Below are 72,089 nucleotides of genomic sequence, written 5' to 3' on the forward strand. Positions count from 1 at the left end.
TAAGAGGGGGAGAGAGAGAGAGAGAGAGAGATTTACCATGCCAAACCTGGGTGTGTCACCTTTGGCACACCCTTAACCCTGAACAGAGCTCTCTGGCCACACCCATCACAAGCCTCTAAAGATCCACCAAAAGCAGACAGTCCACTTAGAGTAATAGTATAACGAGAAAAGCCACCACAGCAAGGTATACACAGGAAATGCACGGCTGAGAAAGAACTTCTAAGATCAATCCCATTCACAATAGCCACAAAAACAAATACCTTAGAATAAACTTAACCAAGGACATTAAAGATCTCTACAATGAGAATTACAAAATATTAAAGTAAGAAATAGAAGAGGATACCAAAAAATGGAAAAATATTCCATGCACATGGATTGGAAGAATCAATATCATCAAAATGTCCATTCTCCCAAAAGCAATTTATAGATTCAATGCAATACCAATCAAAATATCAAAGACATTCTTCTCAGATTGGGAAAAAATGATGTTGAAAATCATATGGAGACACAGGAGACCTCGAATAGCTAAAGCAATCTTCTACAGCAAAAACAAAGCCAGAGGCAACACAACACCAGATTTCAGGACATACTACAGGGCAGTTGTAATCAAAAGAGCATGGTTGGCCGGCGCCGTGGCTCAGTTGGCTAATTTTCCACCTGTAGTGCCAGCACCCCAGGTTCTAGTCCCGGTTGGGGTGCCGGATTCTGTCCCACTTGCTCCTCTTCCAGTCCAGCTCTCTGCTGTGGCCCAGGAGGGCAGTGGAGGATGGCCCAAGTGCTTGGGCCCTGTACCCACACCAGAGACCAGGAGGAAGCACCTGGCTCCTGGCTTCGGATGGGCATAGAGCGCCGGCTGTGGTGGCCATTTGGGGGATGAACCAACGGAAGGAAGACCTTTCTCTCTGTCTCTCTGTCTCTCTCTCACTAACTTTGCCTGTCAAAAAATGAAAAAAAAAACAATACAAGCAAACAAAAAAACAACAGCATGGTACTGGTACAGAAACAGATGGATAGACCAATGGAACAAAATAGAAACACCAGAAATCAATCCAAACATCTACAACCAACTTATATTTGATCAAGGATCTAAAACCAATTCCTGGAGCAAGGACCATCTATTCAATAAATGGTGCTGTGAAAACTGGATTTCCACATGCAGAAGCATGAAGCAAGACCCCTACCTTACACCTTACACAAAAATCCACTCAACATGTGTGGGGAGCAACTCGGACTAGACTAAGTTACTGGAATTAAGACTTATTCTATGCATCTGCTCTCCCACAATATGGCGCTGGGTGAGGAGGAAACAGCTTCTACACAGCTGCCTCCAGTTCAACCAATAAACTGTAGGACCTGCTCCTGATTGGAGGAGAGCAGCGTGCTCAGCGTGTGGGTAGCAGAGTTGGGATTGGTGGATGAGGACTATAAAGGAGGAGAGAGACAACATGCACCAGGAACATCTATCTGAAGGAACACCTGTGCAGCCCCCGAGAGAGCCGGCCGGCGGTGTGCCGCTCCCCCATGGAAGTGGGGAAAGTGGCAGGGGGAACCGCCCTTCCACGGAGGTGGAAGGGACGGTAGCCAACCCGGGAAGAACTGGCAGCAAACCCGGGGAGGGCCGAGCAGACAAAAGAACAGCGCAGGGTCCTGTGTCGTTCCTCCACGAAGAGGGGGAGCGACATAATGGTGCCATGACTCGGATATGAATCCTAGGCAGGGTTTAGTGTCGTTCCTCCACGAAGAGGGGGAGCGACATAATGGTGCCGTGACTCGGATAGGAAACCCAGGAGGGAAGAAGCGGGAAGAAGTGGGAAAATACCAGAGAGAGAGACTAGCAAAGAGCCTAGGGAAAAGCCGGATGGAAAAGGTGCCGGAAGAAGCTATCCAAAGCCTAGGCATAGATTTGGATACGGACTATGGGAAAGAAGTTAGGATTGGACGTTAGGATTGAAAGTGAAAGTGAAAGCTGGAAGAAACTTAGACTCAGATAGGGACTATGGCGGGGAAGCTAGGAGATTAAAAGCGAAAGTGAAAGCTAGAACAAACAGACTTGGATACGGACTGTGGGGAGAAGCCAGGAGAAATGAGGGAAGAATATTGTTGTTGGAAGAAAAGTTAGGGAAACATACCGGGTAGAGAAAAATGTTAGGGAAATTGAAGCCGCGGGGGCAGGCTGAGGCGGAGACGGAAGCCAGCTTGCGATTCGTCAGGTCAGCCCAGGGAGCAAAACGCGAAAAGCTAGATGCGTAAGCTAGGTTGGAATCCGTCGGATTGGTCTGGGGAGCAGAAGACGGGAGGCCAAGCCGAAAGGCGCAGACGTGAGCTAGGTTGAATTCGCCAGGTTGGCCCGGGGAACTTAGACTGAATACCGGTGGTGGAAACGTAAGCTGGGCTGTGTGATTCGCGGAAGCTGCCACGCACAGGGAGAGCGCACGGGGCACGAACGGGGAGAGCGCACAGGGCGCTAATAGATAGGGAACACGGGGCTATTGCAAAGGCCGTGGTGCGGGCGCTAAGGGCACAGAGACCGCGGAGTGCGCGGAGCCGGGAAGCCACCGTGGGGCGAGGCGCCGGGAAGCCACGCAGAGCCGTGAAGCTGCCGCGGGGCGAGGTGCCGAGAAGCAGCCTCGGGGCGGGCGCCAGGAAGCCGCGGGGATAAGAGAAATAGAAGTTTAGAAGTAAAATGAGAGAAATAGGAATGCTGGCAGATAGAAGTAAAATAGGAGAAATAGGAATGCCCGGAGATAGAGAAACAGAAAAATAAGGCCTCCCCACAACATGGCAATGAGAGAGCTTGGATTCAGTCTGCCTGATTAGCAAGACGATAAGCACCTGCTGGCGGCTAGCAGCTTACCGGCTGCAGGTCACCGAAGACAGGCATGTTATCAACACCAATAAGTCTCCCCACAATACGGCAATGAGAAGGCTTGGATTCGGTTTGTCTGATTGGTAGGGCTTGTTAGCACCTGCAGGCAGTTCTAGCAGAGCAGAGCATGCGCTGCAGGGCACCGAACACAGGCACGCATCAGCGCCTAAAAACCTCCTCACAACATGGCGAAGAGAGGACCCGGATTCGGTTTGCCTGATTGATAGGACTTGTAAGCACCTGTGGGCAACTCTAGCAAGCAGAGCAGAGTGTGTGCCGCGGGGCACCGAAGACAGGCGCGTATCAACGCCAAAAATAAAAAGAAAGGGGGATCTGTGGGGAGCAACTCGGACTAGACTAAGTTACTGGAATTAAGACTTATTCTATGCATCTGCTCTCCCACAATATGGCGCTGGGAGAGGAGGAAACAGCTTCTACACAGCTGCCTCCAGTTCAACCAATAAACTGTAGGACCTGCTCCTGATTGGAGGAGAGCAGCGTGCTCAGCGTGTGGGTAGCAGAGCACGGATTGGTGGAGAGGACTATATAGGAGGAGAGAGATGGCCTGGTGGTGTGGGTTGGTTGGAGAGCGCGTTGGAGAGTTCACGGGGAAGTTCGTTGCTTCGTTCTTTCTCATTTCTCTCTACTCATTCTTGCTTTGGGAGTTTGCTGTTTATTTATTCTTACTTTACTATAGAAAGGACTTGTAAAAAAGGGAACAACAAGCATCCGGTCCGGTGCGGCTCCTCCGCGTGCGGAGGAGCAGCAAACATGGATTAAAGATCTAAATCTACAAACGAACACCATCAAATTATTAGAGAACATCAGAGAAACCCTGCAAGATATAGGCACAGGCAAGGACTTCTTGGAAAAGACCCCGGAGGCACAGGCACTCAAAGCCAAAATTAACAATTGGGATTACATCAAATTGAGAAGCTTCTGTCCTGCAAAAGAAACAGTCAGGAAAGTGAAGAGGCAACCGACATAATGGGAAAAAATATTTGCAAAATGTGCAGCAGATAAAGGATCTACAAAGAGATCTACAAAGGATCTACAAAGAGATCAAGAAACTCCACAACAAAAAAACAAACAACCCACTTAAGAGATGGGCCAAGGACCTCAATAGACATTTTTCAAAAGAGGAAATCCAAATGGCCTACAGGCACATGAAAAAATGTTCAGGATCACTAACAATCAGGGAAATGCAAATCAAAACCACAATGAGGTTTCACCTCATCCAGGTTAGAATGGCTCACATACAGAAATCTACCAACAACAGATGCTGGAGAGGATGTGGGGAAAAAGGGACACTAACCCACTGTTGGTGGGAATGCAAACTGGTCAAGCCACTATGGAAGTCAGTCTGGAGATTCCTCAGAAACCTGAATATAACCCTACCATACAACCCAACCATCCCACTCCTTGGAATTTACCCAAAGGAAATTAAATTGGCAAACAAAAAAGCTGTCGGCACTTTAAGGTTTATTGCAGCTCAATTCACAACAGCTAAGACCTGGAATCAACCTAAATGCCCATCAACGGTAGACTGGATAAAGAAATTATGGGATATGTACTCTATAGAATACAATACAACAGTCAAAAACAACGAAACCCAGTCATTTGCAACAAGATGGAGGAATTTGGAAAACATCCTGCTGAGTGAAGTGAGCCAGTCCCAAAGGGACAAATATCATATGTTCTCCCTGATCGGTCACAACTAACCGAGCACCAAAAAAGAAACCTGTTGAAGTGAAATGGACACTATGAGAAAGAGTAACTTGATCAGCCCTTGCCCTGACTGTTGATGAACAACTTAATACTTTATCGGTTTTGGTATTTTTTTGTTCTACTTAATACTATTGGTTGAACTCTTTAATTAACACACAATTATTCTTAGGTGTTTAAATTTAACTGAAAAGTGATCCCTGTTAAATATAAGAGTGGGAATAAGAGAGGGAGGAGATGCACAGTTCAGCACATGCTCAATCGGATTTGCCCCAAACGAGAGTTAGAAACGTGCCAGGGGATTCCAATTAAATCCCATCAAGGTGGCATGTACCAATGCCATCTCACTAGACAAAGTGATCAGTTTCAGTTCATAACTGATCATAATGATAGGATTAAGAGTCAAAGGGATCACATAAACAAGACTAGTGTCTGCAAATACTAACTGATAGAATTAAGAAGGAGAGAACCATCCAACATGGGAAGCAGGATATATAGCAGACTCATAGAATGGCAGATGTCCTAAACAGCACTCTGGCCTCAGAATCAGCCCTTAAGGCATTCAGATCCAGCTAAAAAGCCCATGAGAGTATTTCTGGCATGGAAATCCAAGAGACCCTGGCAAAAAAATAAAGACCTAAATGAAAGATCTTTGTGAGTGAGATCCCAGTGGAAAGAACGGGCCATCAAAGAAGGAGGTACCTTTCTCTGAAGGGAGGAGAGAACTTCCACTTTGACTATGGCCTTGTCGAAATAAGATCGGAGTTGGTGCACTCAAAAGGCTTCCATATCCTTGGCAACTCATGACAAGAGCCTCGGGTGATTACTGACGCCATAAACAAGAGTGTCAATTGTTAAGTCAACAACAGGAGTCACTGTGCACTTGCTCCCCATGTAGGATCTCTGTCCTTAATGTGTTGTACAATGTGAATTAATGCTATAGCTAGTACTCAAACAGTACTTTACACTTTGTGTTTCTGTGTGGGAGCAAATGGTTGAAATCTTTACTTAATATATACTAAATTGATCTTGTGCATATAAAGATAATTGAAAATGAATCTTGATGTGAATGGGATGGGAGAGGGAGCAGGAGATGGGGGTGTTGCAGATGGGAGGGAAGTTATGGGGGGAAAAGCCACTATAATCCAAAAGTTGTACTTTGGAAATTTATATGTATTAAACAAAAGTTAAAAAATGTATAGGAATGAAAGGATAATGGCCGTTTTTAGCCCTTTTTTATACTCTTGTATTCCTATTTTTTACTGGTTGAATATTATGATTAATGATGAATTAATGCGGTGAATATAGAGTGGATTAAGAATATGGCTTTGCAAAAACTGATGAAGATACTGGAGGGAGGGAAGAGGATTGGCGGGGAAGCGAAGGAAGTATGCTCTTTTTGGGACTATACCTATGGAATACATAAAATCTGTTCTCTTAAAATCAATATCAAAAAAGAGTTACAAAGAGAGATAGGGGGCCATGTCTTCTATCTGGTGTTTCACTCTCCAGATGGCCACAATGGCCAGGGATAAACCAGGCCAGAACCAGGAACCAGGAGCTTCATCTGAGCCTTCCACTTGAGCAGCAGGAACCCAATCACTTGAGTCAGATAGAGCAATGACACGTCTACTGGGTCAGGAATGCCCAGTGTGTTGGCAATCTCCACATGCATGGAGAGAATATAGTGCAGTGTGCTCTCCCTCAGAGCTCTGCAGATGGAACCATCCTAGCTGACACACTGCTTAGGGACCTGTCACCTTCCAGAGAACCAATTTCTGTTGTTTTAAGCTAACTCCAGTTTAGTTATTTGTATGGCATGTTAGTCTGGGAGACTAACATGGGGATGATGTTAAAATCTTGAGGAAGGGAATCTGATTGTGGGAAATCATTATAAAAACTATCCTTCTGCTGTGGTGCATCTATACCTATGGGTGCAAGTGACAAAATCACATATAACACAGGGTAAATATCAGCAAGTGGTCCATAGATATCTGGATACACTCTGATTGTGTAGTATAGGTAGCTGATTTTTGCTTGATGTCATTTTCTTATTTGTACAGTACTGAACATGTATTAGTTGTGTATTTAGATTATGTACATGGAAGAAAGACTATTATGAATGTTATAAAGAACTATTTTGGATATTTTATATTGTAGAAAGATGGCTACTCCACTTTGATGTCATTTTTCTCATACCAGTGTTATTTTTGCATATTTATACATGTTCTAGAGCCTTTCTGCCCTCCCTGAATGTCCCCTTATGTAGACTGTGCTTTCTCTCATCTCATGGTATCTCCATTCCACTACCTGTGGTGACCAAGTAATATTTCTGTGTTCTTTTATACACTCAAGTCAAATACCATTTCCTCCAAAGTCCTGTTGTGTATTCTCCCAACATTAAGTCCAGCAAATTCCAAGACTTCCCAAGAGAAAGTTGTGCAATTTGTTACAGATGGATGGCATTGATCAGCTACTAATCAAGTTATTGATTTTGTCTTCTACCTCCACTTGATGGCTTTCTTCTCTCCCTCTCCATGCTATTTGACTATTAACACCTTATTATCCTTGGAACTATGAATTCCCGCAATCTAAGCCTATTTCTCAATAATTTAACATCCCTGTGTTAATCTCTAATACCCTAAAACAAATTTCCACACCCAGAGAGGCTTAACTCAGAAACTGATTCCCTGATTGGAGACATATCCAAAATCAATGTGTCGGCAAGGTTGGTTGCTTCTGGAGAGCTCTGAGGGAAAATCCACTGCACTATACTCTTCACAGTTGTGTGGACTGCCAACATCCCAGGAATTACAATATGTAGACACAACACTGATGCATCTGACCCTTTCATCTTGTGGCACACTTCCCTGTGTATCTGTGTGTCAATGTTTCCCTCTTCTGATGGCCCAAGTGGTTGGGCCCTGCACCCCATGGGAGACCAGGAGAAGTACCTGGCTCCTGCCATCGGATCAGGGCGGTGCGCTGGCCGCAGCGCGCCAGCGGCGGCAGCCATTGGAGGGTGAACCAACGGCAAAAGGAAGATCTTTCTCTCTCTCTCTCATTGTCCACTCTGCCTGTCAAAAAAATAATTAAAAAAAAAAAAGATTTCCCTCTCCTTAAACAAAATCCTCTCATGGGAGTGCTGTTCACCATGTTCCTGTATGACTTCATCTTAGATTCACTGTATTTGCAAAGACTTTATTTTTAATTTTTTTATTAATTGAGAGAAGAGATTTCATGTAATTCATGGATCCAATTCTAAGAAGATACATGTATTTCACTCTCTTCCAAATAAGATCCCATGCTTTGGGCCTAGGGGTCTGCAAATGAGCAGATGTTATGTGGGACTCAATTCAACCCATTTGAAAATATGTAACTTTTACTTACTCCAATGTTATCTTTATTACTGAACACTGTGGAAAAACAGATGAGCAGGCCTTGCCACATAGAGGTACTTCAAAAAATCAATAGCGAGAGGAATTGAAGGTAAGTGTCTTAGGTGCAAAAGTTTGAAATCCATATGTTTTCTTCATGCACATTACATGAACTCCTTTTAAAAACTTTGCACTTCGCTGACAGAACAAAGGCCATGAGTCAGGAGCAGAGGTAAGAACCTCTGGCACCTTTTTCTGCTTAATATCTGAGAGGGACAAATAGAATGAGACAAGAAGTTCCCATCTCCTGCTTCCCACCTCAAATGCCTACAACGCAATCTGGTATTCTGAAACTCAAGCAAGTTCTACTACTGGGGTTGCATGAACCCTGTAATTGCCTCCTAGTGTTTTCATTAGCAGGAAGCTATAGTCAGGTGCTGCAGGCAGAAATACATCCCCATTGCTGAGTTGTGAAACAGACACCTTAAACAATAACTTAAATGCCATCATAAATGCCCACCTCTAGAGACTTTGTTACAGAAGCTATGGAGTCCTTCGGAGATTCATCAAAAATTTTATTTCTAGCAAACAATTGAACAGCTAACCAAAGCTAAACATTTTTGCTGGTGAGATTTAATGCAATTACACAGTATTTTAGTTTTGTAGTATATCAAGCAAAATTCTGTGTCCCATTATGAGCTAAAGAAAAAAAACCAGAAAACCAAACCCTAAACAGCTCTGCCTTCATGGAGTTCACCTATTCCATAGGAAAGAGGGACTCTGGTCAACATTATGTATCACATTGTGCTTGTGATGAGAGATGAAAAACACTATGGAGAAAAGCAAAATGAACATACAGCAAAATGGGGACTTAAACTGAAGGCATAGCACATCTATTACTCATGCCAATGAACATTCTCACACAGCTACTTCTTGAGGCAAATGCTTTACTCCTGAAGCTGACTTCGGTGCAGTAACAGGCCTCTTCCATCATCACCCGATCCAATCTTGGCCATGGAAAGTAAGAAATTCAAATTCAGTTGTGCCAGTTTCCAAAAACTTATTTCCTACTGTAACTGGCTTTAGATTGCTGCTAAATTGATGCCCTGTCCTATAGTGGATTTACGGTCCCATGTGAAACAGCCAGTATCTGAATTGATTGCTCCAGAGAACTCATACTTACAATATTTTTCATGAGGACTAAACTGAAATTGATAAAGGAACCATGTCCTTTACTCCTCTTAGAATAAGGATGGACAGGGAATTTTAAAAAGTATGATTATTATTATACCACTATTTTTATTGGAGTGATAGAAACTGCTCTTCAAGCATAGCACCCCTGATTACTCTCCACGATGTCCACGTTGACCTCATCATAGACTTCAGGCACATATCCATCAGGGCATATCAGAGAATCCACAGTGAAAAAGAAGCTATTAGCTATCACCCCATTTCTTCCTCGTACACTGCTAATCCAGACCTGTAGTGAGAAAGGATGGAAATTATTAAAATCATACCTTGTCTGCACACTACAACCTTGTCTATACCTCCCTACATTGGCTCTGTCCTACAAGTCTCACCATCCCTATCAGGATTCCTAACCTAGGTAACACCATGCCAACACCAGGGAAGCTCTGGAAACACACTTGGGAACAGGCATCACTTCATAACAGCCAATTCAGAGTCTCTGGGGAGAGCACCCTGGTCTGCAATGAGAGACTCTGCTATCATTATTACTCACTGTCAGCATTAAACACACTTTCATAGATTCCCCAATTACTTTGCAACTCCACTACTCAAATTATACTCAGCTGTCATAAATAAGGGCAAAAACTACTGAACACCACATTCAGCTGTTGACAAAAATACTCTGGCACACAAATCGTGTTTCATAGTATTTTTCTTAGAGTATGCAATAGCATTCCAATAGTATATGAACTATACAATGTGGATTGTTAATTGCATACTAGATATATGTTATTCTATTAATTTTTCATTTGATTTTGGAAGTCCTTCATTTCCATAAGGAAAAAAAACTCCTCTTTGACAAATAATAGAATTTATAGTTATCACAGCGCATGAAATAGAAAGCAGGGAATGAAATTAACACCAAAGGAAACACTGACAATAAGGAAGGTCAAGTACAACATGCAAATAAATTACCTCTTCTACATGCCTAGAGTTCAAGTGCAACATGCACACAAATTACCTCTTCTACATGCTTAGAGTTCATGGGCTTTGCTGAGTGTGCCATGATGTTCGAGGTGTCTGGATGCATGGAATACTCAACTTCTAACCAGTCTCCCTTGTAAGGCACAAAACCTACAAGAGCCATGGAGAAACATCTGACACTTATTTCTTCTCCGAAGTCATGCTGAATTCACCAGTTTTGTCATTGCTGTGATATTGCTAAGAAGTTTGCATTCTAAATGGAAATCTCTTTGTCGATGTTTGAACAGACATTTTTTAAACCTTTCAGACACAAGCAAAGTTATGTGGTATACCCTGACTGTGCTGTATTGATTTGATAAATTCCAATAGGCAAAAAGGGGGGGGCAGAACATCACAGTTCAGTTCATAGCCAAATTTGGGGAGCAGCTCGGCATATATCAAACAGTCATGTTCCTCACTCTTTCCAGCGAGGTAGTCAAGTAGTAAAGTGAAACCACAGGCTTGAAACTGGCTTCCTCTATTACAGACCTTCCCACTGTCTCTTAGTTTGCAACCATGGTCAAAGTATTAATCCTCTTTGTATCTCAGTTTCACTATGTATAAAATGAGAAGTGTACTAGTATTCTTGATGACATTCAGACAATGTGACAATAAAATGTTACATGTACAATACAGAAATTATGCCTGCTACAGGTAATCACCAAAGGAATCTTGACTGTTAGGTGTTATAGCAGTGGCATCAGGAACTATTGCCAAGATGCAAATGAGTAAACATCCTAGGTTTTTGATCAGGTGAATTCTTCAATACATACATTACATTTTATGCATATAATTTAAAAAATAATTTTACACTAAAACAAATGTTGGCCACAGCATAACAAAGATACACAAAAGGCTCAGAAGGAACCAGAACTCTCGAACATTACAGGTGGTAGCATAAGTTGGCACACCGAAACTAACGTCAACAAAGTTAAACGTATATTGATCCAACAATCCCAGGCTCAGTAAGACATCTCGTCTATCTCCTTAATCGGTATACATTTCTTTGATGTGGCTTTATAGAATATACATAGGCTTTTACATGCACAGTGTACACATCTGCAGCTATAATCAAGCTAAGATTCAATTATCTCCACACTGGCTCAGAATTAATGTAACTAAAGCTCAGTTCGGGCATTTATTTTCATTCAGTATATTTGGCTCTCCTCATTCTTCCATAACATATCTACTGCTCACTCTGTGCAAATGCTCAAACCAAATACACTGCAATTACGTTTTCCTCTCTTTTTTTCCCAACAAAACTCAAATTCATCAGCCAACACTTTCATCTCAAACCTCAAATTACATCCACAGTTCTCCTACAACTCCCCATCACCTCTGGCCAGGATTTTTACAATGTCTTCCCAACTACATTCTTGACCCCACCCTTCTGGGACATAGTCTCTTCTTCCACATCGACGGAGTGAACATCTTATAACAAAGCTCAGGCGTAAATCCTAATTTGACATCCAAGAGAAATAAAATACCTGTTTGGTTTCTAGGGCTGAGCTAATCTCCCCTACGCATTTCAGATTCATGACAGATGCATTAGGCAAACGATGCATCAACAAAATACAGCACTGGGTAGAGTCCAACGCTTAGAACATGCCTGTCAATTATAAGTAGAATTCAACAATATGTACCCCCAAATGCACACATCAAAAGATGCAATTCTCTCTCTAAACTTCCTGTTTGAAGCATCTGTATTGGTTGAAAATATTTTCCTTCTATATTTGTGGCACTTTTTTTTAATGTTTAGTAACTCTGTGAATGAGTGAAAGATATATCTAGATGTTTACTGACTGCATTCACACATAATAAATGATAACAGGAGCTCCTATAAACACTACTTAATTGCCCTTAAGGAGCTGTGCATGTCTTCCAAAGGTCCTGCTCAACTCTTTGGGAACTGCTGACTAGAAGAACCAAGTATGCTGTACACGTTGTTCTAGTGCTAAGATTCTTTAGAAAAGTAAACATTACAGTTTTTCTAAAAATGGAAAACACACCTTGAGAAATAATGTTTAGGTAAAATTTAATTGTTTCACTCATATAGATACACCATTCCTTATGGCAGTAACACAATCAATTAAAATTCTGGTTTCCAAGTCTGATGGTGCAGCATCATGAGTATCATCAAAGATATCAACCACCTGTAAGATAAACAGATATTTTCTTACAACATAACAAAAAGCTGAAAACAGAATCTTATTATTAAAAATTGATGTAAAAAATTATTTTGAACAAGTATCCTCCACACTAGTGAATATGTCACATGGCAAATTGATCACAGATGTGAAATGATGAGTTAAAAATAATGCACGTGCTTAATGTATTGTTTAAATACTTGTGACAATGTTAACTGTATACCCAAGGTTGAGGCACTCATTAGATGAGGTTCAATGATAAAGTGTATGTTGTTTTTATGCTTCTTATGTTTTTATGTTCTTATTTGATATCAAAAAAGAAGAAACAGAAAAATATTTAGTTCTAGTATGTTGTGATAAAAATAAAAAGCATGATTAAAATGGTTTTGTAAAATCTCCAGAAGGAGGAAATTTCACATTGGGAGAAAATTGTGGTAGCAAATAGAAAAAAATGTTTTGTGTTGGGTTCTGAAATAAGAGAAAGCATGTCCATATTAAATGACAGTAGGGGCAGGAACCGGGAGGCAGAGAGAAAAAATGCACTCAAGCTACAGAAACAAGCAGGTAAACCAGGTCATTTAAATGTGATATATATACACAATGAAATATTATTCAGCTATCAAAAAGAATGAAATTCTACCATTTGCAACAAAATGGATGCAACTGGAGGACATCATGTTGAATGCAATAAGCTGGACCCAGAAAGCCAAATACTGCATGTTCTCCCTTATATGTGGGAACTACAATTTAAAAAAAAAAAGGAAGAAAAGGAAAACAAAAGAAATGTCTGTGTGTTTCAGTATTGCTGCGTGTGCAGTTTTGTAAAAATTTGTTTTAGGCCTTTATCAACCAATGGTTAAGAATGTTATACTAGTAGAGTTTTAAAGAGCTGTGATTATTTTAAAATTTACCTCATATACGGGTGAAACGGTAAAAAAAAAAAAAAGATATAGAAGCAGGGGACAGAACCAGGAGATTAATGTTGGAAAAATCTCTTGAAATTGGAGGCAGAGGCAAGAAGAAAAGTCAAATTATCCCTGACATAAAGGTATACAAACTGCTTTGCTACTTGGAAGCACAATAACCTGTATCTAAATTTTTAACTATACAAACAATACACGTAATTACAGAAGTGCACAAAACAAAGCAATTCTCCAAAATCCATAATTGCATTACCTAAATTACATTACTACTGTGTAATTATTACTGTTAACTGCAGTATATAAATACTAGAAAAACAGATGAAGAATATTCAATTTCAAAAAAATAAGTCACAACAAATATTAGAGAAGAAAAACCTATAGTTCCAGGGTGAGGCTTCAAATATGACACTATATCCCCTGTGCCGGTCACATTCCAATGGGTGGTTTAATCAAGAACAGTAGGATGAAAGCTCACTGGAATAAGAGTCTGTCCCCACCTCAGTCTTTCAACTCCTCAGATGGTTCACTTTCTTCAACACCAGCAGTGCCTTCTTGCCCACTTTTCAGTGACATGCTATCTTCTTGCCCACTTTTCAGTGACGTGCTATCTGTGTTACCAGAACTGAAGCAGAGGGGCTTGTCCATGTCATAATCAACAGAGGAACTTGCTACTAACATCTGTTGATTTTCCAAATTGTTGTCATCTATGAGATAGGTCAACAAGGTCACAATACTTATGTTAAGATGCAAAGAAGTCTTACCCTGGCCATCTTATGTTCTCTTGGTCCTCCATGTGTCAAGCCATAAATATAACTATATGTTTCTAATAGGGTTGTCCAGTACTTTGCACATCTATTTCACTTGTCAGGTCTGTGATGGCCTTCTATAAGGTAGCTGTTATCACCACAGATGCATATATTAATTCTGGTTTTATAATATATACTACTGTCATCACAACATAGTGAGGAACTGCATCTCAGGCTTCCTTCTCATCTCTTTAGAAAAAAACTTCAAAAAATTTGGCTCCAAACTGCACCCCATTATTTTGCTGTTGTGTATAAGCACAGCTGAGAAACAACATTTTTGGTTTTGATTCCTGCAATCAGCCAGCCAAAGCAGTCTGTCGATCCCCTAAGGTACCCGATATATATCTCCTCCATCTAGCTGCAAAAACTCGGCAGTTGGAGAGACAAAATGAAATTCACGCACAACTGGGGGAGTTTCTCTGCTGGACACATAAAAGAAATCACCTGCAGGAGGCACGCGAGAAGGCAGGGGCTCTGCACCCCAGGACCTCATGCATCATCCCCTTCTCACATTAGAAGAACATGAGATGGTGGTTTGGGTGTTAACTAGCCATCGTGCATCTGTGACATATGGGCACACATATGACAACAAGCACCGACATGCAGAAACACGCAGAGGAAGTGCCCTGGTCGCTGTCAACTGCACTAGCACCTGGGCCCCCTACCAGTACTGAGACCAAAATGGGGAGATTCCTTGCAGGGGGACAAATGGGACACACAGCTAGGCACCTGGCAGAGATCCTGGCTGATCCTCAGCGGGTTCTTGGCTCTGTCGGCTGAAGAACGCTACACCCGTCTCAACAGCTGGAGCATGGTCCCCCTCTGCAGTGCACACAGGCCACAGCACTGATCGAAGCTCACTGCACAAGATCTCATCTCTCCCTCAGATCACAGTAGCCCTCAGTAACCTGTTTCCTGCTCCACTTCTTCCGCTTCTGCGGTACGAGTCCCAGCCGCCAAACAGCAACGTCTAAAATGGCGCTAGACCCGGTTTAAGGATCATGCGATCAAGCCAGCAGCTCTCATGCACAGCTCACGACACTAGCTGTCACCGCAAGACTTGTAAGACCCACCCTTTAACACTTACAGCCAATGAGATTGTCGCACACAGGCAAGTGGGCTACTGTAGCCAATAGGTGTCAGTGACAAGAAACATCCTGACTCCTCTAAGCATCCGAACCAGGTGGTGCCTTTTTGAAAAGCCTCGGGAACACTGGTTGGGGATAGGGCATGTGCTCTTGCTAGGGAAAGTGGTAGATCTTCTAGCGCATTTCCTGTTTGGGCCACCTGTGCCTTTTAAATGTACATCCAACATGGGCAAAGGAAAATTCCAGCCCTCCCCATTGTATTCCTGATGTTCATCATAGCTGCAAACTGTGTCGGTGGTCCGTGAGAGGTAAGCAGTGCTGGGTTCGAGGTCCTGTGGGTATGTAACGTTATATGGGTGACAGATCGTGACTTTTATCCTAGTGCTTCCACTATGGAAGCAATCAATAATTTAACACAGAATTTTTTCATAACTATAGCCACCATCCACCATCTACTCATCATTACCAATGATTTGAAGCAATGACTTGCTGCTCGCTATGGGGCAGCAGGTCCGATAGAGCTCCTCAGGGCCAGCCTGGGGAACTCAGGGGCCGAGCAGGATGATGAGTGTCGGCGGCAAAGGAACCACACCAGAGCCGGGAGATCAGCCGACACCCAGGGCGCACCCGGGTTCTCGACTTTATTGGGAGGGGAAGAGCTTTTATAGACACAGAAAGGGGGCTGTCCTGGGCACAAGGGAACCGAGCCAACCAGCTGAAAGGTAAGGCAGGAAACAATCCGGGCACGCCCTCAAGGGCCTATCACAGCCGAGGACACATACTGTCCATGAATACGGAAGTCTCCTGTCAGGCTAGGTACCGCCCCCGGGGGCCATCTTGGATTGTTGGAAACGCTGAGTCATTGGGATGTGGAAGTGCTGCAAACTCGAGCAAAGGCTTAGAGGCCTTATCTAGCGAAGGCTTAGCAACTTTGTTTCCTTTTCGATTGGAGCCCCCTGCAATGACTCTCTTAGGCTTGCTGATGCTGCATTCATTGCATCAGCAGTACTTTTTAAGTACCGACCCAGAGGCGGACACCAGTCTTAGAGTTTGAAATTAATCAGAGAATCAAAAAGAAAGAATTTTGGCTTTGAGGAGCTAATTTATGCTGGAGGAGGAATAGGGAGACAATAAACCTGAGTACAAATACATACATGACATAGGGGAGATGAAGTACTGTCCCCAAACCTGAGTGGGCCAGGGACTGTGAGGGAGCTGAGTGACTCTGGGTCTCCAGGGTGGGTCACATCACCAGCAACACCTTTAGGCCATGAGGCCCTGTGTCTCTCTGGTGCCAAGCTGAAGTAGGAAATAAGCGGAGCAGGCCCGCCTGGGTCTATGCTCCCTGTGCCTAGGAAACAGGACTCGCTAGGATCCCAATGTATCATAGCTGTGTGTCTGCAGTTCCAGTAGGGCAGTGGACAACTAAGGATGTGAAAGGTGGCAGCTCCTTGTCTTCCCCTGCATGTAGGAGGAAGCATTTGTTCTGAGTCTCAGTAAATCCATGACCTCCTGGCACAGTTAAAGCAGAGGGCCATAGGGCCTGAGTGTGCTAATGTTGATGCACGGATCTGGGCTCCTTTCACAGGCCAGAGCTATAATAGGTCCACTCATCTCTCAACCCTTTCACAGGGTGGGCAGAAGAGTGACACACAGGGACAGGTGATGTGGCGTAGTGGGTAAAGCCACCACCTGCAGTGCCAGCATCCCATATGGGCACTGGTTCGTGACCCAGCTGCTCCACTTCCAATCCAGCTCTCTGTTATGGCCTTGGGAAAGCAGTAGAAGATGGCCCAACTCCTTGGGCCCCTGCACCCATGCGGGATACCCAGAAGAAGCTCCTGGTTCCTGGCTTTGGATTGGCACAGCTCTGGCTGATGCGGCCATCTGGAGAGTGAACCAGCGGATGGAAGACCTCTCTCTCTGCCTCTCCTTCTCTCTCTGTGTAACTCTGACTTTCAAATAAATAAATAAATCTTTAAAAAAAAAGAAGAGTGACACACAAGTCCATAGTGGTCGCTGCAGAGTCCCTCAGGGGTAGGAGCAACCTACAGAGGCCATTGAATCTCCCTGAGGCCCGTGCAATAGCAACAGCTGAATAGGTGGGACCCTGAAGCTCTCTGGTCCTCAGAAATGGCACACATGAGCCCTGGTTCACCCAGAGGACCTGAGAGCTTGAAGCTGTGCTGCAAAGCAGGCCTGGATCCTGCTCCCCAGCTCCCGCTGTGATTGGCCCATCTTCTTGGGAGACCTGGGGACCAGGAGCACTCCCAAGGACTATGGGAAGTCTTGCCGCAGAATAAATTTCAAATACCACACAATGCCCCCTTATCTGTGTTCAGCACAACTTTGGGGCTTCCCAGGAACTTCTTACCCATTTCTTGCTCACCATTCCCTAAGTACCCTTTTGTGGCACAAGGCTTATTCCTAGACACAGTCTGTTGGATTATTCCAGGAGAGTTTGGGTACAACCCATCAGCCTTGTGCTGAAATGATCTTTTATTGGAAGGGGTCCCTGGAAGGCAAGTGGACGGTTGCTTCCTGGTAGGGATGGGGGATGGTAGTGACTTGGTAAAGTCATGAAGTCAGCCTCAGAAGCAAAGAATTTACAGCATGATCAAGTCCATGGGTATGCGTAATAGTTACATTTTGCCTTCCGTGTTCAGTCCCCTTTTTGCTATATGTGCAATCTGTATTTCTCTATAGCACTATTCATCTGCCAACATTCCAGCATTCCCACATTTAAAAAAAATTATTGTGACCCTGTGTCCCTCTTTCCTATGTTAGCTGCTAAACTCCATAAGGGCCAAACTCTTCGAGATGTGTTTTTCTGTTTTTAATTTTTTTTACATTAGCCCAACATGGGCCACTTAGAATTCTGCCTGGGGCTAGTGCTGTGGCGTAGCGGGTGAAAGCCCCAGCCTACAGTGCCAGCATCCTATATGGGTGCCAGTTCGAGTCCCGGCTGCTCCTCTTCCAATCCAGCTCTCTGCTATGGCCTGGGAAAGCAGTAGAAGATGGCCCAACTCCTTGCGACCCTACACCCATGTGGGAGACCTAGAAGAAGCTCCTGGCTCCTGGCTTTGGATCAGCTCAGCTCTAGCTATTGTGGTCATTTGGGGAATGAACCAGCAGAATGAAAGACCTCTCTCTCTCTGGCTCTACTTCTCTCTGTAACTCCTCTGTCTTTCAAAATAAATAAAATAATTCTTTAAAAAAAAGAATTATGCCTGATACACTACAGTCTGATGCAATGTTTTTAAAATTAATATATGTGAGAAGTAAACATTTGATTCCTTTTCAAAGATTGCTAGGTTACATACACCTAAAAGTTCTTCAGCAAACAGGATGTAAGTGGACAAAACAGCTAAAACAAATTCTGAGACCATTGTAACCCTGTCGTTACTCAGCCATTGAGGAACTGGGGAGGGAGCTGAGTGCTTGGAAATAAACAGCTTGTTGTGAACTACCCCAAGTATGCTGGCACACCAGGCACCCCGTCTTGTAAAATCATTAATTGTCATTTTTGCTGCACTTCCTTAGTCTGAGTCCATTCTCTGAGTGGATGGATGAGGCTGTTTCTTACAATCTGGGGACTCATCTGGGATCTCTGTGCCTGCATGGTATGGGGGCCCTGGTAGAGGGGGAGACACACCCGTTTTGGGTGGTATACTCTGTCCAAGTGCCCCATCTCACCATAGAAGCCACAGAAAAGCCAGAGATTGTTATTCAGAAGACAGCGCAGGTGACACGCACAAAAAAAGCAGGTACCAACAACCAGGAAACCTTGCACATAAGCCAAGGTAGGAAAAATTGGACTATAAGTACTGCCTTGGTGGTTGTGAATTTTCAGTGGTTATATACAAAGTGCGTGCAGAATCCTGATAAGCGATTTTGTTTTCCATGGGGGAAATGGCTGGAGACAAATGAAGCAGGTCCTGGGCTGTGCAAAGAACCTCCACTAAGGGGGTCTGAGCTCACAGGAAAACACAGGGTAGATTGCAAAAAATATCCATTACAGGAGATGGAGTGCATAGGGAAACTCAGACACAGAGCTCAGTAGAAAATGGGAAATAAGTTTCAGGCCTGGGGGGGGGGGCTCCCTTTGACATTTCCCAGGATAGTCCATTGGGGAGAATTTTGAGGTTTTGGAGGATGCCCCTTGGGCCAGGAACAAAGAAAAGGAAAAAAATGATATTAAGTATTGCTGTATTATTTGGCCTAAAGATCCAATTCTTGAACCCTTGGTGTTTTGGCCATGGCCATTTGGGAAAAAGAGACATTTTAAAGTATTCAGGTAGACTTTATAGAAATGCATAAGGTGGGGAGATTGATTAAGACAGCAGGATTCGTTTTACATCAATGATACTGAAGGGGGTTATGGAAAGCTTGGATATTAAATGGGACCAAACTCCCTGGCATCCTCCCTCTTTAGGAAAGGTAGAAAGGACGAATCAAACCCTTAACTAATCTTAGAAACTAATAGAAAGGATAAATCAAACACTTATCTTGAAACTTACTTTGGACCAAATGCTTCTCCATAGCACTCCTTAGGGTTGGAACATCTCTCAGAAGGGAGAGGGGATTGTCCCCTTATAGATTGTTATTTGGGCTCTCTTACTTAGGTAGGACTACAAAACTCCCTATCATGGAAACCAAAGATCAGTTTCTAAGGAACTACATACTGGCCATATCCTCTACTTTGTCATCCCTAAGGTTAAAAGGACTCCTTTCTCAGAGTCTGCCTCTTAAGTTCACAGTTCATCACTTTGAACCCAGTGACTTCGTGCTAATTACGACCCGGAGGAAAGACGACTTCCAACCACACTAGGAAGGCCCATACCAACTGCTCTTGACCACTGAGACAGACATGCAAACAGCAGAGAAAGGGTGGACTACTATACTCTGGCTAAAGAACTGGTAAACAGACCCAAAAGGGGAGTAAAAGACCAGTAGGAACTGTGTCAATCACCCGAAAAGCCCTTCAATGTGACTCTGAGAAAAGTGTAACCATGGTTTGCCTAGGTTAGGTAAAAAACAGGGGGAGGGAGGACATCAACCAGGACATATTTACTATAGGCTAGAGCGATAGGAATGCCAAAGTAAAATGTGTCAAATTTTCAGTACAAGCCCTTAGCTCAGACACATGTGGCTCCATTTCCTCTAGGATATATGTCAATCTTGATGCTTTCTAGGTCTATACCGGGAGGAGGAGACATGTGGAAACAAGACTTGCAAAAGCCTGTTGTTGGTTTTCCTGCACAGCAAAGATCAGACTCCAGGGCAATGCAATTTTTCTCCATAGGGAACAAGAACTATTTCTCTTGCCTCTCCTGGCAGGGGGCCAAGTTAAATAAAGCTGTGTGAGAACAATTGACATGTATATACATCTTGAATTTTACTGGTAAGCCTGACATTGGTAATTATTCAGCCTTTCTTATACCCTGGGCTGGTGTCTGGTGGTATTGTCGAAAAGAGCAAGCTCTGTGCCCTGTTACCAGGACTTGTGCTTTGGTTCATTTGGTCATTCCCTTCACCCTAGCATTCCACAAAACACCCAAAGGTAAAGAGAGAAGGTCATCAAATAAAAATGAAAATGAGACTAAATTTGTAAAAAGAAAAAGAGAAGAGACTGTGAGAAGTAAACATTTGGTTCATTTTCAAAGACTTCTAGGTTACATGCACCTGGAAGTTCTTTGGCAAACAAGATGTAAGTGGACAAAACAGCTAAAACAAATTCTGGGAACATTGTAACCCTGTCTTTACTCAGCCATTGAGGATTTGGGGGAGGGACCTGCATGCTAGGAAATAAACAGCTTGTTGTAAACTACCCCTGGTGTTCTGGCACACCAGGCACTTGGCCTTGCAAGATTGTTAATAAACTCTTGTTTTCACTGCATTTCCTGAGTGTGAATCCATTCTTTGAGTGGATGGATGAGGCTGTTTGTCACAATATATGACTGGCAGTGATACGTAGCTGTTGTTAATTTCTTATTTTTGAGCAATCACTTAATTGATTTTTAAACACATAAAAATATTTAAAGGTGAGCTTTTACCCTAGCACTTAAGTCACTATATAAGATGTCTGTGTTTCACACCTGCATAACTGGAATAGATTCTTGGCAACAGATTTAGAAATTACTGGGATGTTGGCAATCCCCACACACATGGACAGAATTGTGTAGTGGGCTTGTGGTAGAGGTCTTTGTCTTTTAATTAATCTTGTTTCTAACTGACATGATTAAAGTTGTAGTAGAAGCCTTCCCAAGGTCAGAAGAAGAAAAAGAGAAGAATCTGTCCTGGGAATGAAATGTGGTTGTTATCCACTTACTATCTGCTTATATGTAACCATTTCAGGTTCTGCTTGCTAGTACAGAGCAATGGTGTTAATCCGTGCCAGACAGAGTACAGCTCAGTATTTGTGTGTAAAAATATCAATAATTATGTACACATGAGTAGTATTGTATCAATTCCTGTGGCCACCATGTAACATGAGAATATCCAATCAAATGTATGCATGTAGCCATATAAGGGAGAAAAAGATGCTAAAAACCACACATAAGGAAATACTCCTTTTTGTTCAGGGCTCAAGCTTTTGGATACGAAATTCTACCTGGGCCTTATGCTGGCATAAATAATAAAAGACTACTTCCTGTTAAAAGGCCTTGGTGTCTTGTCTCTGTACACGACTCCTGCTACAGGCTTACTCTCAGAGTTCTGCAGAAGGAACCAGCCTTGTGGACCCGTTGATTTTGAACATATTTCCTCCCAGGAGATCAGTTTCTGTTGTTTGAAGGCAATTCATTGTGGTCATTTGTTATGGCATCTCTGGGAGACTAACACAGGAGTGTTAAGTTGTTGAGGGAAAGGTAGTCTCAGACTGTGGGAAAGCATAGTCTCTATGGTAATGCTGCAGGATTCTTGGATATTGAACTAAATGTTGCTGGAGAAAGAGCCATGAGAGCCTGGAGCTCACATACTCAGTGAAAATGAAACTGGGAGATTACCATGACATTGATGTTGATTGTTGTAAGCCCACTGATAGAGAATTGGAATAAGACATGAACCGGGCTATTCAAAGGAGGAGAAAGAACATTGATTTCTAAGGCAATGGATTGATTTTCATCATTAATATTGAAAAGAAATAATAATCCTCATAGTATATCCTATAAGGAATTGTATATGTGAAGGAACAGAGAGTTCCTATACATTATGAAAATCATACTTTTGCAGAGGAGCTACTGTAAGTATTGGGCAATAGACAAAAGCACATCTACAACAGGGCCCTCACAGAAATCTTCCCCAAAGAGAACGTACGTGCTGAACGTGTGCACAGGCACAGCCTGAAACCATATCCCTGAGGCCTTTTTAATGGTGCAATCAGTGTGGGTGGAAGAAAGCAAGATGCCCCCACCCACCAACTCCTATTATGTGAAGGAGCCCACTTCTCCATGTGCTGTAATCCTACTGACTGGAGGGTGGCAAGGGGTGGTTGCTGCAAATTCTCCCAGTGACCAGATAAGGGTCGAGGGGCCTGTATTGGCATCCCTGGCTCTCCAGAGGGCCTATTCCTAGAATTTGCATTCCAGCACTCCAAGGCTAGGGAAGAGGAGCAGGAGGTGGGTTCCTGAGAGCTACTGTGACCTGCAGGAGAGGGAAGCTATGACCTTCAATAGTTTCCTTCAGTGCCCAGGCCTGTGCTGGGGACAGGCCCATGCTTAGGTTTGTAAGCCATGTGGTAACCTTCTGCTGCAAGAGCCAGGAAATACCCATGGGTCCAGGGTCCCTGCAAATTACCCCTCTGTGTGTTCCGTGTTCCACCTGCACAGAACATGCATGTAGTCGCTCTCCCAGCCCTAGCACAGGACCATTGGCGCTTCATCCTTCACATGCTGGCTAGGCTCCATCCTGGGTGTGTATGCATGCACATGAGTGCATGTGTGCCTGTGGTGTCCCAGATGCATGAGTGCATTACATGTTCTAGGCTGGCATCTACTTTCTCTTCTTCCAAAGCAGCAAGGGACTGACACAGAAGGTCCTGGGGTATAGGATTCCTCCCTTTCCATGAGAACTTCCTTTTGAAGGTGCCTAATTTTTACCTGTCCAAAGGTTAAACTGCCTAGTTGCAAATGAATTTGTTTTTCTATCTCAAAAGTGGAAAACAAGTGGATGAATCTTATATTTGGCCCCTCAGGAGAGCAGGGGAATCATTTTGCAGGCAGATTTCTGGGATCAGTTCTCAGAATGCTACTCATTGGTTCTGGTTGCACACAACAGCCAACCAGTAGGGTGCATTTTTGGGCCAGAGATAATCTTCAGGTTTCATATAGTGCTTTGAGGAGATGAGAAGGAAGTTGGATATGTGATTGCTCACTGTATTGTGTTTATGAAATGGTATATTATAATAGTAGGGGGATCTGGAGGACTCCATATGAACCATTATGTGCTACACAGAGATGCAGCTGCTCTCTATGCTGTGATAATGATGAAGGTGCATAATCATGGCACCACCTTCAATTTTCCCCACGCAACTATGGTGATAACAGCTAACTTGTGCAAGGTGCTCACAGCTCTAAAGTGCTACCTGCATGTGTCAGTTAACAAAATAGCCCTATTGGGAGAAGTTCTTATTTTCTTCTGTTCATAGGTGACAACAGGGTCAGAGAAGTTAATTCATGTGTCCAGGATTACACAGATGGTTGGGGTAGGACTTCTCTGTACTGGGTGTTTCCCCTTGAGCCTAGTTAATGTGACCTCTGATTACTATCTTGCAGGTGACACCACAGTAAAAACCACACAGGTGGTGGTTGTGGCTTGATTGGTGAGTCCATCCACTTCAGTACTGCTGTGATGGGCAGGGTGCCTCTCAGGGTTAAGCAAAAGATTACTGCCATTGTGAAAGAAGATGAAACACGTGCCGGCACCGTGGCTCACTTGGTTAACCCTTCGCCTGTGGCGCCGGCATCCCATATGGGCGCCGGGTTCTAGTCCCGGTTGCTGGCTCCTGGCTTTGGATCGGCGCAGCACGCCAGCTGTAGCAGCCATTTGGAGGTTTAAACCAATAGCAGGAAGACCTTTCTCTCTGTCTCTCTCTCTCACTGTCTAACTCTGCTTGTCTAATAAAAAAAAAGATTGAGTTTGGGAGCTGTCTTTTATCCCAGTGGGCATTCTTTCTTGCTTTTTTTGATTAATCTACCTCTTCTACTGTGACTTGTACAGTGGACACAAAGTCACTTCCTGGAAACTATGCATTCTTCTGTGTGAGTCTTTTTAGTGACTTCTGTTTTTGAATGTGATCACTATACTTTTGTTCTGGTATTTAGTTGATATGGTTAACAGTGATAATCATTGGACCCTATATAATCCCAGAAATTTTATCAGGAAAACTTTCCTTTTCTGTGGTATTCATTCATAGCCCTGGAATTCTTTGTCAAACAATGTGCAATGTAAATATGCTTCTAATATCTTTATAGAAGTATCATTTTCATAACACAGAGTCCTCTTAAGATGGCAGTCCAATGACTTGTGGAAGATGGGCAGAGTCTTACCAACCTCACCTTACCTATTTTGGTGGCTATCATCAAATTATCCTTTAGCTATATGGCACCAATTGAATCTTCGTGAAACAGCCAGTGAGACTGCCTACTCCCAAATATTTTCTGTATCACTTCTGTTTTTCAATCTGGAATTGTATTAAATGTAAAAAGTGAAAAAAAGTTTAGAACTGTTTCTCCTAGGCACATGGTTTCAGGCATCAGCCATGAAGAAGTGAGCAGGGCTTTTGGGATTGAAAACAAAGTACAGTCCAGGGACAAATTGATAGTATATATAAAAGCTCCTGTTGTATATATATATAACAGCACTTACTATTGGTGAATACAATTAGTAAGGTCTGCCTAAATATTTCATCAATGTAAGTATTAAAATGCTCATCAAGAAAAGATTCTTATGTGTGGACAAAAGTATTCTCAAAGTTGTAAAATTAGGCCTTGCCTAATTTTGCTCCCACCACCACAAGAAGGAAGAAAGCATACAGTTGCCCCTGCACTTTCCAAACTTCCTCTGAAGGGTAGCTCTGCCAGCTCTCGTGGTCTCACCTTGATATGCCAGGAATGAGTGGCCTCCAAGTGCCTCAGATAGGTCCTCCTCTTGGAATTCAGGGACTTGGTGTTGCAGTCCTAAAGACATGCTTGAGCAAGTGTACCTTCAGGCTCATGTGCCGCCAGACAGATGGGGTTGAGATGGCTCTGGTTGTAAAATGTACCTAAAGGAATATTTGTGCTTGCTTAATGCACATACAAAAAAGCCTAATCCACTAATTTCGGTAGGTTCAAAGACCAAAGATAGACTGTATCTGGCCTCCAGTTATTCACAAATCAGTAGAGGAATGGAGGAAGGAGGAAAAGAAAAACAACTTGAAACCAAGTTCTGACCCATGTGAAGTCTCACGAATCATGGGAGTTAATATTGGGAGAACGTGCAATAGAATCTTGGAGGAAGTCAGGTTTGACCTGGGTTGTGAAGGAAGAGAGAAGTTCTACTTGTTCAATACAGATGTGGGGGAGACATGATAGAAAGAGAAAAAGCAAAATCTAGAGAGAGGAACACAGATGAAGGAAAGAAAGGATCCACAGTGTGAGCTAAAAGTGCAAAAATGAAGTCAAGTTAGGTTTGCATGTCAAAAGCAATGTCAAATTATAGCATTTATTTCTCCACATTATGAAAGTATCCAAAATGATTTCTGTACAGCACCTAACAGTCTTTCCTACATGTACTTTTTGTAATTACACAACTAAGACCTGCTCACTACAGTACAAGTAAAAGGTAGAGGGACATCAAGCAGAAAACAACTACCTATACTCCACAATTGATGAGACACATGCTGCTATTTATCCTGTTCTTCACATGCTTTTTGCCTAATGACCCAATAGTTATAATCGCATCGTCTCAAAAAGATGATTTTCATAGTATATGGAAACTCTCATTTTGTTTATCTTTGCAGTATGCACTATTAGAAATCTTTCTGTTCATTATTAATGATAAAAATCAATCCATTGACCTAGCAACTAATGTTCACGCTCCTCATTTGAATACCCCAGTTCATGGCTTATTTCATTTCTCTATCGTGGGTTTACACTGATATGTCAGCACCATACTCATGCAATCTCCAAGTTTCACTGAGAATATTAGCTCCATGTACTCATGTGTGTCTCTCTCTAGCACCGCTTAATTAGATACCCAAGAATCCCACTGTACTACCTTGGGTACTATGATTTCCCACAATCTGAGGTTATCTTTCCCTCAACATTTTCTTTTGACAGGTAGAGTGGACAGTCAGAGAGAGAGAGACAGAGAGAAAGGTCTTCCTTTTCCGTTGGTTCACCCCCCCAATGGCTGTTGTGGCCGGCGCACTGCGCTGATCTGAAACCAGGAGCCAGGTGCTTCTTCCTGGTCTTCCATGCGGGTGCAGGGCCCAAGGACTTGGACCATCTTCCACTGCACTCCCGGGCCACAGCAGAGAGCTGGACTGGAAGAGGAGCTACCGGGACAGAATCCGGCACCCCAGCTGGGACTAGATACCTGGTGTGCCAGTGCCGCAGGCGGAGGATTAGCCTATTGAGCCACGGGCACCGGCCATCCCTCAACATTTTAACACCCTTTTGTTAGTCTTCTAGAGGTACCAAAACAAATGACCACACTAGAGGGACTTATAACAATAGAAACTGGAAGGAGACGGGGCAAAATCAATGTGTCAGCAAAGTTGGCTCTTTCTGGAGAGCTATGCATTATTCTCAACACGTGTGGACACTGGCAATGTTCCGGGCATTCCTAGATCTGTAAATGCATCAGTCCTATCTCTGCCTCCTCCATTTCATGGTGCTCTTCCCCATGCGTGTCCAAACTTCCCTCATCTTAAAGGACCATCACTCATTGGAGTACAGCTCACCATATTCCTGTAGAATGCCATCTTAACTTAATTATATTTGCAAAAATCCTATTTCCAAATAAGATTCCATATATAGGTACCAAGGTCTGCACAAGAGCAGATATTATGGAGGGGAAGCACAATTCACTCCAGCTGAAAATAGTTTTCAAATTTTTAATTACTCAAATATTTTATCTTTATCAATGAAAACTTGTAAGACACAGATGTTCAGGACTTGCCTCTTAGGGGTGCTTCAAAAAGTTAATAGCAAGAGGAATTGAAGGTAAGTTATTCTGATGCAAAAAAGGTATAAATTCCATGATTTTTTTTTGAGCACATCAATTTTCATGAATACCTTAAAACATCTCTCTCACTGAGAGAGCAACGATCGTGGGTCAACAGCAGATGTTGGCACCTTTCTCTTTTTTTTTTAATTTTTTAAAAATATTTTTATTTATTTATTTGACAGGCTGAGTTACAGACAGTGAGGGAGAGAAACTCTCTTCCTTCCATTGGTTCACTCCCCAAGGGCTGCCACTGCTGGCGCTGCACCAATCTGAAGCCAGGAGCCAGGTGCTTCTTCCCGGTCTCCCATGTGGGTGCAGGGCCCAAGCACTTGGGCCATCCTCCACTGCCTTCCTGGGCCACGGCAGAGAGCTGGACTGGAGGAGGGGCAACCAGTACTAGAACCTGGCGTCCATATGGGATGCTGGTGCCTCAGGCAGAGGATTAACCAAGTGAGCCACGGTGCCGGCCCGCCTTACATATTCCTAACATCTGAGAGAGACACATAGAGACACAGAACTTCCATCTTCTGGTTCCCTTTCCAAATGCCCAGAGCCCATCCTGGCATCCAGGAACTCAAGTAAGGTCTCCCATGTGGGTGGCAGAAATTCCATGGGAAAGAAGGACACAGGGAGACAATAAAAATACAAAAATGTTGTCTGAATGTTGGAAGATGAAAAGTGCTATAGGAAATGAGAAATATATCCAGCAAAAAGGGGGACTCAAAACTGAAGGAAAAAATAGCTGTCACTCATGCCCATGAACTTACTCACCCTGTTTTTCTCAAGGTAGTCTTTGCCTCTGGGGCCGCCTTTAGGGCCATACCAGACTTCTGCCATCAGCCATCCCTACCAGGAAGTGACCCTCCATTTGCCTTCCAGGGACCTCTCCCTGTCAACTCAGCACAAGGCTGATGGGATCTGTCCAAGCCTTCCTGGAATGACCTGCTATCTCAGGGCCTAGGAATAAGTCTTGCACCACCAGATGGCATTTGGGGAATGGCAAGCAGTATATAGGGGCAAAGTTCTTGTGAGACCCCAAAGCAGCACTGTACACAGATAAGGGGGCATGGGTGTGGTCTTTGAGCTCTGTTTCAGAGCGACTTCCCATAGCCCCTGGAGGTGCTAGTGTTCCAAGGTCTTCCAGAAAGGTAACACTACTGCAGTGAAAGCTAGGCAGCAGGAGCCAGGATAGACTGGTTGTGCATCACTTTTCTCCTCCCCCTATGCAAGGATTTGGTGGTGAGCCAGCCATTCCCATGGCCCTGGCCTGTAAAAGGAGCCCAGAGACAGTCAGGCCCCAAGGTCCACTGCTGCTACCTATGCAGGGAGCCCATGGACCTACAGGGACCCAAACCAGATGTTTCTTATTGTACCCAGGGGAAGACAGGTACATCATCCATTGCACCCTTACCTGTTCACTGCCCCGTCAGAGGTGCAGGGATTCCAGGATATCACAGAACCCAGTGAGCCCTGCTTCCTAAGCACAGAGATCATGCTTCAAGGCAGGCCTGTTTGCCTTAGTTCTTACTTGAGCCAGGTGTGGGGAGAGGCACAGGGCCCTGCAGCATGAAGATACTGCTGGTGACACGACCCAGCCCTCAGACCCAGAAGCTCGCAGCTCCCTCAGGGACCTTGCCCCTCCTGCCAAGTTGGGGACAGCACTTCACCTCTCCTGTTTCCTGTATTTATACCTTACTAGCTTTATTGTTTCCATACACCAAATTCTGTGGAAATTACCTCCCCATAGCCAATATTGTTTCTTTTTATTCACTGATTGATTCCAAACACCTATACTGGTGCCTGCCTCAGTGCTGTGTCTAGCACGGCAGAGTCAGGTTGACCCGAATGAGGAATGATGTGGCATAGGATAAAGAAGCAGACTCAGTGCGGCCAGTGCCGTGGCGCAGTGGGTTAAAGCCCTGGCCTGCAATGCTCACATCCTATATGGCTGCTCCACTTCCGATCCAGCTCTCTGTGCTGTGGCCTAGGAAAGCAGTAGAAGATGGCCCAACTCCTTGGGCCCCTGCACCTGCATGGGAGACCCGGAAGAAGCTCCTGGCTTCGGATTAGTTCAGTTCCAGCTGTTGTGGCCATTTGGGGAGTGAACCAGTGAATGGAAGATCTCTCTCTCTCTCTCTCTGCTCTGCCTCTCTGTAACTATGCCTTTCAAATGAATAAAATAAATCTTTTAAAAAAAGACTCAGATTAAGGATTTCAGTGTGGGGAGCCCAGGGGGCTTTCTGTCAAAGACCAAAGGCAACGACAGAGCTCCCAACGCTTGTTTATTCCCAGTTTTATTATCAGCAGTGACAGAACTGATGAATCATAAACAATGTGCAGTTCAACAAAAACGGGTTCTTGTAACAAGGAAGTCTAAACACACACACAAAAAAACAAGGAATAAGTTCCGCTGTTTACACGAAGTCTAAGAAATCACAGGTTATACATGATTACTTAAAAATTAGTAATTACAATAATAATCACAGTATTGGGAAATCCTAAAAAAAAAAAAAACACTAGTGCCCACCAAACACTAACCAGGATAGAGTCTTTCAACTGTTGTTTCCCAGAGCCCATAGCATTTCATCTGCCTCCGCATCATTCAACTGACCTTTGCCAGTCACACAACCTGACTGATTACCTTTGTAATTCAGCCAAGCATGCTTTCAGTAGTTCGGGCCATGTGGTGGTCTCCAACACCCCAGGGTCAGTGCTGAATGAATGTCAAAATATAATTTGCTTAGCAGAGTCATTGGCTGGAATCTTTTGGTAATGTTGAATAAATGGTGGCAATGGTTATCAAACAATTTTTTTTAATTTTTTTTTTTTTTTGGACAGGCAGAGTTAGACAGTGGGAGAGAGAGAGACAGAGAGAAAGGTCTTCCTTTTTCCATTGGTTCACCCCCCAAGTGGGATCTACGGCCGGCGCCTTGCACCGATACAAAGCCAGGAGCCAGGTGCTTCCTCCTGGTCTCCCATGTGGGTGCAGGGCCCAAGCACTTGAGCCATCCTCCACTGCCTTCCCGGGCCACAGCAGAGAGCTGGACTGGAAGAGGAACAACCGGGACAGAATCCAGTGCCCTGACAGGGACTAGAACCCGGTGTGCTAGCGCCGCAGGCAGAGGATTAGCCTAGTGAGCAGTGGCGCCGGCCAAACAATTTGTTTTTTAAAGGCAGACTTTACAGGGAGAGAAGGCAATGGAGATGGAGGAGAGAGAGAGAATCTTGTCCGCTGCTTCACTCTCCAAATGGCCCCAACGGCCAGGGCTGAGCCAGTCTGAAGCCAGGAGCTTCTTCCATGTCTCCCACATGGATGGCAGGGGCTCAAGGACCTGAATCATCTTCCGCTGCCTTCCCAGGCCCACCAGCAGGGAGCTGGATCAGAAGTGGAGCAGTGGGCACTTGAACAAGCACCCATATGGGATGCTGGCCTCACAGACTGCAGCCCCACTCCCTATGTCACAACTGCTATCAAACAATTCTGTTACATTATTGAAGACCTCCAATGAGAAAGCACTGGGATAAAAGACAGAGACTTGATGTCTCTGTAATATTACATACACACAGGACCTCACAACCCTCCCTGCACACAGACACCTGTGGCTGGAGCATTCACTGACCAAAGGATAGCCTGCATTGTTTGCACCGCGGGGCACGCTTCAAAACAAGGTAAATCTGACCCAAACAAGGAAAGTGCCAGAAGAATCTGCAAGCTTCCCAGCAGGAGTAGGCACCATGCCCTCAAGCCATATTCCCGAGGCTTTAGAAAACGCCATAAGTTTGGATAGGAGGAGCCACGATGTTTCCTTTCACGGATTCCCATTGGCTGTAGAAGCCCTGTATTGGGCAATCCTATTGGCTGCATGCTGTCAGGGGTGGGTCACACAAAGTCTCTTGGAAAGGCGGGGCAACGCGAGAAGCTCATGAAAGCTGCTGCAGAAACCTTGTGAAGGCTGTTCCGGCTCCACTTCAGAGGCTGAGGAGCCCAGGAAGCAAGTTCCTGAGGGCCTCTGTGACCTGAGGGGAAAGGAGGCCTCTGAGGCTGAAGAAGAGAAGCAGGAAGCAAGTTCCTGAGGCCGCTCTGACCCTCCGGGGAAAAGGAGGCCTCCTGCTTCCTCGGCTTCAGGCATTGCCCAGGCATCTTCTGGACCAGACCGCGCTGAGGCTGGTGAGAAGTGTTGCAACCTTCTTCTGCTGCAAGCATCACGAACCTTCTGCAGGACAGCCAGGGTCCCGTCCCTGCAAGGTACCTCTCTCTGTGTGTATTCTTGTCTCCCCCGCAAGGAACCTCCCTGTTTTGGTCGTCCTCCTGGGCTCTGGGTGCTAGACGGGTCAATAGTGGCCATTGCTCCCTTCTGTACATGTGTGTATACATGTGTGCTTGTGCGTGTACGTGTGCCAAGGGTGTCCGAGAGGCACCATAACCTGCCCGCGAGGCTGGCCGGCACTCTGGTCTCCATTTTGTATTTCTCCAATGTAACACAAAAGAACCTGGGTTGCAGTGCCTCAGACGTTCCCTCGTGCCTCCTGGTGTAGGTGCTCTTTTAGGTGTCCAGAAGTGAAATTTCCTCAATTGTGCGTGAATTTGTTTTGCGTCTCACACCGCAGAGTTTTTGGAGTCAACTAGTGGAGTCATACAGCTGGTTGGTTAGGAGACCAGCGGACCCCTTTGGCAGGCAAGCCACTGGAATCAAATAACAAAAGGTTACTTTTCAGTGGTCCTTGTAAACAACAGCAAAATAATCAGGTATGGTTTGTGGCCAGAGATACATCTCCAGATGTTTTTCAGTGCTTTGTATGAAGAGGTGAGAAGGAAACTAAAGATGCACTTCCTCACTATGTTGTGATGATAATAAGGTATATTATAATAGTGGAGGAAGCTTAAAGACTTCACATTCATCTAAGAAGATAACAACTACCTTCTGCAAGGCAGTCATTGATCTTAAAAGTTACATACAAGTATTAATTAATAGAGAACTCAGGGAGAGAGAGAGAAAGAGATCGAGATCTTCCATTCACTTCCTAAATGGCCACAATGGATGGATCTGGGCCGGTCTGAAACCAGGAGCCAGGAACTTCTTCCGGGTCTCCCATAGGGGTGCAGGGGCCCACGGACTTGGGCCGTCTTCTACTGCTTTCCCAGGCCATAGCAGAGAGCTGGATAAAAAGAGGAGCAGAGGGGACTCGAACCATCACCTGTATGGGATGCTGGCACTGCAGGCAGAGACTTAACCTACTATGCCACAGTGCCGGCCCCCAGAAGGACTTTTTTATATTGCATCTTTGCATCTGAACTTAAGTGATCTTGTTGACCTGTCTCATAGATGGAAACGGTTTGGAAAATCAAGAGCAAGTAGTGGCAAGTTCCTCTGGTGATTAATTCATTATGAATAACTCTGCACTTCAGTACTGATGAGACAGGGTGCTATTGAGAAGTGGGCAGAAAGGTACTGACAGTGTGGAAAAAAGTGAACCTTCTGAGGAGTTGAAATCCTTCCAAGAAAGATATAGTTTGAGGACAGTCTCTTACTCCAGTGGGTTTTCACACTTGCTGTTCTTGATTAACCCACCCACTCATATGTGACCTACACAGGGAGGGGATATAGTGTCAAATTTGAAGCCTCACTCCCTGGAACTGTAGGTGCTTCTGTTCTAATATCTGTAGTCATTTGTTTCTTTTTTAAAGTTTATTTTTTATTTATTTGAAAGGCAGAGTTACAGAGAGAGAGAGAGAGAGAGAGAGATATCAATCTTCCATCCAATGATTCACTCTCTAAATGGCTGTAACAGCCAGGGATGCACCAGGCCAAATCCAGGAGCCAGGAGCTTCATGCAGGTCTCCCACATGGGTTCAGGGGCCCAAAGACTTGGGCCATCTTCGGATGCTTTCCCAGTCACATTAGCAGGGAGCTGGATCAGAAGTGAAGCGGCCGGGACTTGAACCTGCAGACATAAGTGATGCCGGCGTTGCAGGCAGCCACTTAACTTGCTGTGCCACAACAATGTGAGCATTCTTCGTCTGTTTTCTTAGTATTTAATTGATGCAGATAACAGTGATACCTATATGATACGTATTTATGGACAAAAAAACAATAAGAATAAGGTAAAAACTGAAGAATAGACAGTAGTTATCTCTGGCTCATGAAATTAAAGATTATGAAGAATTGGTTTGTGTTTATCTGCTTTGGCACTTATTCCATAATTATTATGTCTTATTTGTGTAAAAAAGAAATTTTAATATAGAATATTTCACATCCTGATATCAAAACTATTTGTATACCTGTCTATCAGAGACTGATTAAAGCCTAAGGACTTCTCTTTTTTTACCTCTGTCTCCAATTTCAAGAGATATTTTTTCCAACTTTTACCTCATGGTTCTGGTTCATTGTTCTGGTTCTTGATTGACATGGTTTACCTGCCTGTGTGCCTAGTGCATGTGCATTTCTCCTCTCTGTCTCACAGCTCCTGCCCCTGCTGCTATTAAACAAGGACATTCTTTTTCTTATTTTCAACCCAGCATAAAAACTCACTTTCTCTATTCAATGCTTCTGTTTTCTCCCAATCTAAAATTTTCTGCCTCGGGATAAATTGCAAAATTCATTTTTCCATGTTTATAATTTTTATCACAACATGGTAGAACTAGATGCATTCCCAGTTCCCTTCTAATGTAATATTGAATTTTTAGAGCACAAGAACAGTACACATTTCATCACTGAACCTAATGCAATGAGTGCCTTAAACTTGGGTGTACAGTTAACATTGTCATATGTGTTTAGATAATACATGAAGCACAAGCATTATTTTAAATTCATCATCTATCAATTATGTTCTGCTTGTTGTGTGACATATATGGTCTAATGTGGAGAGTTATTTGTTGAAATATATTTCTTGAGCACCAATTATTTAATTACATACATTTCTTTTTTTAAAGATTTATTTACTTATTTGAAAGTCAGAGTTACACAGAGAAAGGAGAGGCAGAGAGAGAAAGAGAGAGAGAGAGAGAGAGTCTTCTATTTGCTGGTTCACTCCCCAGTTGGCTGCAATGGCCAAAGCTGTGCCAATCCGAAGCCAGGAGCCAGGAGCTTCTTCCAGGTTTCCCATGTGGGTACAGGGGCCCAAGGACTTGGGCCATCTTTTACTGCTTTCCCAGGCCATAGCAGAGAGCTAGATCAGAAGAGGAGCAGCCGGGACTTGAACCGGCACCCATATGGGATGCCAGCACCGCAGGTGGCAGCTTTACCTGCTACGCCACAGCATTGGCCCCTATATACATTTCTTTTGTCAGCTTGGTGCTATGTTTGAAGGAGATGTCAATTATACAGGTGGATTACATCTCTGATAATATTCATGACATTGAACGATCAGTCCTAGTAAGCAGCATTTTAACTGATTGTGTTACCACTGTAAGGAAAGATGTTGGCTACATTAATGCAAAAACTAAGTTCTCCCTAGGCACTGTTTCTGAAAGTATGATTTCCAATTCTAAAAAATTTAAAGTCAATTTTCTGACAGTATTTTAGCACTAGAACAACTGATAGCATTTAGTTAGTGGCTCCTGAAGAGTTGAGAAGGACGCATGAAATTGAAAATAATATACAATATGAGACTAGTTAGTTAGTATTAAAAAGATATTCCACAAGCTTCTGTTATCATTTGTGATGTGTGAATGCTGTGAGTAACGTCTGGATGTCTTTTGTTCACACAAATACTCAATTGCTAATCAAAAATTTCCAAATATATAGAAAGATAATATTTTCGACCAATACAAATGATTCAAAAGGTAAGTTTAGAGATAGCGTTGCAATTTCTTGCATGTGTGTATCCTATATCCACTGTTGATTTCTACTTGTAACTGGCAGATATGTTCCAATATTTTTACTGTACCCGAAGCTACATTTTGTTGATTCTTTTTAAGTCTAATGCAGTTGTCAGGTCCCTTGAGTATGAAAGGCAAGATTAGCTAAGCCCCAGCAATCACCCTGGTCCTTTATTTTTCATGAATGTCAAAGCAGGATTTTCACCTGAACTTTCTCTCAAGATATTCACTCCGTGCTTTGTTGAGAAGAGACTATGTGGGATAGGGCAGGGGACTGGAAATTTATATCCCTCCTAGCAGTCAACATTTCAGTAGTGCTTACCTGTAGCAGGCATCATTTGGTCTGAATATAGAAAGCTGTGCTCTCACCTCTGTGACTGACTGCATTTCCTGAAGAAGTTGTGAATGTGGAAAGTTGTGAAATTAATCCCGTGCAGCCCCAGAGCTTCTGTCTGTGTTGAACAGTTCTTCATACTTTTCCACTTGGCATTGCTAACGTAGTTCAGGAGAATCATTGTCTAAGGCATAATGATGTCCTTTCTGAATGAAAGGTTTACGAGGTGTTTGTTCAAATGCATGTTAAACCATATTTACACAGAACACAAACTTCTTAGCAATATTATAGTACTGACCAAAGTTATGAATTTTAAATGACCTCAGAAAAGAAATAATGGAATTTTTAAATTTTTATTTGATTTTTATTTAATTTTTAACAGATTCTAAGAACATAAGGATATTCCCTTCCTTCCTCCCTACCTCTCTCCCTCATCCTCTATCCCTATCACAAATATTCTTCTTTTTTTTTTTTTTTTTTTTGGACAGGCAGAGTGGGCAGTGAGAGAGACAGAGAGAAAGGTCTTCCTTTTGCTGTTGGTTCACCCTCCAATGGCTGCCGCGGCCGGCGCACCGCACTGATCCGAAGCCAGGAGCCAGGTGCTTCTCCTGGTCTCCCATGGGGTGCAGGGCCCAAGGACTTGGGCCATCCTCCACTGCACTCCCGGGCCACAGCAGAGAGCTGTCCTGGAAGAGGGGCAACCGGGACAGAATCTGGCGCCCGGACCGGGACTAGAACCTGGTGTGCCGGCGCCGCAAGGCAGAGGATTAGCCTAGTGAGCCGCGGCGCTGGCCTCACAAATATTCTTAAAAAGATAGTCCAGATGGCCGGCGCCGGCCTCACAAATATTCTTAAGAAGATAGTCCAGATGGCTGGCGCCGGCCTCACAAATATTCTTAAAAAGATAGTCCAGATGGCCGGCGCTGCGGCTCACTAGGCTAATCCTTCGCCTGCGGCGCTGGCACACCAGGTTCTAGTCCCGGTCCGGGCGCTAGATTCTGTCCCGGTTGCTCCTTTTCCAGGCCAGCTCTCTGCTGTGGCCCAGGAATGCAGTGGAGGATGGCCCAAGTGCTTGGGCCCTGCACTCGCATGGGAGACCATGAGAAGCACCTGACTCCTGGCTTAGGATCAGCGCGGTGTGCGGGCCGCAGCGCGCTGGCCGCAGCGGCCATTGGAGGGTGAACCAACAGCAAAAGGAAGACCTTTCTCTCTGTCTCTCTCTCTCACTGTCCACTCCGCCTGTCAAAAAAAAAAAAAAAAAAAAAGATATTCCAGAACAAAGGCCAGTGTTTTTGCTCAGAAAGCATGCAGAAATTCAAGAGATGCATGGAGAATTGCCTACCAACAAACTTTCACAGCACAGATCTTATTTCCTCATTTTCTTACTAAATCCATGTCTGTTTAGAATTTTTCAAAAGCAATATTTTAAATTGTTGCACTTGTTGGGGTCAGTGCACTATAATAAAGCTAAAAATAATAATATCTTCATTGTCACATTTGTGTCTTTAGCATTTAATGGAAAATAATATTTGCATGTATATTATTATCAAATTTTCACTTTTTCCCAGAAACCTTTTATTTAAGGTATACAAACTTTATGTATTTCATAAATTCAAATTTAGGAACATAGTGAACTGAAGCTTCTCCATGGCTCTTGTAGGTTTGGTGCCTTATCAGGGATATTTTTTAAAAGTTGAATATTCAGTCCAACTAGGCACCCCGAACATGAGGGCACACTCAGTGAAGCCTGTGAACTGTAAGCATGTCGATGAGGTAATTTGTTTGCATGTTGACTTGATCATGCTTTCTGTCATTCTTTGGTGATAATATGCAGCTTTCCACTACATCTTCTTGGATCTCTATAAACTGTGTTCTTTGCCAAATAGGAGCTTATGTTCCTTTTGAAAATGAAGGATTTCCAGTACTAAAATAAAGAGATGCTAATGTATACCTCATATGCAATTAATAACCTACATTATATAGTTCATATGACATTGGACTGCTGCTATAATGCTCTAATAATAACACAATGAGATACAATTGTGTGCAAGAGTATTGTTGGGATAGAGTGAATGTAGTATGCTGTAGCAGCTGACCTTGTAAAGCTAAGTGTGATGTCTGCTGTGGAGTTGGAAAATAAGTGGGAAATCTATGAAATGGTGTATATTGCACACAGGAAATAATAATGATAGCATAGTCTCTCCTCAGAAATTCTGAATTAGCTGTTTTGCCACAGGCATTTTTACACAGAATCCCTGGTGTTGACATGGTGCCAGCCAGGTTGGGAATTCCACTGGGGATTGAGAGAATCAGGGGATAGAGCCAGAGTGAGGAGGTGCACTCAAGATTGTACTGTGTTATGATTTTAATCATTTCCATCCTGTACAGGTCTGGATTAGCAGTGTACATGAAAGAAATGGGGTGATAGCTAATAGTGTCTTTTTCACCTTAGATTCCCTGGGTACATCCTGATGTATGCATGCAAGAAAACCAGAATGCTATCAGTGTGAACATAGTGGAGAGTTATCAGGGGTGCTATACTTGGAGAGCAGTTTCTATCTCCCCAGTGCAAGTGTTCTTTTTCCTGTCCATGCTTATTTCTAGGAACAGTAAAAGCCTGAAAACACTCAACTTGATCATCCTGAACAGTGTTTCATCTAAAACTTTTTTGATGCAACCAATTCAGATACTGGCTGATTCACCTGGGACCATGGATCCACTATAGGGCAGGGCATCAATTTAGCATTGATCCAAAGCTGGCAAGTTACAATAGGAAAGGAGTTATTGGAAATCCCCCACAATTGAGTTTGAATTTTTTTTTTTTTTTGCTTTCTGTGGCTTGTAGTGGATTGGGTAATGGCAGAGGCCTGTTTATACCCTGAAGTCACCTTCAGGGGCAAAGCAGTTTGCCTTCAGTTTGAGTCCCCTGATTGCTATGTGTTCACTTTGTTTTTCTCCGTAGCGCTTTTCATCTCATCATCAGCATAATTTGTTATATTGGTTGTTGACCTGGGTCCATCTTTCCTATGCAAATAGGTAAACTCCATAAAATGCGAGGATGTGTTTTTCTGTTTTTTTTTCTTTTATTCTCATTAGCCTATTATGAGCCACTTAGAATTTTGCCTGCCATAACTACTATCAGATGTAGAGTTATTAAATGCAGTAAGTGAGCAGTCTGACCAGCAATGATGTTTAGATGTGATTAACTGATCACTTGTTCGATAGAAATAAAATTTTTTATCAGTCCCTAAAGGCCTCCATTGCTTCTGTACCAACATAACAATCTCCAGAAGTGAGTGTTTATTCCGGCATTTAAGTTGCTGTTTAAGTTGTCTGTGTTTCACAACTGAGAAACATGGATATATTCCTGGCTGCAGTTCCTGACACCAGCTTCCTGACAGTGAAAAACCTGAGAGGCCAACAATAGGTTCATGCCACCCACATGGGACACCTGGCTTGAGTTTCAGGCTCCTAGTTTTGGCTGTAGTCATTTGGGGAGGAAATTAGGAGTCACGAACTCTGTCTCTGCCATGTTTCCCTCTCAGATGTTAAGCAGAGAAAGGTGCCAGAGAGTCTTACCTCTGTTCTTGGCCTCATGGCCTTTATTCTCTCAATGAGAGGCAAGGTTTCTTAAGAGGTTCATGTAAATGTGCATGAAGAAAACATATGCATGGATTTCAAACTTTGTGCACCTGAGAAGCCTTCAACACCTCTTGCATTTGACTTTTGAAGCACCCCCACAAGGCAAGGTGTGCTCATCTGTGTTTTCCCAGTTTTTAGTGATAAAGATAAAATATTTGAGTAATTAAAAATTGGAGAGCTATTTTCAAATGAGTTGAATTGTGCCCCCATAATATCTGCTCATGTGCCAACCCATGGTACCTGTGTATGGAATCTTTTTTTTTTTTTTTTTTTGGAGAGGCAGAGTGGACAGTGAGAGAGAGAGAGACAGAGAGAAAGGTTTTCCTTTTCTGTTGGTTCACCCCCCAATGGCCGCTGCGGCCGGCGCACCGCGCGGATCCAAAGGCAGGAGCCAGATGCTTCTCCTGGTCTCCCATGCGGGTGCAGGGCCCAAGGACTTGGGCCATCCTCCACTGCACTCCCGGGCCACAGCAGAGAGCTGGCCTGGAAGAGGGGCAACCGGGACAGAATCTGGCGCCCGGACCGGTACTAGAACCTGGTGTGCCAGCGCCGCAGGCCAAGGATTAGCCTGTTGAGCCGTGGCGCCGGCCTCTGTATGGAATCTTGTTAGGAAATAGGATCTTTGCAAGTACAGTGAACCTGAGATGGAGTCATACATGAAGGTGGTGAGCAGTGCTTCCTTGAGTGGAATTCTTATAAGGAGAGGGAAATCTGGACACACAGATACACAGGGAAATGCACCATGAGATGAAGGAGTCAGATATAGCAATGATGTATCTACAGATTTGGAATTCTGAGGATATGGGCAGTCCCCACACACCTGGAGAGAATAGTGCAGTGAACTCTCCCTCAGAGCTTTCCAGAAAGAACCAGCCGTGCTGACACATTGATTTTGAACCTGTCTCCTCCCAGGAAATCAGTTACTGTTGTTTTAAGGTACTCCAGTGTGGTCATCTCTGGGAGACTAACAGGGGAGAGATAGTCTCGGACTGTGGGAAATCATAGTCCCTAGGGTAATTCTGTGGGATTCTTGGGTATTGAACTAAATGGGGCTAGAGAGAGACACACACAAGAGCCTGGAGCTCACATCCTCAGTGAAAGTGAAACTGGGAGATTGCCGTGAGGTTGGTGCTGACTGTTGTGAAATCACTGAGAAAAATGCAATAATGTCTCATTGTACGGATTGAGTTACAGGCTCCTTCTTTCAGTCTGGCACACAGTGCTGGCTATTGCAGAAATTTGAGGGGGGCACTGTCGCATGGGATCTCTCTCTTTCTCTCTCTCTCTCCTCAAAAAAATTAAATTTAAAAATAAGCATAGATAATGTATAAAAGACCATATGATTGGTTTTTTTAAAGAAAGCTTTTATTTAATAAATATAAATTTCATAGGTACAACTTTGGAATATAGCGGATCTTCCCCCCATACCCACCCTCCCACCCCGACTCTCATCAAAACATCATATTGTAAATTAACTTATTTGTGAATTTAAGATATAAAATTTAAAAATTAAAGTAATTGTTAGGCCTAGACATTTAAAAATGAAAATGTAAGTAAGTTGGCTAAGTTGACATAAATTCAGATGTTACAGATGTAATTTACAGAGATAACACAAAAATATAGTGAAAGAATCAGCAAAGGAATTTAAATGAGAAAAAAGACTACATGGTTTTCACATTAAAGTGGAGAGTAACAGATATATAGAGGAGCACAAAAGGCATAGTATGTAGAGAAATTAGCAAAATTATGATGCAAATTTATCCCTATTGTAATTTACTGGCCTATATATTCCAATGAAAAGGTATACATTACCATCTTTTATAGCATATTTTGTTTATTATTTATTTGAGAGAGACATAGAGAAGAAGGAAGGAAGGAAAGAACTTCTCATCTACTGCTTCACTTCCTACATGACTGCAACCTCCAGGGCTGGGCCATGCTGAAGCCAGCAGACAGGAACTAAATCTAGATATGCCCTGTGGGTGGCTGGTACCCAATTAAATAATCCATTACTGTGCATTCCCAGGATGAGCATGTTGGTAGATGGAATGGAGATTGGAACTAAAACTTGAACCTAGAAATATGGAATTCAGGTGTCCCAAGTGATGGCTTAAGTTCTGGGACAAATGGACCCCATTTTTGACTCTTAAAAAATATATATATATAAAACATACCTATATTTATTAAAATTTCTATTAATTCTATTTCTTTGTTTGAAAGGGGTTGGGGGGAGAGATCTCCCATCTGTTGGTTAATTCCCAAAATGCCTGCAATAGACAAGATAGAACCTGGCCAAAGCCAGGAAACAGGGACTCCACCTGGATCTCCCACATGAGTGACAGAGATCCCAGCACTTGAGCCAGCACCTGCTGCTTCCCAGGGTGCACATTAACAGGAAATTGGTAACTTCTACATCCAACACTTGCTCCAGGGGTATGATTTTATTTATTTATTTATTTGAAAGTCAGAGTTACAGAGAGAGAGGGAGAGACAGAGAGAGACAGTGAGAGATCTTCCATCTGCTGGATCACTCCCCAGATGGCTGCAACAGTCAGGGCTGGGCCAGGCTGAAGCCAGGAGCCAGGAGCTTCTTCCAGGTCTCCTACATGGGTAGCAGGGGACCAAGCACTTGGGCCATCTTTCACTGCTTTCCCAGGCCATTAGTATGGAGCTGGATCAGAAGTGGAGCAGCCAGGACACAAACTGGCACCCATATTGGATGCTGGCATTGCAGGCTGCGGCTTTACCCACTACACCATAATTCTGGACCCAGAGGTAGATTTTTTAATGATTCCAGGTCACTTACACTGAATGCTCTTAACACATTTCAGTGTATATTACATAATTATTAACTATAGTCACCATGCTGTTCTATATATTCCCAAAGCTTATTCACTCCACAGAATGGAACATTTGTATTTTTCACTATCATCTGCCCACCTCCTCCACACCCTTACACCTGACAATCACTGCTCTACTCTCTGCTTTTATGTGTTTGACATCTTTGAGATTCCACTATCAGGACAGTCATGCAGTGACTCTTTCTGTGTCTGCATACTTTCAGTTGTGATAATGTCTTCTGACTGATCGGTGTTGTTGCCTGTGGCAGGGTTCCTTCATTTTAAAAGTTGAACAATATTTCCTGGCATAGTGCTATGGTTTGGATATGATTTGAATGTGTCTCCCAAGGGTTCGTGCATTGGATGCCTGGTCCTTAGAGTGGCAGTGTTAGGAGGTGGTGTGGCCCCTGACTCTCCTGAGAGAATTTGTTGTAACTGTTAGCAAGCCTGAGCCCTGGTTTGCCCTCTGGCTTCCTGGTTAGTAGTTTGATTACTCACTCCTGCCACATGCTGTGACCATTATGGCAATCATTGTTAGGCCTTCATCAGTGACTAAATCAATGGGATCATCTGATCATGGAATCTCAGCTTCCAAAATAGCACTTTCCTGCATAAGTATCCTGCTCTTCAGGTATTTTGCTCAGCAGTGAAAAATAAGCTGCTACTACATAAAGGGATTTCAGTTTAGATTTGTGTTTCCTTGATGATGAGTGGTAGCAAGCACTATGCCTAATGGTTATCTGTATGTCTTTGTAGGAGAAATGTCTATTCATAACCTTAACTATGGTTTTCATTTTACATTTAAGTGTTTAATCCATTTTGAATTGATATTTGAAGATTATGGGAGATGCAAGTTCAATTTTATTCTTCTCTACAATACCAAATTTCTGTTATATCCTTTATTGGAGGGGCCATTCTTGGCTTCCATGTCAAAGATGAGTCAACTGGGTATGCATGGGTTTATTTCTGGGCTCAATATTCTGTTCCATTGGTCTGCATATGTATCTTGATGCCATTATCAAACTGTTTTCATTATTTATTCTGAAGCTTTGTAACATACTATCAGGAAGTATGATGCATCCATTTTTCTTCTTTTTCAAGATAACTTGGTCTTGCCATTTTTCTCTATTGGTTTCTTCAACTTCATTAATTTTTGCTCTTTAATTCTTTCTTCACTAGTTTCCTATGATTTAAGCTTTATTTTAAAATCTCTTTTCTAATATATGCACTTGAAGATATACATGTCTTCTTAAACACTGCTTTGATACATCTCACAATTTGTGTAAGTTGTGTTTTCATTTAATATTTTAAGTGAAATGAAATATTTGAATTTCTTTTGAGTATGCTTCTTTAACTCATGTGTTATTTAGAAGCTTGTTGTTTATTCTCCATATGTTTGAGGATTTCCAGCTATCTTTCTATTTATGAGTTCTAGTCTAATCCTACTAAGAATACAGTTTATAATTTCACTAATTTTTTAAATTTGTAAAGATGAGATTTATGGCACAGAATATGTTGTTTATTTGTGAGTATCCTACATGAGCTTGGGAAGAATATACCTTCTGCTCTTGTTGTTGAAATAGCGCATAAATGTTGACAGCATCCAGTTGAATAATGATGCTCTTGAACTCAACTATGTCCTCAATGATTTTCTGTCCACTGTACTTCTTCATTATTGATAGAGGAGTTTTCAGGATTTCAACAACAATAGAGCATTTATCTAGTTCTCCTGCATTTCTATCATTCTTTCTTCACACAATTTCTTGGCCTATTGTTTCTTGTTCTGATACCTTCTTTTTCTGAAGTTAACATAGGTATCTTTACTTTCTTTTGACTAGTGTTTGGCACAATATATGTTTCTCATTCCCATTTATTTTTAACATAGTTACTGAGTTTTAATTCACCTAAAACACAATTCACCCTTTTAAATATAGAATTAAGTGATGTCTAGTACATTCACAAATATGTACCTCATGTATCATAGTCAATTTTAGAACATTTCATGACCTCAAAAATAAACGGTATATCCATTATGTAGTCACTGCTCTCTTCATTTGATTGGGTATCACTTGTTCAGGAAGAATCATTTGTCTCTTGCAGCTTTCAACATTCTCTCTTAGTCTCTATCTTTTGAGAATTTCAGTGTGCTGTGTTGAGTTTGTTTAACATTTATAATTTTTATGTGCTTTGAGTTTTTTGAATGTGCTGAATTATGACTTTAACTATTCTTGTATAATTTTTGGTCATTAATCTTTCAAATAATCCCCTTAGCTCCCTCTCTCTTCTCTTTCTGTGACTCCAGTTACGCATACGTTCATACATTTGAAGGTATCATACAAGTTTCTTAGGTTCTGTTCATTTTTCTGATTGTATTATTCCTATGCTACTCCTTAATTGGCCTAATTTCAAGTTCATTAATTCTTTATTCTTTCTGTTCAAATCTGTTGTTGAGCTCCTCTAGTACAATCTTCATTTCAGTTATTGTACTTTGCTGCTTTGGAATTTCTGTTTGATTCTTCTTTATAGTTTCTCTCTTTGTTGATATTTTTGATTTTGTGAGATATTTTTCTCCTAATTTTCTTTGATTTTTTTTCAATGTATAGTTAAGACAACTGATTTAAAGTCCCAGTATAGTATGTTCAATGTATGGTATTCTTGATGGATAGTTTCTACTTAATATCTTTTTATTTGCTGTGAATGAGCCATATATTTTTTGCTCGATATCATCCAGGAACATCTTCCACCTAGCCTCTTTTCTGCCCTGAGAGAATTCTGAGTTAGTCAAAACAAAGGCAAGCATCTTTCATCAGAAATATCCTTCAGAAGGATCACAAACATATCACATCAGAAGGACATGATGTCTTGAGAACAACATCCATGTGCCCCTTCTGCAATCGGGACCCTGCAAAAACCCTGACACTAATTACTCAGAGTTGGTACGAGCTTCTGTAGTTCAAAGCCCAGTCCCTCCCTAATACCAGCCTCACCTCAGACACCAGCTGCAAGTTTTGGACTCACCAGACCAGACTCATTTCTGACCAGCTGGCTCCAAATTTAGGAGATCTTACTATTCTCCCAGGTTTGGTAATTTGCAAGAAAATTCACAGAACTCAGCAAAGTGATATCCTTACAATGATAGTATTCTTAAAGTGAACAGGTTCATGTTAGATATAATCAAAGAGGGAGCCAGACATAGGAAGTTCTGGAAGGACCCCAAATATTCAGCTTCCATTGTTCTCAGTGACATATTACTTGCCCAGTTCAGTTATGTGTGATAACATTTATGATATTTCCAATCAGAGAAGTTTTCCTGAGCCTCATTCTCACTACATTACCATAACTGAATATGACTCCATCTCCATCTCCAACTCCCTGGACTTCAGGCTCATATCCTGCATCTCAAACCTTTAATAATTTGAAATATTGTTGGTTTTTCTAGTGTGTTCAGCTCACATCCAGAATCATCTCAGTGCTATATAATCAGGTGTGTTAGAGGATGAACATTATTAATTTCAAAAACACTCCTATCATGCAGGAAATCATAAGAGCGTTAACTTCCCAGAAAATGTGAAGAAATACCAGCCAAATTCTTTATTACACAGTCTTACATAGGAAATTTATACTGTTCCTTTAAGACCACCATTGAATGTTTAGCGAAGAAGTTAGGCCTGCCTAGCCCTCCTTTCCCCAGCTTGGACAGCCAGCAAGCCATATGGAGTACCCAATTCAAGTCCTGGCATCTCCACTCCAGCTTCCTCCTAGTTGTGCATTTTGGGAGGCAGCAAATAATGGCTCAAGTATTTGCCCCACTGCCACCCATGCGGGAGACCCAGATGTACTTTCCAGTTGCTGACTTTGTCTTGGCCTAGTCGTTACTGTTGAGAGCTTTTGAAGAGTGAACCAAAAGATGGAAGTTCTCATTCATTCATTCATTCTCTCTCTCTCTCTCTCTCTCCCCCGGCTCTCTCCCTCTCTGTCTCTCACCTTCCCTTCTCCCTCTACCTCTCCCTCCCTCCCTTCCTCCTCTCTGTCTCCTTCATCTTTTCTCTCTTTAAAATAAGTAAGCAAGTTTTAACCACCACCACTGAGCCAGAGACAGAGGCAGAAGGGTAAAGTATGTTGCATAGAAATAAGTTTGCCTTAACTGGCCTCCATACTTAGGAAATAAAATTTGGCCCACCAAAGCCTCCATACATAGTATACTGTAACCTAGCTTGAGATGAAAACACACTGAAACATAACTTTAGAGTTATGTTGTAACCAAGCAACTGTTTCAGCCAATCACAGCCTTTGATCTTCAGCCAATCACTTGCTTCCAACTATTCATACCATGTTCATATAAGGCATAGGCCAACATCAGCCAATCAGGTTATTTCTGTATGTCACTTCCTTTTCTTGGGCTATAAATACATCCTGTACCTTTGGTGGCAGAGCATTCTGAGCCATCTGTTGTCTTGAATTCTGCCAGGTTCTAGAATGTTCCTTATGCTCAAGGGAAATTTGTTCAGTGGAAGTCTCTGCAGTTTTAACAGTTATAGCAGAGTTGACAGAATCCAAAGTAGAGTTTCCAGGTGCCCCATAAGTAGCGAGGGACCACTCAGCAAACCCACAGGACCCCTTGAAGCCCAGTGATCGCTCCCAGCACCTGAAGGTTATTGGGTAAGTCTCTGATTCAAAGCTCCACTCGGTTTTTGTTCTGAACTCTCTCTGCTTATTTTAACAGCCATTGTTATTCCTTTCATTTTCTTTATTTATTTATTTGAAAGTCAGAGTCACAGAGAGGCGGTTCACGCCCTAAATGGCCGCAATGGCGGGAGCTGCACCGAGCTGAAGCCAGGAGCCAGGAGCTTCTTCCAAGTCTCCCACACTGGTGCAGGGGCCCAAAGACTTGGGCCATCTTCCACTGCTTTCCTAGGCCATAGCAGAGAGCTGGATCAGAAGTGGAGCCGCCAGGACTTGAATCAGTGCCCATACGGGATGCTGGCACCACAGGCCATGGCTTTACTACCACGCCACAGTGCCAGCCCCAGTATTCCTTTCATTTTCATTTCCCTACCTTACTTACATTTAGTTAAAAGAACTCAGTCTCATTGATTCAGACAGAATTTGAACTGGATTCAGAGTTAGATTGGATTTGACAACTGAATTGGATCAAGAGCTTAGGGTGGGTAATGCTGATTTTTTCCCCCTTTTGGCTTTTGAAACCAGGGATTTGTGTTGTGAGTGGGTTTACAAGGCTGACAAATCACTGACTGAACTGAATCCAGGGTCAGATCCAACCATCAATGAGTTGCGGGGCCTGCCCCGTGGCTCACTTGGTTAATCCTCCGCCTGCGGCACTGGCATCCCATATGGGCGCCGGGTTCTAGTCCCGGCTGCTCCTCTTCCAGTCCAGCTCTCTGCTGTGGCCCGGGAGGGCAGTGGAAGATGGCCCGGGTCCCTGGGCCCCTGCACCCGCATGGGAGACCACGAAGAAATACCTAGCTCCTGGCTTCGGATCAGCATAGCTCCAGGGTGAACCAACGGAAGGAAGACCTTTCTCTCTGTCTCTCTCTCACGGAAGGAAGACCTTTCTCTCTGTCTCTCTCTCTCACTGTCTAACATCAGTGAGTCGGATTTAATTAAAGCAGGCCTCAGTCTGATTGGGTTGGATCATCTGGGTCAGACAGAACTGGACTGGGTTCGGTAGATAGCTAAGGTTAATTGATTGGTCTGTTAGATAATCTTGCAAGTAAAAGAAGAACCAGTTTTAGACAGCTGAGCTTATTTGGAAACACCATAGAACTTCCTGAGCTAAAAATTCAAGGAGGAGCACATCCTGCAGGAACTGACAACGTATCAATTTATAGCCTGCAACTAAGCTCAGGAGTTTAAAACTAACCCAGCTGGTTTAAAAGGACTAGCAACAGCAGCCAAACTGGTGGAGGTTGTATCTTAGTTTTCAGGAGTGATCTTTTCTTGTAGGTTCCATATGCTATGGAAAGTCTTTTGATTTCCAATAAAATTCAGCGTCTTTTAGTAAGTAGACGACTATGAAATTCTTTCATCTTATTCTAATCTCCATTTAAAATACGGCAGCTAGTTCTCAAAACCACCCCTTTACCTCCAGACTTCTGCAGTGCTAGCAGCCTCCCAACTAGTGGCCCTGGGCCCGCAGCTCAGCCAATGACCATGGGCTCCATGTCCAACCAGACGTTTCTGGTGGCTGTGCCAAGGTGGTGGCGAAGGCACCGGAGAAGGAGCCAGAGGACATGGCCCCAGGTAGATTAGCTACAGATGCTGTCTGGGGCTAGCAGTTGTTCAATGCGCACACGGGTATCAGCTTCCTACCCACAACCGAGTTGAGCTGGGGTGGATGTCTGTGCCCCAGAGTAAGCTGCACATGGAGGGCTTCTGGAGTTTGAAGGAGGGTGAACTGTTGTGCCCAGATCGTCGGATCCCCAAACACTGCCAGAGACTTTAACACACCGAAATGCAAGAGCAAGGTTTATTTCAAAAGTGCAAGCTGCAGCAGGGACCGCGTGTACTCAACCGTGCAGCGGAGGGCAGAGGAAGGCCCCAGCCGTGCTTGGGAGCCTCTTTTAAAGCCAGGTTACGTCATGGGGGGGGCGGGGTAACAGTGGATTGGCTGGGGTCACCTCTGCTACTTCCTGATGGAACTCGGTTGTTCCTGATTGGGTCAGACCCAGGGGATTTCCTTATATGGTGAACGCTAGCGAGCTGTTCCGTTGTAACTTTCGGTTTCTCCCCAGAGTGACGCTGCTTTTACGGGAAGTCAGGCCTGCCTCTCCGAATGGAGGCACTTTTTTGAAACATAGTTACTCTGGCCCTTCATAAGCATGGTTGAAGCAGTGGAGTTTGCCTTCAAGAAGTCCACCAAGGGCTTGGAATCCATCCCTGTCAGAAGGCCTAGTGTGGTTTTCTGTATTGGGAGTCAGAGGTGGTCAAAGAGGAAATGAAAAGAGACAGGTGCAGTGGAGGTCTAGACCATCGTACCCAGGAATGCAAGCTGCCGCCCCAGGCCCAGAATGCCACTTCTGCCAGAGCATGAGCATATGGTCACCTCGCGCCCCCTTAAGGCCCAGCAGGTCCCCAGCTCCCAGGGAAAGCTAGCCTGCTTCCAAGAGAGTGAAGAAGAGATCCACAGCATTTCCCTGCTCCCTGAGACCCAGAATTGAGCCACAGAGTGGGGGCTGTTCTTTTGCTAGTTCATCACCTGCAGAATGTAGAAAATGGGAAGAGGGTAGTTTGGGGACAGCTGGCACTACCATGTAGCTCAGTCTGGGGTTCACAGTATCACCTCCTTTTTCCCTTTTGCTGGCAGGAAAGAAGTGAAGCAAAGGAATTCAAACCATTCTCTATCCAAATGCAAATGAGTGATTAGGGAGGGCCATCACCCTATAATCTGCATTCTTTTCCTGAGGGACCATATTCAAAAGATCCAGCTTTGCAAAGTAGCTTGGATGGAAAAGTTGTTTTCCTTCAAGAAATGGTATGGAATAATACTTCCCTTGCCAGGGTGAAAGGACTGGTTGTAGCACCAGATTACTGGACCCAACTCACAAGCCACTGCATTCTATGGGAGGGAATCTGTCTGGAGTAAAGCAGGGTTTTCTACATTATGTTTCCTCATCACCTATCCTGGGATAGGAGGGCTCTGGGAACTATCTAAAGCAATGGAACAGCTGTAGACCTGCTGCTCTTAAGCTCATTTCCACCCTATTCTGGACCAGTGTGATTTTATTATTTGATCCCATGGATAACTGCACCTTGAGTCCCCTTTTTTCCAGGATGCTAGCTGCACTGTGTGCAAATGATGTCTCTTTTGTATTTTAACATTTTTTATAATATAAATATTCTGGTTTTGCATTTTTGTATCTTTTAATTTAAGGCCCTCATCCCTGCACTGTCTTCTCTGGTACATAAGCAGTCTTGTGGATGAGTCAGCAGCAGCTCCAGGGCTGCACAGCAGTTATGCTTTTTGTTTTTATCACCAGGAGAGCAATGATTTGGCATCGTGCAACCTATTGAATTACCTCATTTTGCCAATTAGAGGTGGCTTTTTTGAAATCCCATCCACCTTGAAAAGACTTCATGGGATACAAGGTTTTAATTGGATTGCCCCATGAATTGATCTGCTCCTGGGAGATTGAAAATTAGTCTAAACAGGAAACAGTGTTGCAGAGAAGTTAAGATAGGCTAAGCCATGTGAAAGGCCCCGAAACGAAGCCATCATTAGGGTTGCCTAATCCTAGGACACGGTCTTTTGCTTCACATAACAGATCCATCCTTCATCAGATTGCATTACACACAACAGGTTGTGTATGTGTGCACACGTACATGTGTGTGAAAAATGTGGGTTGATAAGGACAAGTTTGAAGTTCAATACACCCGTACCCATCATGTGCCATCCAGGGATAAAATCATGAAGCAGGACTAAAATTCCTAACTTTTCCAATTCTTGGCTTCCAGAGAGACCCATAAGTGAGGACCTTGGTGGTGTCCAGAGCCAGTGTCCTGCCCTGTGACAGTAGCGATTACTATAGTTGTGCTAACCAAAGGGAAAAAAAGTGGGTTTTGTTCACATGCTGAGAGAGCACCATAAACTTACCTCACTGTGTTGAAACAGGACGAATGCAATAGAACACATCAGGTGATGTGTATCTAATCCTGGGCTGATGTCTACCCTGAATGCTGTCCCCCTTAGTTATTGTATTTGTCTGGGCTTTGTAGGACTTCACTGTGTCTCTGAGTTGGTGATTGCTATGTGTCCTAGTTTGTATAAATATAATGTGTTGGTCTTTCTCCACCTTAAAAAAAGAGCACTGGCTGTAGAGCCAGAATGCATGGCTTTGAAACACGGCTGTCAAACCAATGATTAAGAATATTATACTCTTATAGTTTTTTTTAAAAAATTATTTTATTTATTTGAAAGACATAGTGACAAAGAGGTAGAGCCAGAGAGGGAGAGAGAGGTCTTCTATCTGATGATTCACTCCCCAGATGACTGCAACGGCCAGAGCTTAGCTAATCTGAAGCCAGGAGTGTCTTCCAGGTCTCCCACACAGGTACAGGGGCCCAAAGACTTGGGCCATCTTCCACTGCTTTTTCAGGCCATAGCAGAGAGCTGGATTGGAAATGGAGCAGCTGGGACTTGAACCAGCACACATGTGGGATGCCGGCACTGCAGGCTGGGGCTTTAACCCACTGTGCCACAGCTCCAGCTCCACTGTTATAGTTTTAATGATCTGTGATTACTTTAAAACTTAATGTATATAGGTGAAATACTTATTTTTCTGTTCAATTATTTCTTATAGCCATTGGCTATATTTCCACTAAATTAGGGTCTTTTTGCTTTTACTTGTGAAACTTATTTTTTTTAAAAAAAGATTTATTTATTTATTTGAAAATCAGATTTACACAGAGAGAAAGAGAGGGAGAGAGGTCTTCCATCTGGTGGCTCACTTCCCAATGGGCCGCAATGGCCAGAGTTTTGCCGATCCAGAGCCAGGAGCTTCCTCTGGGTCTTCCCACGCGGGTGCAGGGGAGCAGGCCACGGCAGAGAGATGGATCAGAATTGGAGCATCCAGGACTTGAACCGGCACCCATATTGGATGCCAGCACTGCAGGTGGCAGTTTTACTCGCTATGCCACAGCGCTGGCCCCAACTTGTTAAACTTCTTATTTAGGGAAGGTATTAAGCCTTTTTACTGTAATGTAAATTTAAAATATGTGACTTCAAAAACTAAAAACAAGGAAAAGGAATCTCATGTTCTTGTACCTGGCTTGGTTGACTCACCTGAGCACACCAGGATCATCAAAAGTGGCCGTGCTTCAGGCATAGCTGACCAGATTATGATTCTTTGGAGTCGCAGGCAGCACTCAGGATGCCCAGCAGTCCAGTGAGAACTAGAGCTAAGCTCATGCGTAGCTGCAAAGGTAGTTGGCCTGCCTCTCTGAGAATCCAGCTCATGCTGGGTTACCCCTGCTGAGGTTTGCAACAGCAGATACAGGCAGAACTTTCAGTGGGGACATGCATGGAATGTCCTATCTTGACTTAACACAAGCAATTGTGTAGCCAAGCACCTGACCATCTACTGATACCATTAGGATCATGAGAGGTTGACCTTGTCCCAAGATATCCTCATTGGAAAATAGGTAGCATGGAAAAATCCCACTGGCGAGGTAAACTTTCAATGTAATGAACATTGGCTTATGGAGATAGTTTCAAACATGTTGGCTGAGGTGACCACAATAATAAGTGCTAAAGCCACTAGAGCCCTGCCTGCATGCCAGTCACTGCTCTGGGTGCTGTACTAGTATCATTTTACAGAATCCTCACAAACACACAAGGAAGGACGTGTGGTTTGGATGCCTGCTTTATAAAAGGGGAACCTGAGGGGACTTGTTATGAGGACTTGCCCAGAGTCACCCAGATATGGCACTAGAAATCAGTCCACTTGTTTCTTGAGCCATGTTCCTAATCACTTTCTGTATAACAATGTTTTATTAATTTGAACAAATGGAATTCCCCACCTTGCCCATTATATAGCAGGGCTAGAGTTAATCAGTTCAGCTACTTTCCTGATGGCAAGTGACGATGCTGCATTTTGTTCAGGTGTGTGAGTGTTTTATTCCCAGAACACAGGGAATAACTGAGCAGTTACAGGTATGTAAGGGGCAGCAATTGGTCTGGAAGAGAGGATGAAAAGAGAGAGGGAAAGTTCCCTTTCCCCTCCTCCAAGACTCTTTCCTTGAGTGCCAGAATTTGATTGGTTTAGCAGCAAGAGGATCCATGATGACTCATAATGGATCTCAGAACCTTAGCACCATACACTATGGCAGGACTTGAACATTGGCCACTGCCTCATGGTTACTCCTAGTTCAGGGGTGAATACGGTGAGCGAGGGGCAGGTATTATCCAGCTTTGGGAACCATCTCCATATCTTTTCCCTGCATCCTCAGCTATCTTCTCAGAGCTCTTCCCAGGATTGTATGAAATCTCTGTACTAAATCTTTGCCTGTGAAAGAGTCACCAAAATGTACTAACAGTGTTTCTTGGCTTTGTGTAGGTGTGCTGGGCAGTGGTCAGTGATTCTGGATACAAAGTCCAATCCCCAGTGACAGCTGACAGGAAACTCAGTCCCAGGTAGGATTTTCTATTCTTCCTCATTCCCTGGACTCATCCTTAACTATGACTCTTCACTATTCTTTTGATAACGCACAGTTCAAGTAAATGAGTTGTTTAGTTGCAGAAAAGTGTGATTGCTCGCATTATCCTTCTCAGCCCAGGTTACCTTCACAGTGTCTGATGTTCAACATATACACTGTCAGTGTTTGTGTGTGCCCCATGTATGTATTGTGTAGAGTCAGGACATGGAGCACTATGGGATATCAGAAGGCGGCTGCTGTGCACAGGGCTTTGTGTTTTTACAGCGCTCTTCTCCTGAAGAAGTAAAGGACTACTATAAGGAGATGTGGCTATCCCCACACTGGCTGCCTCACCCAGCCTCAAGTAACACCTGAGGTGATTGAGCAGTTTCCTGTATGGGGACCTAGATTACACAGCCAGTCTGTATGGCAGGGAATGCTAAGTCCTACAGGTTTCCTCCTGTCACCCAGAACCATGTACAGGCATTGTTGCGGGATTAGGTGTCCAAGACAGCTGACAAAAAGTAAGTTTTGTTTCCTTGCCTTCTTTGGAGTCCAGATGAAGCATCCTGAGGGAGTGCAAGGCTGGGGCTCTGAGGCCAAAGTAATTGGGTTCATGCCCTGCTTCTGCCACAGACTAGCTATGTAACCTTGGGCCACTTCCCAAACTTTCCTGTTTAGTCCCCTCCTCCTTGATCTTTTATGAGGTGCAATGAGCTATTGTGTGTAAAGCCCTTGGAGAAGGACCTGGCAGGCAGGCAGCCCTTGTGTGTGTGGTGGGGGAGGGCATTACTGGTGGTGTTCTTGTAATTACGGTAATACTGATGAATCAGGGGAGGTCAAGGGAGGTTCTGGAATGGAGAATGTATGTCATCACCTAATTTTCTCCTCCCTAGTGAAAGCCTTTTAAAGTCACAGACAGGTTCTAGACTATCTTCCCTGACTCCATCTGCTCTCTTGCACTGAACTCCATGGACAGTTCACTGTTTTTGTTGGGTTAGGTTTTGGGTGCCTTCCCCCGAACCAGGCTCCTCTTTGTTTATCAATGCTAGTGATCATAGCCAGCGCCACGGCTCAGTAGGCTAATCCTCCGCCTTGCGGCGCCGGCACACCAGTTCTAGTCCCGGTCCGGGCGCCAGATTCTGTCCCGGTTGCCCCTCTTCCAGGCCAGCTCTCTGCTGTGGCCAGGGAGTGCAGTGGAGGATGGACCAAGTGCTTGGGCCCTGCACCCCATGGGAGACCAGGATAAGTAACTGGCTCCTGCCATCGGATCAGTGTGGTGTGCGGGCTGCAGCGGCCATTGGAGGGTGAACCAACGGCAAAAGGAAGACCTTTCTCTCTGTCTCTCTCACTGTCCACTCTGCCTGTCAAAAAAAAAAAAAAAAAGAAAGAAATGCTAGCAATCATTAAAGTTGAAAAAAAAAATACTATGGCTCACCCTATCTTGATTTATCTTTCCAAGTCTCAAATCTATGACTCCAAAGAACCTTCTTGCATTTAAACACCATTGACAGAATTGGGTTGCACATATTTCCCATGCATATTGTGAACATACACACAAAAAATGGTGTAAATGGATATGCAACTGAGAGGCCCTCTCCCACATCCTTTCTTGACCCTTCATCTACATGCCTACATGAGAAGAACTGTCATTTATCATAATGCTGTAAATTCTTAGGGAGCTGGTTTTCTGCATTTTCTTGTACTTATATAATGGCCGATTTTCTTCTTAAATTGTAATTTTTGAAGATCCTTTCCAGTCTTTACCTAGAGAATACCCCCATCCTTTTCAGTAGCTGCATTTTGTGGCATATTATTAATATAATGCAATTTATTAACAGGATCAGCTTCGAAAATTTTCCAGTTTTCCTTTGCAAATCAAGTCAATCACCTACATATTTGACTAAAGGTAAGGTAGATACAATTTAAACATACCAAATAAGATTTTGTATTATTCTCTAGGAATAAATAGGAGAGAAATAATGTATCCAATTCACTCTAGCTACCAAACATATGTGAACATAATTTTAAAAATAGTGTAATATACATGAAACATTTTTATGAGCTTGTTTGCCACTAAAATTCCATTTTTTTGAAAAAGGAAAATTACTATGTCAATTCTCCCCTAAATTAAGCTATTAATTCAGTGTGTTGGCATTCATGAACTTCAACAGGATTTGTCCATGAAACAAAATGAGTTGCTTGCTCATTCAAAATGAAGAGGGGTGGGTATTATGGCACAGCAGGATTAAAGCTACCTCTTGGGACACCCACATCTCATAAAGGAGTGCTGGCTGGTTTGAGTCCCAGCTGCTTCAATTCCAATCCACTTCCATGTTAATGTACCTGGCAAGCAGAGGGTGACTGCTCAAATACTTATATTCCTGCCACCCCCATGGGATATCCAGATGGAATTCCACACTCCTGGCTTCGGCCTGTCCCAAGCTTGACTGTTACAGGCATTTGGGGAATGAATCAGCAGGTAGAAGATCTCTTTCTATTTCTGTCTCTCCCTTTATCTCTGTCATTCTGCCTTTCAAACCAATATTATTAAGTCTTTAAAAATAAAAGGAAGATAATGCATAATGGGTATAAACTTGATGAGGAGCTTAACCTACAAGATATGACAACCTACATGATAAATTTAGACATTAAAAATTAACAGAAAATGCATCATTAGAAGAACAAAATAGAGTGTAGACATAGACTCATGGTTGACATTTTAAATCAGGTGATGCCTCAAAGCAATTTCTTTTTTTTTTTTTTTTTTTTTTTTTTGACAGGCAGAGTGGACAGTGAGAGAGAGAGAGACAGAGAAAGGTCTTCCTTTGCCGTTGGTTCACCCTCCAATGGCCGCTGCGGCCGGCGCACTGCGCTGATCCGAAGGCAGGAGCCAGGTGCTTATCCTGGTCTCCCATGGGGTGCAGGGCCCAAGTACTTGGGCCATCCTCCACTGTACTCCTGGGCCACAGCAGAGAGCTGGCCTAGAAGAGGGGCAACCGGGACAGAATCCGGTGCCCCGACTGGGACTAGAACCCAGTGTGCCAGCGCCGCAAGGTGGAGGATTAGCCTATTGAGCCGCGGCACCGGCCCTCAAAGCGATTTCTTATAACTATTGTAGGTCCCCATTACATGATGGATATACACTACAACACTGTCAGTAGATACCTGAAAACACTGCATGAGGGAACTGTGAAAAGTCCATGGAAAATGGAATTAAAAGATGTCTATTTTGGTGCAAATTTTTTTTTGAATACAAGTTCAAAAAGTTCATGGAAGATGCAGATTGTGAAGACTCTATGCCTGGACATCAAAAATTCTGGGGACCAAAATCAATTTGTCTATTAATTCCATTTTCTATGAACTTTCCAATTTTGCTTTGTATATATACACTATGATTTTTCCTATGTGCTCTGCAGTGTTGCCACATGGTACCAGAGTTCATTTGTCTTTCCTTACTTTATACCTCCTTTGCATCCTTACTCTTGTGCTCTGGGGTCAATATTAAGTAAAATAAAGGTTACTTGGATACAAGTACTGAGGTAGTGCCACAGGATGATACAGGACAGTTTGAGATTTCATCATTGCACTCGGTAAAGTGTCTAATTTAGAATTCATAAATTGTGTATTTATGGAATTTTTCCACTTAAAATTTGCAGACTGCAGGTGACTGCACATCATTGAAACCATTTAAAGTGAAGTTGTGGATAAGGGGGGATTACTGTACTGCAGGTAGCAAGAGTGTGGTATGGGTGTATTTGTGTGTGTGGCAAGGAGATAGCAAAAAAAAGAAGAGGTCTCTGGATCTGTTTGGTGATGTGCATCATCTTTCTTTACCAGGCTTTGCCAGCTGGGCTGTCTTGCTGAGGCCGTGTGTAGAGTCAAGCAACTATGGAAAACGAACATTCAAAAGCCAGTCCCAGTGTGCCCACTTCAAAGAGAAAGGCAGATGAATATTTAAATCCCAACATGGCCACCAAAAATATGCTGAGCTTTTTACTTGGTAGACAGCTAGGGAGGCACCGAAATGAAGCTGATCTCTCAAAGTGGCTGTGGATGCTGACACGAGCAACACCGGGTTGGAGTTGGCCTTTGCCAAAAAATCATGTGACACACATGCTTATGCCTGCCCAGAAAAATGGAAAACCCAAAAAAATAGTTTAGAATAAAACTCCCTCCTTGTTCCAGCTATTCAAATAGAAGCTGCATTTTCATGCCTTTCAGTCTGATGTGTGTTTGTTCACTGCGTCGTTGGGGTCTACTGGACAGGGGAGTCTTTTCAACCTAACACTTTGTGTAGGAACTTTCAGACCCAGGGGAGAAAGTGAGGTCATGCTGCTATTCAGGCTCTCTCCCACCACTGATCTGAAGAAAATCTGAAGTGTTTTCTTAGAGGGCTTGATTTGTGTCTCCAGAAGTCAGAACCACACATAGGGAATTTAAAGGGAAAGGAGGCGTGGGGAAGCACTCAGATTTTCCTAAGAGGACTTTTCTCAAGAGATCTTACGCAACCTTAGGAGAGGCGTTTTCGAGAGGTTATCTGGAGAGTGTTTCATGCTGTACCAGGAAACACTTTCTTATTTCTCATTTGTATTGTATTTTATTTATTTGAGAGGTAGAGACAGCTCCCACTTGCCACTTCATTCCACAAGTGCCCCAACAGCCAGGGCTTGGAGCCAGGCACCCAACCTGGGTCTTCCACATAGATAGCAGGACCCTACCACTTGAGCCATCACCCCTGCAACCTCTCAAGATGCACATCAGTAGAAAGGGAATCGGGAGAAGAGATAGGACTTGGATCCAGACACTCTGGTAAGTGGATGTAGACATCCCAAGTGGCTGTGCCATATACCTACCCCTCCTCCTACACCTTAATTTCTGCCTGCTGTTTCTCATTGGTCAAAACCATATAGTAGTACAACAGCAAGGAAGACCAGGTGATTTAGCTTTTATGTCTCAACTTCCTGAGGAAGAGAAATGTGGAGAGAAGGAAGTAGGATACCTGATCACAAAAAATTTAGAGTAACCAAAATAATCCACCATATTTTCCACAGTCAGCATTCACTGTTGGCTTTGATCAAATAAAGGAACTCTTTGCCCAACACAAGGTAATACACAAAGTCCTATATCATCATGAGATGAGAGCACTTTTATCAGAATCCCATTTGGACCTAAAATGTAAGGTGCAACCATTAGACTGATAATATTAAACAGTATTATGGAGTGAATGAAAACTATCTCTCTTCCTGCAAAACCAGTTCTGCCAAGATCTCAGATTATTTCTGGAGCTTCACCTGATGGGGAAACTAAGCTTTTCATTCTTCAAGGATATCAGTTTTTGGAGGTAATACAATTGCAGAAATGTATAGTTTTCCATTGAGCAGTACAGTTGGACAAAAGTGCTAGGAGGCACTTTAGTGAATCTCTTCAGTTCCAGAAATCATCCTCTTCCCATTCTTAGGAAGAACTCACAGATTCTCCCTTGGTAATCTAGGTCACTCATTCATTTAGTAACCATTCTCAGCTATAAGCTTTGCAAATTAAACAGGCAAAAATGGACAGGGGATATGGAGTGACTTTCCAATTTAATGGAGCCATGGGTATGGTTTTATGAGAGAGGCATCATGCCTTGAATCCTTTAACCTGCAAAACATCTAATCCCTATTTTAGGGGGGAAGGAATAGAGAAATTTTGCATTTTTAAAATAATAATGTGACCTCTCTCTCTTCCCTAGGTCAGAATGGGGTATGTCTGCTATACTAGCCCAGCCAGGTCCACACTTGTCTGCCTTAGAATGCCTCCTACTTTTTGGTTTTCGTTGGTTTTTCTAGGGGCTCACAGTTGTGAACTCTCCTCTGGTTGGGTCTACCTTCTTGTGAGGCTTGACCAACATTGTATTTTCCACTAACTAGAGACCTAATGCCTATCCTGGGCGATTCCCAATCACTTCCAAGAGTGGAAGATGGGTATAATACCGACTTCTCCTTGTCTTCCTGGAGCGGGGAAGGGAGCAGGAACAAGAATAAGGAATGGAAATGGGAATGAGACCAGGAAGGGCTGTGGCCCCTTTCCCCACCTCCTTTCTATTGACTGCCTTACTTGCACTTCCTCCAGTGCAAGTGAGTGCCAACTTGAAGGAAAATGGAAGAAGAGGCTCTCTGGTTTATCTGGAGAGCCTTGTGCACTGAATAATGATCGAAGACCCTGCACTGGAAGAGCAGAGCTATGTATGATGTATATGTACACACTGCCATGCATTATACGTAATTATGCATGTGTATGTGCACTAAAATCACTTCTCAGTGTCAGGGTATCTGTTGTCTGAAATACTTTTTGTCTGATGCCATGTTTACCTCTCAAAGAATGATTATAAGAGTGACCATCATTTATAGAAGTCTGAGGGCCCAGAACAGAGTCATTTACCTAGCATGTACTCTAATATTCTTGGATTTCTTGGTAGTGGCGACAGCTTCCAAAACCTCTTCACTCCAAACACTTTTTTTTGGCCCCACAGCAAATCAGTAAACCATGTTGCTGCAAATACTGCTAAGATCCTTGGCTTTTTATTTCCCAGTCTGAGAAAAAAATGTATTGGGCAGGGTCATCAATGTAGCAACACACAGACCACATGGGACAGAGAGGGGGTCAAGCACATGGTGGGTAAAGCAAGGGGCAGCAGTTCCTCCAGCTGGGATTCAGAGCATCTGAGGAAAAGTGAATCAGAGGGACGGGACCTGTTTCTCCTACAGAGAACATTCCTTCCATCCTTGTGCTCACAGCTGTCTCCAGGTGTCTGTGCAAAAAAGGTGGGCTCAGAATTGTCACTAAGGACATTGGGCTGCTGGAGCAGCATGAGGGCATTGTCCTCCTGTGAGCCGTGTTAGAGGATGGAATCAGATGATGCCTATCAGTACCAAAGATTCCAAGAAGGCCTGCATGTATAAATAAGTATTTCTTTTATTGAACTCAGCTTCTCTTAATTTATAAATAGTTTAGCATGGAGAGTTTTGTTTCACATAATAGCTGATAACATATGTGTGATTTATCATTTCAACTAACAGTTCAGCTAGTCAGAACTGTGACTTTCTACCTCTATAATGGGTCTGCATCTGCTCACAAACCTCTTTTTCCTCATAGAAGAAACTACCAACCTTGCTTCACTAAGGTGACTCAATCCTCTCTGGTTTGAAATTTGATCTCTTTTGGACAACCTAATGACTTATTTTGTTCTTTTCAATTGTGTAGAGTCCAAGTCCAATATTCGTATTAAGGTTATTCTGTCCTCTCTCACTTTGCCTCCTTACATGGCCCCCTTTTCTTCCTTTTTTCTCTCTCATCCCCCTTCTTCCTCTCACCCCTTTCGTCTTATTCTTCCTCCTCTATTTATCCCCCATTGTTTATCCCTTCTTGCTGTCCTCCTCCTCGTCTCCTTCCGCTTTCTCCTTTCTCCTACCCAATCTTCACCTCCTCCTCCCCTCCTCCTCTTCTGCCCCTCACTTCCCTTTACCGTCATCTTCCTTCCTGAGCAATTATCTGGCTGTAGATGATTGCAGCAAAGAGAATTGGGCCTGCCCTCCTTGCTCTGTCATATCTCTTGGTCTTTGGGGAAATGTAGCATGGCCATTTCCTCCTGTACCTTCCACAGGGAAAAAAAAGATCCTTTGGGACTTCATGCACACACCAGCATCTGACACTGCATCTCTGCTTGCTTCTGGAGTCTTCAGTCAGGACAGCTATAGGCTAGGGGGCTTCTTTATCCCTGTCACAGGCCTTACCTTGTTGACCAGTCCTCTCAGCACCTATGCAGTCTTTTCTGGAGCCTGCAGTTGGAAATCATCCATAATGCAATTAAACTACTGTGCTCTGGGATTACCAATTTACATGTTTCCTGTATCAATGCTCTCTCCTTCCTTCCCAGTCCTCTTTACTGGGTCATTGCATAAAGTTATATAAGCCATACATTCTGCAATGAAAGTATATTTACTCACAAGCAATGTATTTTGGAGTTGTACTGTACATACTGACCTAGTGCACAGTTACCTACCTGGATCCTCCTGCACAGCTCAAGAAGGGCTTTATTCCCTCTGGTGGGACAGACAAAAGTATAGCCTGTTCCTATCCAAAAGACTTGGATTCAGAAAATTAGGTTAAAAATCAAAATTTTTAAGGGCTAGAATTGTGGCATAACAGGTTAAGCCACCATCTGTGATGCCAATACCCCATATGGTCTCTGGCTGAAGTCCAAGCTGCTCCACTATTGATCCAGCTCCTTGCTAATGTGCCTGGGAGAGCAGTGGAAGACAGCTGAAGTACTTGGGTTCCTGTAACCCCATGTGGGAGACTCAGATGAGGTTCCTGGATCCTGACTTCAGTCTGGGCCAGCCCTAGCCAGCCCTAGTGGTTGCAGCCATTTGGGGAGTAAACCAGCAGATAGAACATTCATTAATTCATTCATTCTCTCTCTTTCTTTCTCTCTCTCCTTCCCTCCCTCCTTCGCTGTCTCTATCTCTTTTTTATTTCTCTGTAAATCTGCCTTTCAAATAAACAAATAAAACTTTAAAAAATTTCTATTGATGTGCTACACTAAAAGAAGCAAAAGCCTCATTCCTCCAGGAAACATAAACACAAGTACCGCTTCAATAAATTGTGATCTGATCTTGTTTCCACTTACTGAAAAAGTTGTGCTCAACTTCCAGCACCATAGCAATTGAACAGTAGTATGGAGAATGTGGAGATGATTCCTATGAAAGAAAACAAATTCAGAATTAGTATAAATATTTTTAGAGTTGTGATTCATTTTATATACTTGAAAACAACTAGTCCCGGTTGGGGTGCCGGATTCTTTCCCGGTTGTCCCTCTTCCAGGCCAGCTCTCTGCTGTGGCCCGGGAAGGCAGTGGAAGATTACCCAAGTCCTTGGGCCCTGCACCCCATGGGAGATGAGGAGAAGCACCTGGCTCCTGCCTTCGGATCAGCGTGGTGCACCGGCCGCAGCGTGCCAGCCGTGGCGGCCATTGGAGGGTGAACCAATGGCAAAGAAAGACCTTTCTCTCTGTCTCTCTCTCTCACTATCCACTCTGCCTGTCAAAAAAAAAAAAAAGAAAGAAAACAAATTAAAGTGTTATTCATTCTTCTCATATGTGCCTCAGCATAGTAATATATCATACATAGCTCTTATATGATGCTTTTCTCAACTTTTTATCATGAAGATTCCCTACATATAGGAAAGTTTAAAAATTTGGACAATAAATAACACCAGTATACCCTCCAGCAGAATCCAATGATTCATTTATTAACTTGAAAGGCAGAGCATCAGAGAAAGAGAGAGACACAGAGAGAGATATCTTCCATCTGCTGGTTCACTCCCCAAATGGCCATAAGAGCAACAGTTGGGCCATGCTGAAACCAGAAGACAGGAACTCCATCTGGGTCTCCCACATGGAAGGCAGGGATCCAAATACTTTGGCTTTCACCTGCTGATTTTCAGGCACGTGATCAGGAAGCTGGATCAGAAGTACAGTAGCCAGGACACAAACCTGTGTTCCAATATGGGATGCTGGCATTGCAAGGCAGCAGTTTAACCTGCTGCACCACAACACTAGCCCCAGGCATCATTTTTTTTTTTGACAGGCAGAGTGGACAGTGAGAGAGAGAGATAGAGAGAAAGGTCTTCCTTTTGCTGTTGGTTCACCCTTCAATGGCCGCCGCGGCTGGTGCACTGCAGCCAGCGCACCGCACTGATCCGATGGCAGGAGCCAGGTACTTATCCCGGTCTCCCATGGGGTGCAGGGCCCAAGCACTTGGGCCATCCTCCACTGCACTCCCTGGCCACAGCAGAGAGCTGGCCTGGAAGAGGGGCAACCGGGACAGAATCTGGCACCCCGACCGGGACTAGAACCCGATGTGCCGGCGCCGCAAGGCGGAGGATTAGCCTAGTGAGCCATGGCGCTGGCCCCAGGCATCATTTTTAATCTCTGAATAATAGCTCATCAGATTTGTGCATCTTAATTTATTTAGACAATACCCTATTTTGGATTTATAAGTTGGCTCCAAGCTTCCAAAACTATAATGAGTGCTTGGTGACAGTCCCTGAGAGTACTTTCCTTTCTCAGTTTTTAAGGTACATGGCAAGTGATAAGCTAGAATGTTGACGCCAATCACCCTGAAATTTTCATCTTTGGGGAAAGACTTAAGGATATTAATAGAGAATAGAAAGCATCTGAGACATTGTAAGGAGAACAAGCACAGTCCCCTGGGACTCTGTGAAAGTAAATATGTGGGGTAAGGGTCTCACTGAATTCTGTTTGTTCTGCCTTTTAAAGTCTAGTAGGTTCACCCCATCTTCCCTACTCAATGGTAGTTGCGGCTTGAGTTTCACACTACTGTGCCACTTGACAGAGGATTAACTGATCCTAGTCAAGGGGATATTAGATCAAGGGATATTCTCCTGTGGAGGCTTCCTGGAAAAACTCAGAGCTTATGTCAGGGAGATGACTATGTAAGGTATACAGAAGCACAGTTAGAAATAGTGCAGCCTTTACCGCTGGAAAAGAAGAAAAAACAAAGACCTTACCACTGAGTCTCCATCCCAGTAGTCACCAGCACCATGTCCCTGGGGAGGCTCCTTTTGTTAGGTTCCTGATACCCACTCCTACTGGGAGATGGACACAGTCACATTCCCTAAGTATTCAGCAGCAGACTGAAGGTGCACAAAAATCTTCCTCAGCCTCAGATGCATTGAGAACAATTTGTGGGGCCGGCACTATGGCACAGTGGATTAAGCTGCCAATTGCAATACCAGCATCCTATATTGTAGTGTTGGTTTGAACCCCAGCTGCTCCTCTTCTGATCTAGCTCCTTGCTAATATGCCTGAGAAGGCAGCAGAAGACAGTCCAAGTGCTTGGGTCCATGCTACCCATGTGGGAGACCCAGATGATATTCCAGTCTCCTGGCTTCAGCCCTTGCCATTGTGGCCAGCAAATGGTAGATCTCTCTCTCTCTGTCTCTCTCTCTCTCTCTCTCTCCCCCTCCCCCCCATCCCTCCCTCCCTCCATTTCTGCCCCTCTGTCACTCTGTCTAATAAATGAGTAAATATTTTTTAAAAAGACCAGTTCAACAAAAAATGTCATAGATACCAGGGCAAACATGGGGGTACCAAGAATACACTACAGGGGGAAAAGGGTAGCAAGCTTATGAGTGAAGTATGGAGGTGACAGGTGAGGAATGCAGGAGAGACATGTGGGTTGGAGAGGAAGAATCCTCTGTAAATGGTAGAAAGGGCCCCTGGAAGAAACACTCTACTTAGGGAATAGCAAGGCACCTGCCAGGTGGGGACCAGGGTGGGGGACAGTGGCCATGACCATATCATCTGGAGTCCTTGGTATCTTCTTGTCTGTAATCCAGGGTTCCTCCCTCCTGCCCACACTCCAAAACTTGTTCTTCCTCCTTTTAAAAATTAAAGACAGAGAAAAATCTTGAAAGTAACCAAAGAGAAAAGATATGCAACCTATAGAACAATACAAATGATAGTGGATTTCCCACCTGAAGCCATAGAGGCTGGAAGAAAGCAGGAGGGCATTCTCCAAGTGCTGTAAGAACTGTTAGCTACAAGCTCAGGAACTAACAGTATAGACATTCTCAGATAAAGGAAAGCTACAAGAATGTGTGAACAGCAGAGTTACACTTGAGTGCAAAATGATCTTCAAACTGAAGAAGGAATCTTGGAGCATCAGGAAAAGAGAACAAACAATGGAAAGAGCAGACATATGGCTACATACAATAAACTACCCTCCTTGGGACTTCTCTAAATCATCTGTGATGACTTCAACAAGAATTATTACAACAGCAGTCACCCAAGACAATGATACTTAAAAGTGGGATTATAAAGGGATATAAATGTGGGTAAGGTTCCCATTCTTCAGGAAGTGGAAAATGTTGATAGCAAGAGAAAGTGGTAAGTCACATGCATACTGTAATACCCAGAGCAATTACCAAGAAAACTAGACAAAGGAATATAACCAAAATTACTATAAATCTTAGATGTAATCTGAAAAACTACAAAAAAAGTAACTACAGGAAGGCACCAATAAAGAAAAGGAGGAACGAGAACAACAGAAACAAGTACAAAATAATAAAGTGGCAGACTACAGCCCTAAAATAGCAATAAAAGGGAAGATTGGAAGAGGGGTTAAAAACACAGCTCAACTATAGGCTACTGATAAGAAACTTCTTGAGATTTAAAGTGTGTATGTGACTGTGTGTGTGTGCAATGTGTGAGGAGAGGCTGTTCCAGTACACATCTGGCACCTGAGTCTTCTGACGTCCTGGACCTAATCTCTATCCCACTATCCAGAGCTCCTGGCCCTCACTGCCAGCTAAGCTCACTTGGTACCCTGGGGTCAGTGACTTCAAACCTCAGTGCAAACTTGGTTACCAAGTGCACAAATACCTGAGGTCCAGCTCAGCAGAGGTGACAGCTGACCCTGGTGTAACAATGACTAAGTTTCAAGTGCAAACAATGTGCCTGCCAGCAGTGGGACTGCAGTACACACACTGCTCTCTGCTCAGTCCTGCAAAGGTCTCCAGAAGGGCATTTTTTCCCATAGGGAAAGTGCAGCCCACACAGCCACAGGAACTTGTCCAAAGTCACATATAGCTAGTAGGCAGCAAAAGCCTTTGATCAAGCTGCAGAGATGACACTGTTGGGGCAACACTGCCTCCCTGTGGATGTCAAAAGCAATTCTCCACTGTTCACTCAGCATTTAGAGGGGCATCTGCAAGTTGAATGTTCCAGATTAAACTACAAAATGTCACTAGCCTGAGTAAGGTCTACTATGATCAATCAAGAAAATCCAAATAGAGGGAGAGCTGCTGTTGTGGCACAGCGGGTTAAGCTGGCTGCATGCCTGCATCCCATATGAGTGCAGATTTGAGTTTTAACTGCTTCTTTTTGAATCCATCTCCCTGTTAATGCAACAAGGAAAGTAGCAGAAGACGGCCCAATTGCCTGGACACCGGCCACCCATGTGGGATATCTAGATGGAGTTCATCCAGGATCCTTGCATTGACCTGGCCTAGCCCTAGCCATTGTGGCCATTTGGGGAGAGAGCCAGTGAATGGGAGTGCACTCTTTCTCTTTGCCTCTCCCTCTCTGTAACTTTGCCTTTCAAATAAATAAATCTCTTTTTTTAAAAAATAAAACCTACATGAGAAACAAAGACAGAAACTAAGACCAGTCTTAGGTGCAAACAAATCATAGATAAAATCTTCCTCTCACTCACCATTTCCCTCAGCCTACCAAGTTCTCTAAAAGAATCATACAGTTTCAGAGTCACAAATTATTCAGAGCTCTCCAGACACAGCTTCTTGCTGTGGACCTTCTGCAACAGAACAGTCAGGAACTGCTACAGTGCCAGCAGGTCCAGGGTTTACTCCATCGTGTGCATTATGAACCAAAGCCACCCACAGCAAATTTCCAGGAGCTGCCTGAGATTTTCCCAGGAACCAGCAGCCTTTTCTAAGCAGAACCCTCAGAAACACAGATGAGAGACCTCTAGGCTGGATTCTAGATCAGGTGAAGACAGGCCCTATCTCCACATGCAGGAACTCCTTTGTTGTGTTATGGGTAAAATGATGGTGAAAAGAGGGAACCTCGGTTCTTTGTCTCATGTGAAAGAATTCCCATGTAGACAAAGCAGTGAACAAAGCAAGATTTATTTAAGTCAGAAACCTCCTGCTTAGCAGCCAAAAGGAAGGATTCCAAGAGAGGCAGACCTGAGAAACTGTGATGGCTGAGTATTTTAAGCATGATTTTGTTGGGGGGGTGGGGGGCGCGGCAAGAAAAGAAAAACAGAACAGCAGCTAACAATCAGTTAAAAGGGCCAAAACAAAACCCATCAAAGGCCAGGTTTGTAATCCTCTCTGCCCTGTGCAGCTTGCTCATGACAAGATAAAAAAGCCATCAGAAGGGTGGGATTCATGACTTCTTTTTGTTTTCAAGGTAAACTGAAAACTCAGAAGAGTAGAATCACTAGTTCCCTGCTATTCTAATAAAACTGGGAACTCCAAAAAATGAGTCGGATCAGCAGTTTTGTCTTGCTAAAGGCAGCTTTGGGGGAGGAGCAAGCATTTTGCACCCTCTAAAACAGATTTACCCCTTTCCTCATTCTGACAAGGACAAACCTAACTGCCTATAAGTCCATCTAACTGTCACATTCCCTCCTCCTGTTATGGATATGAGGGTGATGCTCTGGCTCCTTCATGCTAAAAAGGGGCATCATTAAGTGACAGCAGCAGGGTATTCTTCAGAGGGTCAGATATAAGGGTCCCTAGTCGAATGTGGATTTCCTCTTGAGCATTGTCTGAACTACCCCCTGGAATTTGATAGCGTCTAGTGTTTAGTCCCTGATAACACAAACATAAGGTAATTACTTCCAATTGAGAGCCTCATTTTGTGAGAGTTCCAGGGATCCAACTGGAAGCCTCAATGTCAGACTTAGTTGTAGAACTTTGGATGTAAAATAATTGTCAGAGGTTTAAACCATTTGGCTAAAGTAAGTTAGATCTGAATATTTTAACCAAAACTGTGGAGCAGATCTAATCAGATAACGCTAACTCCTTTAAAATTTAAATTTTTTAAGCAATTAAACTCGATAAAGGCAACAGAAAACACATGAAACTTCCCTGAGACACATAAAACTTTGTAACTTAGGCCAGTTATAAAACAAAGAAAAACCTTAACTGAAAAGATTAGCATGTGATATCAGCGTGTGCCCATCACTCAGGACAGTTGAAATGAACATGCAGAATTTTAACCCATAGTTACCTTAGAGCAGTTTTTGAATTTTCAAAATGTTAAAGCAGTTTTTGAATCTAGGTAGGAAATAGGTAAATTATTTTTACACAATTATATTTTACCAAAGTGTTGCAAACCCTAGGAGTCTTGGGAACATGTTTAGCATAGAAAACAAGACACTTAAGCATATTACTGACAATGCTTTGTTAAAAAAGACATACATAAGGAGCTGGTATTGTGGCATAGCAGGTTAAGCCTCCACCTGCAAGCCAGCATCCCATATGGGCACTGGTTTGGGTTCTGGCTGCTCCACTTCCAATCCAGTTCCCTGCTAATGCAACTGAGAAAGCAGCAGAAAATGGCCCAAATGCTTGGGCCCCTGCACTCTCATGGCAGACCGCAGAAGAAGCTCCGGGCTCCTAGCTTTGGATCAGCCCAGCTCTAGCAATCGTGGTCATTTAGGGAGTGAAACACCAGATAGAAGACCTCTCTCTCTCTCCCCACCCCCCCCAACTCTGCCTTTCAAACAAATACATTTTTTTAAAAAGACACATAAATATTTTTAAAGATTTATTTATTTATTTGAAAGTCAGAATTACACAGAGAGAGGAGAGGAAGAGAGAGAGAGAGAGAGAGAGAGAGGTCTTCCATCCATGGTTCACTCCCCAGATGGCTGCAACACCTGGAGCCTCACTGATCTGAAGCCAGGAGCCAGGAACTTCTTCTGGGTCTCCCACATGGGTGCAGGGTCCCAAGCACTTGGGCCATCTTCTACTGCTATCCCAGGCCATAGCAGAGAGCTGGATCAGAAGAGGAGGAGCCAGGACTTGAACTAGCGCCCATTTGGGATGCCAGCGCTGCAGGCGGTGGCTTTACCCGCTATGCCACAGCACTGGCCCCCATAAATATTTTCAAGAATCACATTGTTGATGGCAAAACATGTAGACTAGTTATGACTATAATAAAATTCAATAGTTTATAGCATCTTAGGAAGTATGGCAGAGTTTCATAGACCTTTATGCATTTCAGCACAGTGGCAAATAATCAGAGAGCTCTACAGTTTAAAAAGGGATTTAAGAAAATGTGAACCCTTTGCATCATAGCAGCCAGTCTAGGGGAAAAAACCTTGAGAGAGACTGGAAAACATGGCCCTGTGGGGAGTCTGGTCAGTAATAAAAACAGTAGTTTAAAATGAGCCCTGCTGCAATCTGTTCTTGTCAGTTTCTTTTAAAAATGGTGACTAAGGAGATAGGCAAAATGAGATTCATGGCATCTTTCAGTAGAGGGCCAACTGGGACCAGGTGCTGGGCCTTGGCTGTTGAACAGATGTAACATTCATGTGCTACAAACACACACACACACACACACACACACACACACATCCTGATATTGCAGATGAAGGAGAAGGGGTAGTGAACAGACCCTGGACAGATTAGGTGAGCCAAAGTCGGGAGGGCCTATGTAGAAAGCTTGAGAGAAGAAATTGGCCTGGGCCTCTTTTAACCTGGACAGGCTGAGAAGTCATAGCCCAACCAACTTTTCCCTGGATACTCCAAACTTCTGGATTAATGTCTATCTCTATCAGAGAGAAGCATAAAGTCTCCCCTGCTACTATTAAGAACTGTAGTCTTCAAGTCTTCATCTGGGCTAGGAGATGTCTACCTAGTAAAAGTGCTAGACTCTGGTATGATCAAAAAGTAGTGAGTAATTACTAGATCATTCCAGACACAGCTCAAAAGTTGGGTGAAAAAAAGCTGGGGGGGGGGGGCTCCTGAGACATCTTTACAATCACCATATAAGAGGAGAAGGGGCCAATGCTAGAGCAAAGAGCAGAGAAAGTTGCTGTCTTTTATTCAGAAGGAAATGTATAGACTTTCCTTCCACTATGAGAACACTTGGGGTTCGTGGGTGCCAATCTGATGTGTCACCAGAGCCTGTAAAGAAAGTCCTGGACTCCTTCAGTCCTTCATGAGAGGTCTATTAGAAATGCCTGACCCCGGAGTTTTTGGTCTTTGGGGGCAGTCAAATCTTCAATGATATCTGCAAATAGGACATGGTTCTGGGGGTCCTTTTCGACAATCCTTGGTGAAGTGTCCACTGTCTTTGCAGCAAAAGCATGTAGCAAGTACCCAGGGGTCTCACTGGAGCTGAGATGTCACCAGGGGTGCCATCCCTCCTCTTATCCCCTTGCTCCTGATGTTGGATCCCCTCCTGATCTCTGTTACAAAAGACGGGGGTATAGGAGATAGAAAGTGGGAAGAACTCTATTAAATAGCCCTCCCCTGATGGATGAATACAAAATGGGATACACTCACACAATAGAATATTATTCAGTAATAAAAAATGAATTACTGATATACGGAAAAATTGATAAATCCCCAAAGCATTATGTTGCATAAAAGAAGTCAGAAACAAAAATGTACAAACTCTGTGATTGCATTCATGTAAAATTTTAGAAAGAGGCCTAACCAGCCTGTAACTACAGGTAGCAAACCCCTAGTGTTGTAGGGGTAGGAGTAGGATAACTGAGTAAAAGTGATTAAGAAGGAACTTTTTCCCTGTACAGAAATTATTTTTAATAATGTATATTATGAAAAATTAAGACTATAATTACCATAAATGATATGTTCACACAAATAAGTTACAAAGAACACACACAAATCAAATGCCATGAGAAATAATCAACAGAGCAGGTTGTAAGGTAACTCATAGCCAATTGCAAATTAAATATGGAATTAGACTGGGTGTCACGCTCCTGTTCAGTAATGTATGGGGGTTCTTCAAAGAGTTTGTGGAAAGTAGAATTCAAAGACATTCAAAATTCCCATGAACTTGTTGAAACCCCCTGGAATTCAGTTATGTCTTAAATCTACCAAATCTCTTGTTAGCTAAATATGTATACTTTAGGGACTTCTGGAATCTATATTCTCCTGAAAAACAAATCTGCTTATGATACAGGCTAGAACATGGGGATGCTTCAGGCATCACTTAATAACAGCTTTACTTGCCATTCATGCATGCCAGAAATGTACCTGTGCAACCACTTGAACCAGCACTGATGTAGGGCATTCTATGCAGAACACACTGTGATCAACAGTTCGGAATTCTAAGCCATTATGTGGTTTTGCTTTCAAATAGTTTTCAAGTTTAGCTACCAAAAAAAAAAAAAAAAAAACAGACTAACAAACAATAATACCAGATGCATTTTGTGTGCAGGTTACATGGGATATACATGTGACAGAGTGGTAGAAGTTCAGAAAAAGGGAACTCCATCCGGGTTTCCACATGGGTGGCAAGGATCCAAGTACTTCAGCCATCACCTGCTGTTTCCCAGTGTGTATATTAGCAGTAAGCTAGGCCTGGGAGTTGAACAGGAACTCAAAACCAAGTGCTCTAATATGAAATGTGGGCATCCCAAGTGATATCTTAACTGCTGTGCCAGAAGCCTGCCTGCGACAAATGGACTTCAGACTAAGGATGTCATTCCCTTGGTTGATTCTCTTCTAATTCCCTGACAATAAAACCAAGGAGAAAGTGTAAATCCAATGGTAGCACATCTTAAATGTCCCCTTAATATTCTTAAGCCTCCCCTGGTCCATGCTCTCTTTTCTCTCCTTTTAGGATGAAAAAAGCAGATTTGAGATCAGGGCCAAGGCAGGATATAACCTCTAGCAAAAATTTTTTAAAAATATTAGTTTAACAAACAAATTGTTAGAAAATTATATACTACTACAGTTTGAACGATTTTGCAACTATTTTAAAATTTATTTGTGTGAAGTTGAACATTTTTTCATTTGATTATTGTTTATAGCCTTTACCAATTTTCCTGCTCAGCTATGGGCTTTTTACTTTTTATTTGTTGGATTCTTTGTTTACTGGAGCATTAAGCCTTTGATTATAATATAAATTTAAAATATATTGTGTCAAAAATAATAAATATCAAGTTTTAAAAAAATAGGTTTTCCAGGGTGCCCTCAGGTCCCACTCCAAGTTTCTGGAGCTTTCTCCTAATGTCTGGGGCAGACTGATTTAGGAATCTGTCTTTAAAAATCGCCTGCCCCTCTACAGAGTTAGGATCTAATGGAATACATTTCTTTAAAGTGTCCCTCAAACGTTATAAGGAGGCAGGGGGAATTTCTTGTGGCCCTAGATA

General features: G+C 43.3%; 2 long non-coding RNA genes across 3 annotated transcripts; one reads left to right on the forward strand and one right to left on the reverse strand.

The window, feature by feature from the left end:
- Positions 1 to 8,605: 8,605 nt before the first annotated feature.
- Positions 8,606 to 14,924, reverse strand: LOC127484829 (uncharacterized). Its single transcript, XR_016227562.1, has 4 exons — positions 14,785 to 14,924; positions 13,747 to 13,953; positions 12,189 to 12,332; positions 8,606 to 9,448 (listed from the first exon to the last, which is right to left on the reverse strand). It is a non-coding gene; the product is annotated as an uncharacterized LOC127484829 (long non-coding RNA).
- A 16,299-nt stretch (positions 14,925 to 31,223) lies between these two features.
- Positions 31,224 to 57,360, forward strand: LOC149119730 (uncharacterized). 2 transcript variants are annotated; one of them, XR_016227959.1, is made up of 4 exons: positions 31,224 to 31,602; positions 53,064 to 53,140; positions 54,984 to 55,051; positions 56,983 to 57,360. It is a non-coding gene; the product is annotated as an uncharacterized LOC149119730 (long non-coding RNA). The 2 variants fall into 2 exon arrangements; XR_016227960.1 differs by lacking the exon at positions 31,224 to 31,602 and adding an exon at positions 46,386 to 46,650.
- The last annotated feature ends 14,729 nt before the right edge of the window (positions 57,361 to 72,089 follow it).

This window comes from Oryctolagus cuniculus, chromosome X, assembly GCF_051225735.1.
Source record: "Oryctolagus cuniculus isolate XC-2025 breed Fujian yellow rabbit chromosome X, ASM5122573v1, whole genome shotgun sequence".
Taxonomy (NCBI): Eukaryota; Metazoa; Chordata; class Mammalia; order Lagomorpha; family Leporidae; genus Oryctolagus; species Oryctolagus cuniculus.